At 32.4% G+C, this 71,112-nt stretch overlaps 2 protein-coding genes across 2 annotated transcripts; one reads left to right on the forward strand and one right to left on the reverse strand.

Annotated features, from left to right (window-relative positions):
• Positions 1 to 2,562: 2,562 nt before the first annotated feature.
• LOC129225201 (tropomodulin-like) lies at positions 2,563 to 32,890 on the reverse strand. The gene is made up of 10 exons (XM_054859766.1): positions 32,779 to 32,890; positions 31,533 to 31,673; positions 30,941 to 31,100; positions 29,065 to 29,193; positions 14,792 to 14,881; positions 13,751 to 13,881; positions 11,883 to 11,990; positions 11,605 to 11,748; positions 5,652 to 5,799; positions 2,563 to 4,283 (listed from the first exon to the last, which is right to left on the reverse strand). The coding sequence occupies exons 2-10, from the start codon at positions 31,659 to 31,661 to the stop codon at positions 4,252 to 4,254; spliced, it is 1,071 nt and encodes a 356-aa protein (XP_054715741.1). The 5' UTR covers positions 31,662 to 31,673; positions 32,779 to 32,890; the 3' UTR covers positions 2,563 to 4,251.
• Positions 32,891 to 33,083: 193 nt separating this feature from the next.
• LOC129224057 (protein transport protein Sec61 subunit beta-like) lies at positions 33,084 to 42,571 on the forward strand. Its single transcript, XM_054858457.1, has 4 exons — positions 33,084 to 33,189; positions 36,695 to 36,789; positions 39,324 to 39,425; positions 42,242 to 42,571. The coding sequence occupies exons 1-4, from the start codon at positions 33,187 to 33,189 to the stop codon at positions 42,327 to 42,329; spliced, it is 288 nt and encodes a 95-aa protein (XP_054714432.1). The 5' UTR covers positions 33,084 to 33,186; the 3' UTR covers positions 42,330 to 42,571.
• The last annotated feature ends 28,541 nt before the right edge of the window (positions 42,572 to 71,112 follow it).

Genomic DNA, 71,112 nt, shown 5'->3' on the forward strand with positions numbered 1-71,112 from the left:
AAAAATTTTTTTAGTTCTTAAGCATACATCTTACATGAAAAACAAAGTCAATATTTCTGAGTACAGTACCATATGCACTCTTTAAGTCGGCTAACTTCTTTAGTGGGTCACTAGAAAAAAATTAAGTTGAATTCTTAAGTCTAATTGCATTTCGTTAAGGATTTTTTTGTTTCAAAGTTCTAATAAAATAACATTCATAAGCATGGAATCAAAACATATTATATGGAATTCTGAAGTAGAAGCAATATTGGATTCTCAACTACATGAGCAATATGGATACTTAACAAATCCACATTTTGGTTAGTTCAAATGCTAAAAATTGAAACTTTCAAATGAATACAAAAATACTTCTTGAATTTGTTGAACCGGGTATTAAATTTTAAGTATGTCTTTACAACAATACATAGATGTGGAACTTGAACTGCTATACTTTCCAATGCTCAAACATTATGCACTCTTTGTTCCCACCTCCATTTTATTTGGGGTCTGTCCAAAAAGTTTTGCCAGGGCCATTTTTTGGTAAAGTTTTAAATGTTTTTAAAATGTATTAAAATATCGGGGAAAATGTTACATGAACTTTGTAATATTTATACATTCCACTCTGTAATAATGTTGAAAAGAGAAAGCTTAGCTTCAGAAAGAGAACATAAATCAAGTACGTTAATTGTATAGGTTTAATTTCTAACAAAAGAATTGCCCAAGGCGCACAGCTTCATAACTTATTTTTATTTGAGGCAGGGATTAACAAAGAGATGTGAATGGACTTTGCTTTTTGAGTAAAACATGTGCCAAGTTAAACCCTGTTTGTGTAGTTTTGAAATCCTATTGTGTAACAGTGCCTTATTACTATTCCTGATTTAAAACAAATGAGATTTTCTCCTACCATTTGTACTATGAGTAATTATCTCAAAATTTTTAATTTTACCAGTTACACTTCTCTGCTTCTAAGCATATTTCCCAATGTGCAGCGCACAACCCACTAGGATGAATAAATTATAAGAGAATAAGTTGTGAATTGTTTAGACTTTCAAAGATAACCTTTTTACATTAAAAACCATTTTTCCCTCTCTTCTAGTTAAAACGTTTTTTCCAGCCAATGTAATAAGGCTTCTCAGGATAGAAGTTTATTACATTGGCTCTGGTTTAGCTACAAGGAAATGAATTCGTGTTCCTACGAATGAATTGTATATCACCCAATTCAGAGGTCATCAGCATTTTAGGTGTGGGTCATGGTCAAAAAAACTTTGAGATCCTCTGTTCTTAGTGCTTTATTTATAAAAAGTTTGAACGATGTCTAATGTGCAAAAATTGACACAAAATTGAAAAAGAAAAAAACTTGAGCTGAGCTCTTGTAAGCTCCCATGCAAGTTAAGTTCTAAGTACATAAATATTTTAAAATATTAGAATTGGGGGAGGGGGGTGATGAGCAAAACGAGAAGGGCGAAGCCCCATTTTAGGTGCAGTGAAACCTTGATAACTTGACACCACAAAAGAACATGAAAACATGTCTACTTACTGAAGTTTTACGTTTTTAATTCTCATACAGAAATTAATTCCAGTAAATAAATTTTCTTTGGTTTTTGTTTTCCATTTTTGAAAAGTATACAATAAAATTACTAACATTATTTGAATACCATGAGGAAGAAATCCATTATTTTTGAAACGCTATAAAAGCTTTCTGTTAGTAGGTCTGTTAAACAGAAAAAGGTCTGCTCACACTTGAAAAAAATGTCATAGTGCCTTCTTTCTCTATAAGACCCCCCTGGGTACATTTATCCTACCCTTTCCTTCCAGAATTGCACTAACAGCACAGAGTGTGGTGGCTGACTACCGTAATAAAAGATGGAATTCTCTAAAAGAGTTTTCCAAAAAAGGATTGACTGACCGAGAAACCGCAGGGTAAAATTCTGAGAAAAGGTCAATATGAAAGAATGTTGTTAGCAAAAATTGAATTCGAATAGCAATTGGATGTCAACTTATATGGGTTCCTGCAAATGGGTGTCAAGTTAGAGAGGTTTTCTGCCATTGAAATTAGCACTGGGCCAACCATACAAAATAAATGTCGACTTACCGGCATAGTTGAATTATATACATGTCCAGTAACCAAAGTTTCACTGTAATTGTTTTCAGGAAAATGAAAACTACTGATGTGAACTTACATTTTTTTCCATATTTTACATAATTTTGGTAGATTCCTTTATTTAAGAATGCAGAAAAAAAATGCTGTCAAACAGAAAAAAAAACAGATAGGCTATCATTAAGGGCAAGAAATGCCTCCATGCATACCTAGGTTAAAATCTCAACACAGCAAACTTTTTTGACAAGCATTCTTAAGGTATGAAAAAATTCGGTAACAGTTATTTTCATACATAAAACTGATTCAATAATTGTTGATTTGGTATAAGATTGTGAACAAAGAATGACAGAGATTACATATCGGCAACTGCACTAAATTTGCTGGTATAACTGAGCAGGCAGTGTATTTTGTGTATACATTATTAATTTTATTAAGTGGAAAAGAAAAATTATAAAATTAAAATGTAATTAACTCTACTTCAATAATGACACACAATATGGAACTTTATTTTTTATGTATTTTCAGTTTTTACAGATCGCTTCTTTGAAAAATTACAAAAAGCAACAGGACAAATTGTCATGGACTGATTCTTGAAATAACATGACATTGAGCTGGCAGTGCATGATAGCAAAAGCACATAAATTTACAAAATCTTCACACTACATCCTACATTATATAATAAACAAAATGTTGAGCTTCAATACTTGTGACAAAAACTTTATTTAATAAATATTTCGCCATAAATACAAAAGTAAACCTTTTTTATAAGAAATTTTATTCCTTCAAATGGAACTCATCAACATATGTAAAATTCTAACGATATTAAATTAGAAACATGCACATTTTAAACATCACTTCATTAAATTTTAAATATAGAATTAGAAAATTAATTCATAAAATAGCTCTAAAAAGCATGGTATGATAAAGATGCATAATAAATAAAGCGAATACGAACCATTTCATAAAACAGATAAATGCTCACAATGAAGTAGGTTATTTAAATTCATTAACTTATTCATTGAAATTGTCTTTTGATTAAAAATAGCTGGCAAAAATGTTGGTATAAAAGAATTTATAAAGCCCTGCAAGAATTTGGGAAAACTACAGAAGAAATTAAAAAGTCTACTTTAAAATAAACATTTTAAAAAGAATAACAAATTTTTGAAAAATCAGTTCATAAAATTTTAATCTGAAAATACAAAAAAAAACTTTAGTATCTATAATTTTTAATTCTAAAAAGCATTTGCAATGCAAAAATTTAGTTATGAAATATATACAATCACAATAATAGATCTTTTAGAGCTATAAACACAATAAACAATAAAAATTAGATAAAATTCATTGAACGCCACATTACCTCTGCAACATTTCATTTAAAATGCATTTCATACTTTGTGCTTAAATTTTTATTCCAAATCTTATAACACAATATGTTTTACCATTCTAGCTGAAATGCTATTATTAAACATTTTTGTTACATTTTTTTCTGAAGCACTTGTTGAAAATATTGTGTTTTTAATAAGCAGATAATTGTTAACAGAAACATTACTTTAAATACTGAGATTATATTGAATACTCGTTTTTTTAAGCAACAGCTTTTAAAATACATGTCATATCAATACAAAAGATGTTCTTTTGAAGCTAAGGTCAGGTTCTAAAATACTCAAATAAACAGATAACTTTGCATGAAAAGTCAACTTGAGAAGAAGAGTTTTCAATAATCTTGTTCAAGCTACATCAGTTCCTCTTAGGGAAAATCTCAACACACTCCATGTAGCACTCCAAAAAAGAAAAAAAAATAGGAAAATAGAAAAAAAAGAGAGAGAGAGAGGAGTATTGTAACAAACCACACTCCTTAAACCAGTAAGTTGTAGCTACATAAAATAGCTGAAAATATTCATGAAATAAATTCTGAATATAATAGAATAGATGACATTACTAATCTTTTGAGGAGACTACATCTCATTGATAAAGAATGTGCAGTAAGCATCTGTTTGAGCTAAAATACTGTATTTTATGAGATGTGTCTTTATGAAATATGTTTTCATCAACACACAAAATATTTAAAAAAAATATTTCTGATTCTACTGTACAAAAGGAAAAAATATGCAACACATTACAGAACAGTCATGGTGTTCTTTCTCTTCTATCTTCATGTACCAATGAAATGGCACTCAAATCTCGGTTCCGATTCTCCTCAAACGAACTGGAAGGAAAAAATAGATAAATTATGAAATCACTTCATGAAAAGAAAAAAATTCATTTGAATTAAAAAAAACTAAAAGTTTGATAAAATTAGTTGTAAAAAAAGTTTAAATCAGAGCATTTACTATTCAAACATTGTAGTAAATCATTCCCTACAACCCTTACAAAAGAATAGAGAAAATTAAAACATATTTAATTTGAAGATTTTTTTTATAAATAGTTCATGGCCAAAAATTTTTAAAAATGCTTTTTTTTTGAACGCCAATGCTCTTAATATAAAAATCACTTGTATGTACGTTTTCTTTGATAAGAACTTTCAGTTATAGCTCGATTTTGTCTTTGTTTTAAGTTTTGTTCACCAGTCTGTTACAAATGCTATCAATGCTTCAATCATTGTTAGAATTACAATATTCAATCAACACAATAAGCTAACTTTGCTCCAAAAAAAAAAAAAAAATTACCAGTGTTCTTGAAGCACTAACTAAGCACTTTTCACTTACACTTTTTTTTAGGCAGAAACAAAGTTACTGAATTTAAATCAATGTAAAAACATTTTAAAACACTTAGACAAATTTATTTTTTATAGTTTATAAGCAGTATTTACAGTTTTCAGATCGATTGTGAATGGTTCACACCTTATAAGTCAATTGATACAGAAAAATTACCTTTTACAATGAAATGTCTTCACATTGTCTCGCTTTCATCGGTGTAAGTTTCCAACTCTATTTTCAAGAAACTTAAGGCACTTCCCTGTCCTTTACATTGATGATTTTCGAACATAAACTTGGTCATTGTATTAAGTAACAGAGATAATCGGTCAAGACTTACTTAGAAAGAAAAAAATATAAGATGTTCAAACTTTTGCAAATTGAAATTAAACCAATTTTACAACCTAATTTAACATCTTTGAATGTATGAAATTTTGAAAATGCCAATTAAGTACACCTAAAAACTGAAGTTGCTCTTTTTTTTGGATACAATTCTCCTACTCTTTTTTTTTTCCATTTCTAGTGGGAGATCTTTGCTTCAAATCATTGGAGGATTTGAAGATTCATTTTTTAATACTACTGATGGTAGGCCTGGATGTAGTTGCGATGGTTTGTTGGAATAAAGCAAACAATATAAGAACTCGAAAAATCTTTTGATCAAGACAAAAAAGTCATTTCAAATTTTATTTTAAAAGAGTGTTAGATATCTAAATAAGAATCTCCATAAATATCTTTTTCAATCAACATAAGTTTTCCATAATAAATAATTTAATAATTGCAAAATTATACAAAATTGCATAAAGCTTCAGAAAACAAGACAAGACAAAACATAAAATACTTTTCCTCTCTAATGCTAAAATTACTGCAAAAAAAAAACTTACTGCGGTCCTGATTCTTCTGTAAATGGTCAGTAATCCTCACACGGGCATCTGGGACATCAAAAGATAAACCAAGCCTCAATAATGTTTTATTTTCTTCAATCAATTTCGTTATTTCCATTTCAATTTTGTTTCCAAGAGTGGCAGGACTCTGAAATAATTTGCAGAATTTTTAAGAATACAAAAGATACTGGCAAACTTCTATCCATACTAATCCTCATATATATAATAGCCAATGATCAAGTAACCTGCGAGTTTCAACAATGAAGCTTGCGACACGGCATGATAATTTGATAATATGTTTTAGTAAGGTTTAACATGCAGGGAAAGGCTTTATTGTGACAAGGCTGAACTGGATCCGGTAACTTAACGGTTTTACTGGTAAGACTGTGTCATTTCAGGGGAATGAAGAAACGAAAAAATGGTCAACAATGAACGCTACCTACTGGAGTTAAGAGTTAATCCACTGGAGTTAGGGTTACAATTTCAACTAACAAAACATCACCAAGCATGCAATGGCTTTGCTCAAATGTAGAAGCAATTTTCACCCGTCATACCTTGACGGGCGACTTTCCAGGTGAAAATAATGGTATAATTGCCATTTTATTTTTAGTGAGAATCAATGACCTAAAATCATACACCTTAAAACAGACAGTACTGATTTTCTTGCAAGATTTTCAAAATTAGTCTTCAAATAGAACTAAAAACCTGTGATGCCTAATTAAAATACTTAAAAACCTACTTATCCATTGCCAAGCAGGGACTGATTAAAGGAAGAGGCTGTGGGATTGTGATGGGGAAAATGGTAAAATTAAAAATCATTACCCTTGTAATTAATTGACTGCCGATTAGTTACTCAATTAACGTTTACTCAATTATTTTTCAATCGTTAAATGTTAAATGGTCTATTTGCTTATCAGTGCATCCCTAATAAAGGAATCACAGAATAACGTTTTAGAATGTTTGCTTACAATGTTTGATAATCCATAAAAGGAAATCTACATTAAATTTAAAACTAATAACATACACCAAGTGTTGAACAAAAATATTCCAAGGTCACATTAATGCCGCCAAGACAATATCATGTGAGACTGAATTCAAAATGCATACCTAGTCCAGAATGAATTTATATGAGGTACAATCTGATCAAAGATCTGTTAGGTCTGAAACACTATGTCACCGAGAAGCTCATTCTTGTCATGACATCATCTTGTCATAAAGAAAATAAACTATCTTAGCTTTTATAATCACTCAAATTTTGTAATGCATGCATTCTAAAGTGATAGGGGAACTGATGAAGATTGACTTAAACTGGGGAATGCTTCTGAAAAATACAAAAGATCAGTAGCCTGTATTTTTCCTTCAAAAACATTTTTTCACGAAATATAAAACTCTATAATAGGCAATGCCACATAGCTATCATGCTGTTTTATTTTCATTCAATAGATTGGTCTAATTTTACGAAAAGTGACAAAACAAATTTTAAAAGTTTAATGTTGAAAACGTGTAAGTACGTGTGCTGTCCCTCATGGCCAGGGCCGCAGAGGGCCAAGGCAGGCCCCTTGTCAGTTATGCCGCCGGGACCCTCCCGCCCATCAAAAAAGAAAAGAAAAGGAGGAAAGAAAAAAACCAGGGGAAAAAAGAAAAAAGAGAGGGAAAAGAAAAAGAAAGTGAAAAAAAGAAAAAAAAGTAGAGAGAAAAAGAAAAAAATCATAACTGCTTACTAGAAAACAATTCACTATTTTTGTGCCGTAACAGTAAATATTAAAAGAGTAAATTTTACTTAATCTTTATGTTTCCTCTTATTCAGAGTTTTCCTGCCTTTTTCTTTCTTCCTCTTTTTTTTTTTTTTTTTTTTTTTTTGCATCAGTGTCCCCGAGCCCTCCCGCCCCCCAAGGCCCGAACCCCTAGTTTCTAACCAAGCTGACATGGCCTCTTGTCGTGCCTGCTCGTGGCTACACCAAATTTCCATATGCTATTCATTTAGATTGTCTAAAAAGTGCCATAATTCATTTATCGCAGTCAGACATACAGAATAAATGTATTTAAATACAAAATTTGTAGAATTTTAACATTTCATTGCCTGCAGTTTAGAACCAGGCAAAACAAATACATAACAGCAAATTATACAAAGCAATTAAGAGAAATGAGAGTTTGAAAACATACCCAGGAGAGCAGCTTTACTTTAGTAATATATGCTGCTATCTAAGATTTTGATTTGTAATAAACTACTTAGGACTTCATTCATTTGAAAATAATTTCATATAGATAACAGCTGTTTCAAATTAAACACTAGACAAAGATGAGAGGAAACTAGTTCAATGTAGTTTAAGTCATGCTTTTAAATTTACTATTAAGAGAATAATGTAATGAATACTGCAAAACAATAAAATAATGTACACTGACATAAGCAAATTTCATTGACATTTTGAAATGTATACACTAATTGCCACATATTTTAAATTGCAGTGATAATGAATTGTTGGTATATATTATTTTCGGGCATTGTTTAAAATCTTCAAGAAGAACATTATTGCCTCATGTATGTAAATTAGTTTCACTATATAAGAAGAGGCATTTCTGTGTTTTGTTGGTGATTGAGATTCTGAATTGCTAGTATGCTGCCTTTTATTTACGTTATATTTGTTTTTAATAAATATGTAACTGCTGTATAAATGCTTTATGTTTGTTTTAAACGATGAAGCTGCAACTCTGCTATGTTGGAAATTTTTCCAACATTGGTCATGGACCCGACACTAAGCAGTTTCTAAAAAAACTGCTATTGACTTCTGAAGCCTTTTCAACACGGAGCTGTTAAGAATGGGGCCGAAGTGTAGTATTTGAACTGAATTCTTTCTTTTCACGTCTGAAAATGGATTTCGAGAAACAATTGCTTATTTTAAATTCCTTTCCGAAGTTAAACCCAAGAAACTATTCTACATGGAAGGTAGATATGAAAGTTCTTCTTATGGATCGGAACTGTTGGGAGTTTATAGATGGAAAACCTGAACTACCCAAGAGACTAGAGACTTTAATTTAAGAAAAATTCGGTCATACACTTCAATTTATCAAAGTATCGAAAGACTGTTTCAACCTTTAATAGCACAAACTAACGATGGCAAAGAAGCATGGAATATTCTCAAAACGAACTTTGAACCAACTTCGAGAGCGAGAATAGCCGGTTTGATCGATGAATTTTATGAAATTTGGTTTAAACCAGATGAAGAAACAATTGGATTTTACTGCAAAAGACTAGCAGAAAAACGTACTGAAGTTAAAGATGCTGGATTCGAAATTCCGGAATTACTGACTTGTTTTCAAATGATAAGAAGGTTACCTGCTGAATACGAAAATCTCGTTCAGTATTTGTATCGTCTTGAAGATGGAGAATTTACCGCTGACAAGCTTGAATCACAGTTGATTGCAGAATCTGGTAGAATTCAACAGAAGCAAAAAGATAACGGACTTCATCATGTAGAAAACACATTTTCATCGGAACAGAAGCAACTTCAGAAATTTAATGGTGAGCCAAGAACTGGTAAAACTGACTGTAAAAACAATGGAGCAGTGCTGGGCAAAGTGAAGAACCCAAATAATTCTAAAACCGAAGGAAGAAACGCAAGTGGCTATCAAACGAATCAACATAGAAGAAATTACGGGAAAAACAAATTCAACAACTAACGCTGAAAGTTTCCTGATGACGAAAAGAATACGAAAGGTATGTTTTACAGCGAAGCAGAATGTAACTCTAAAGAAGATAATTTAGAAATTCAATCAACAAGTACAAGAAAAGAACATTTAAAATTGGACGAATTCTTGCTGGACAGTGCATTAACTTCACATTTTTGTTTTGAAAAATCATGGTTCGAAAATTATAGAACTTTGAAATCACCCACTAAAGCTTTGATTGGTGATAAGAATTGCGAGTCCGAAGTCCTGGGAATAGGTAATATTATTTTTTACATTCACGATAGGAATCATTTCGTGAAAGTTAAATTGTTAAATGTATATTACGCCCCTAATATGAGACGTAATTTAATCGGGGGAGCTAACTTAGATTTGGCAGGATATAGAATAAATTGGGGAAATGATAAAATAATTGTGTATAATGAAAATAATGAGTATTTTTTTACTATAAATCGAGTTAACAAATTGTACATTGTTTATGGTTTACCTGAATGTCGCATAACTGAAGTTGATAGTATTGAAAATTATCATGTTAAAGTAGATGTAAATTTAATTCATAGACGTTTCGGTCATGTTAACGTACCCTTGTTAAAATCAATGAGCAATCTTAATTGCGTAAAAGGAATAGGGGACATTAAAGGTAATTTAAATTCTTGCGGAATTTGCAATGTAACTAAATCAACTAGACATTCCCTTAATAGAAACTATGATAGGTTGACGAATCAAGTTTTGGATAAGGTCTATATGGATTTATGGGGTCCCGCACCTGTCAATTCATACGGGGGGAATCGCTACTTTTTGTCAGTAATTGACGACTATTCGCGTTATGCTACAGTTTATGTAATTAAGAATAAAAATGAGGTATTCGAATGTTTCAAATTATATTTAGCAAAGTTGAGGAGAAAGATATATGTGAAAATGAAATTATGAAAAAGTTTCCTTATAGAACTTTAATAGGATGTCTATCGTTCTTACCTAATAGAACAAGATTTGATATTTCCTTAGCTGTAAATCTGATGTCACAATCAAATAATGGTTATACCTATAATCATTGGCTGATAGTAGAAGATATATAGAATTATGTATTTCGAACAAAAAATTATAAAATTAATTTATCTAAAATTAAAGAAATTACTTTAAAAAGTTATTCTGATGCTAACTGGGGAAGTAAATTGACAAATCGATATTCCGCCGGGGGATACTTAGTTTCTGTTGATAATGTACCATTTCAATGGAAATCATTTAAGCAAAAATGCATTGCTTTAAGTACAATGGAGTCGGAGTTCATAACATTATCGGAAAGTGTAAAAGAGTTAATCTGGTATGCTAAAATACTTAAGGAGCTTAATTTAGTACCTACAGATTTCATACCAGAACAGTGCTGCGATAACCAAGCAACAATATATTTTACTAAAAATCACCCAGAAAACGTAAAAACGAAACACATTGACATTAGTTATCAATTCATTCGAGAGATGTTCATGAATAATGAATTTAAGTTAAAATATGTAAACTCAAAGCTCAATGAAGCTGATTTTCTTACTAAACCATTAAGTAAAGAAAAATTAAAATGGATTGTGAGTAAAATTTTTGTAATGTAAAAAAAAAATGTATATATACATGAACTTTATTTCAAATGCCCGATGGGGCTGATATGTTGGTATATATTATTTTTGGGCATTGTTTAAAATCTTCAAGAAGAACATTATTGCCTCATGTATGTAAATTAGTTTCACTATATAAGAAGAGGCATTTCTGTGTTTTGTTGGTGATTGAGATTCTGAATTGCTAATATGCTGCCTTTTATTTACGTTACAGTTGTTTTTAATAAATATGTTACTGTTGTATAAATGCTTTATGTTTGTTTTAAACGATGAAGCTGCAACTCTGCTATGTTGGAAATTTTTCCAACATGAATTTTGTTTAAACTTTTTTCCCCCTTCAAGAGTGATAAATTTAATGTTGCAAGTAGTAGCTTATTTTGAAAAAGATCAAGTTGTCATATAAAAGCATACATAGTTGAATTTGATTTTTTTAGAACATAAATTACGCTTCAGGCTTTTCCAGTTTTCATGAGACCTTTTGTTGTTGATGACATTAAAAAAAGTACAAACTTTGTCAGTTTCACTCTAGAAAAATAAACAAAAACTACCATTTATAAATTGATGCTTCTTAACAACATGCAAATGGGAACTGCAATTAAAACGGGTTCAATTCATAAAAATGTATAAAAGTTAGATTCTGAGTAGATTAAGACTAGTATACTAACTTGATTGGCAGCCCTGAACTCCAACATAGTTTGGTTTGTCAGAAGTGCATCAATAAGATCTCTAAGCATACTCCCAGTAAGATAATTCGATTCAACATTCAATGATAACAAAGCTTTATTCTGTTTCAATGCTTCCACCAATACCTACATTTCATAATATAAAAATAGTTTTGAAAAACTTTCAAGCAATACAAATTTTCATGGACAAATCGTAATAAAAATGCATACAATTGAAGATAAATATCAAATTGATTTTAAACTTCATATTGCTTGCATACCTCAGCACTCGCATCATATAAATTGACATTGGCTAGGCTCAGGAATTCCAAATGAGCATTGGTTTTCAGTCCTTCAAAAAGTCTCTTCATTTTTTCTCTAGATATATTCTAAAAAAGAATAAATTTTCAAGTTTTATAATCATGTAGGTAATGACTATTAATAAACTAGATAAATAATTAACAAAATGGAAGCAATTATCGTCGTAATATATTAAAATTTAAAACCATAATTTCATTTAAAAATGATATTCTTACATCTATTTAAACAAACATAACAAATATAATGCTTGCAAAAATATTAAAGGACAGGCATTAAAGCTTTCTAGCATTATGTAAAAACTAAAATACAAGTTTTTTAACTAAAAAAAATATTTAAAAAATGTCAGCCATGTAACGGATTCAAGTTTCAAAATAATTCCATACACCTTCCAGAAATGAGGGCAAGTGGATCAGTTGGCCAAGGAGCCAACTAACAGCTTTCAAGAGCTCAAAAAAACTCTAAGTAATAAATTCATAAACATGGCCAGTGTAAAATAATTCTCCAACACTAGAGGAAATTTGTCAGAGGTTACTATATGTGCAATCAGATGTACAATAAACCTTTGATAACTCCCGGAATTGGGTGGCACAGGTGCAGCGGAAAACAAAAATTGCGGACAAACCGCAAAAGGCTTAAACAAGGGACAAGAAAGGTAAAAATTTTGCTTCCACAAAAACATGGTTGTATTGATACATAGTACCTTGCACATTGAAAATGTATGCAGTACAGTAAAAATGTCTTGTCTTTTTGCATAACAGAACTTATCAATAAAGAACAAGTGCATGTACGATGAAGAAAGTGCAAAAAATAAATATATCAAGAAATAAATAAAACGAAAGCCACTATAGGATTAACTTGACAATTTTCCGAGGAGAGGGGGGACAGCCATTGTTTTTTGCTTCTTACTGTGAAAATACATTTTCCTGATTGTATCGCAGACAATCTGTTAGAGGATAATCGGAAGTTTATGGTATTTTTAAAAAATAAATCAATGTTTCTTTAAGCATTGATGGTTAAAAAAAACAGTTTCTTAAACCAATGCATCATCTATGTTATATCATTGATGTGGCATCTCACGTCTATTTTAAATATAACCTGGTAAAACCACAAATCACATTTTAAAAGCTGAAAAAGGCAGGAGTAACAACAAAAAGATTTGATGCAATTAAAAATCCAAGATTAGCCACTATAATTTCCAAAAACATAACTGACACTATTCATTTCTAAAAATATAAATTAGACTCAATTTTAACATCAAACACTTGATTTACATTTAATACATAACAAATACATTCATTAGCACCAACACAAGCATGTTTTTATGAGATAACTAAAAGACATTCAAATATGAATTGCTTTCTGCCATCTAGTAGTTGATAAAAATGGGCTGAATCTCACAGTACTCTAAAAAAACATTCTTTCATAAACTATTTGAATTATACGGTGACCTTATGCGTAATTTTTTTTAAGTAACTCTCTTGACGTGAGCTTCTTACAAACATATCACATAAGGCTCTATTTATTAGACTAGTTCAAGAAAACATTTTCCTCAATTTTTGCAAAAATGCAAATTGTTAATACTTCAGAAAAATTTTGCCCATAGAAATATGTAATGATTGTGCTCAACAAAGAAATCAAGGTTTACTGAATAGAAATTTTTTTAAATAATGCTACAAACTCTGCAAGTTTCAAGGTAGTTGCCACAGATAATATAAAAAATAAATACTAAGACGCTTTCAAAAATCGGTTTCATATATAGAACAACATGAAATGCAGTTCTAAGCTTTGAAATAATCATGAAATTAATTTCAAACATAGTATCTTTTACCTTAATATTATTCCAATTCAATTTCTTCAAAGTTGCATCATTATTTTCCACTTGTTTGAGTGTTTTGTCAACATCAGTATCATTATCAGGTTCCAAAGGCAAAACCTTGGGCTTTGTTGCATGGACAACACCTTTAAAATAAGTTTCTTAAGTTAAGATTTTTTTAACATATATATATAAAATAATGCAATAATTGAGTCAATGTTTAAATGTAGAAGTAATATTGATTCACAAAAGAAATAGAAGTAATAAAAGACTTCGCTTTTATGCATAAGCTGATTTGTTAAAATAAATAAAATCCCTAACTAGATACCAAAACAAATAGAGGGTGTACATAAAGTCCCTATCTATTTTTTGTGATTTAATGGTTGGAAAACTTTTATATTGCAGATACAGAATAATGATGAATATAGAAGAACGTATCCTGATTGTAAAACTTCATATCCAAGATCTCCAGATTTAATGCAACTGGATTTTTTCGCTTAGGGCTTCATCAAATCTCTCGTGTATTGCTAAAGAATTGAAAACTTGGTTGAGAGATTTGAGAAATCGCATCTCACAAGCAGTGACACAGATTACTCCCCGAATATTCAAAGATGTTTTCTGCAAAGCAGCAAAGCATTTTGAGATGTGCAGAGATATCGATGGAGCTTATTTCCATGTGGAATCAAATTAGTTTAGTTTTGAGTTGGTTGGTGGCAACTAGATGAAGAAAATGTATGAGTTTCACATGAAAATATTTCAACAATATCCCACTGAAGTTTTGTTTTATTTTAATCCCTTCTACGAAATAGATGAGGACTTTATATACACACTGTATAGTAAATGTATACCAGTTTTTTCATTGTTAATCACAAGAAAAGTAAATATCTGAAAATGGCATTCATTGCAAAAATCAAATTTCAAAAACTACTAATACTGTTGGTTTGATTTTAAACTTGGAAAGTTCTGATAAATTGTTACAACTCAGAACATATTTCAAATAAAGGAAAAATACAAATAAAAATGAAACTAAATTCTTTGATTCAGGAAATAACTTACTTTCAAATCTGTCTCCAATTTTTTGCCCCTTGTTTAATATTGAAGAATGAAACTGATCTTGATTTAGCATGCTATGTAGGCCCAGTATAGCTGAAACATAAAGTTTAGGAAATAAATAATATTATATTATAATCTTTATAAATATGACATTTAGTCTTATTTCGAGTTAAACATTGTAGTTTATATAGCATAACTTAGTTTTTCTACTATTAAATCTTTAACAAGAAAAGCTAGCTATGACAATTAAGAGAAGAACTCTTATTTATAATACGGTACATGTTCATGCAAGGCCATAGCCAGAATTTTTAAATGGGGGTGAGAGCTATATATACAGTAAAATCACTCCTAACGGGCACTACTCTTACGCAGACAAATTAATCAATCAATGGCTCAATGTATTAGAAACCTCTCTCATACGGACACCCTCAAATAAGGACATGGGCACCATTTTCGGTGTCAATTACATTGATATATCCGTTGTTGCTGACAGATTATTTCAGGAATAAAAAACAGACCCCAAAGTGATTTTGGGGGGGAAAAGTACGAAACAAGGAATCAAAAATTAAAAAATAGGAAAAGTAGGAAAAAAAAACACTTAAAAAAGTGGGAAACTATAGGAAGAGATTACACACTTGTCAAGAGGAAACAAATTTAGCGTAAATTTTATTTCTAATAAAAAATAAACTAACAGTATTTTTTATTTAAAACTGTCCCAAAAATAAACTATCAGTACTTTTGAAGTATTAAAGGTATTTAATGAAAGATCAAGTTGAGTCGCAAAAATAAAACGAAAGAAAGAAGCTGACAGTTCTTTTTTCAGACATGAGTATGAAAAATAAGCTGGTGGGAACAAAGATATTAATTACAAAACCCTCACATAAATAATAGCCGATGATCGAGTAACCAGCGTGCTTCAACAATGAAATTCGCGCCCCAGCATGACAATTTGTTTTGGTAATGTGTAACATGCAGGTAAAGGCTTTATCGTGACAAGGCTGAACTTGATCCGGTCACTTAACTGTTTTACTAGTAAGACTGTGTCATTTCAGGGGAATGAAAAAATTAAAACAATGAACGCTATCTACTGGAGTTTAGAGTTAATCCACTGATGTTAGGGTTAAAATTTCAACTATCAAAATATCACCACACAGGCAATGGCTTTGTTCAAATGTAGAAACAATTTTCACTCGTCATACAATGACAGGCAATTTTCTTGTATGAAAATAAAATCCAAACAAAGAAGCACCTTTCAACAATAGAGTATTAAAAATGTTAAGTGTGAAAGAATAAAATGCAATATAGCGATTGCAAAAAAAAATAATAATAATAATAAAACTCATAATTTGGGGCAATAAAACCATTTTTGAAAAAGATTTGTTTTGTCAAAAACGAAAATATCAATTCGAGAGCATCCATTTATCATTTGAAAATACTAACACTTTTAGCTCCTGTTGTCATAAACTATGATACAAAAAGCAAAGCAAATATTAAATTATTTTAGTTAAAAATAATCAGCAGCTGACATGCATCCTTTCATAAACAGTGGCAGATGTTTGAATTTGTAAAAAAAAGGAAAACTACTAAAAATGCAGAACTAAAATAAATTTGTTCTTAAATATAGGACATAAAATTTATAATCAAATAATTTAACTAAATAAATAACGAAACAAGTAAACTAAAGGGTTTGTATTATGTTATGTATTTTTAGCATTCAACATAAATTTTTGTTTCAGGCATGTCATTTATGGGAGTCAGTGGGGTCAATTTCTCCACTTCCTGGCATTCGAAAATTAATGCTTAACTATACAAGTTTGCGCAGTTTTGTTGTATTCAGATAAAATTTCCATTCAGTATCCATCCTTCGCTAGCCACCCCTGAAGGAAAAATCAAAATGACGGGCCAGTTTTAATTTTAATCAAGCAATAAAAAAGAATATTGTTTTTTTGGTTTGATGATTTTTTACCTCCTTCTTGTTCCAAAATTTTTAGCACAGGAAAAAAAAGGAAAAATCCATGCATGGTAACATAACATTTTTATTAAAGATCAGTTACTAATGTTTCTTTGTGCATAAAAGGGAGAAAGCATGTAGTTTCTCTCAACCTCACCATAGAACAAAAATATTCATTCGGAAATTGTTCATGAAATTTAGAGTCAGCGGGAAGCACCTGGCATCAAATGTTTGCATATATCTCCCCCCCCCCCCCCCACTCTTTCATCAGGCACCCTGAGTACAATAACTTACAGTAGATATGCTGCATCAGCATAATTGCCGAACCCTGATTAGAATAAGACACTTTCATAAAAATTTTAAATGTTCAAAAATGCTGCATTGCCATAAACGCAGCACATAAAAATGATGAGCAACTCCTCAATATTGATGATATATCCGAGTAGAAAATATCCATTAAAAAGAAAAAACAGTACATATTTGCTTGTGGCTCTATCCTCCCAACTTGTAAAAATGTGAGGAAATTAAAATGGAATCTCGTATTCAAATTGATTCCCGAATTGTCTCCCAAAATTAGGGAGGTTTTGCTCAACTAGGGTTTGCTGTGTTTTTTTTTTTTTCCGCAAATACACTCTTTGAAAGGAAAGAAAATGAAATTTTATTAATTTTAAAATCATGTTTCTGATTTAGAATGAACAATAATCATATTTAGGTATGAAAAATGTTAGTTTCCCAGATTATTTTTAAGTGGTCCATTTTTTGTGGCAAAATTCTTTTATCTGTTGCTTTTATTTTGCACTAACAACAATCAAATCTGTACAATGTACAGTTTTTTCAGCTTTCGCTTCCTTACGTTCCTTTTAAGGTTTTACATTGCCTTTCTGTTTAAATAGAGCTTCATTTCATTTGTAATCATCTGTATAAAAAATTGACGAATAGGAAATTCGGCTTTTCCCGCATATTTTGAACAGTCAGCCATTTACTTTAAATAAACCTTCTAATTGACAGGTAAATAACATAATAATTGCATCAGAATGCGCCAGTATCTATTTCTTTATTGTGTCCTTAAAACAGTAGGACTGAAGTCTGGGTGATAAAAAGAAAAGTCGATCATATACGCCGCAATGGCAAAAAAATCATACGAAAATTTTACTTTTAAACACGTAGACGCCGCGCCGATCCTTACAGAAATTACTGTAGTCAGTCAATGAAAAGCTCAGGATCCGCTTGTTTCTTTTGCTTTTCAAAATTGAAACATGCAGAAAATTATTGGTGTGGCATTGTAAAAATAAGAATCAATGCACCATTAGAAGTGCTATACAATAGAAAGAAAAAGCAGGGAGAAAAAGGAAAAAAGGTAGGAAAATAAGGGAAGAGCTCTAAAAAGTAGGAAAAATAAGAGCTCTTCGGGGTCTGAAAAAACTAATTTTGAGAATAAAATAGTTAAACATTGGAAAGTTCATCATTTATGCAAATTTGACAAGCAGCTATGGAAATTAATCAAAACATTAGTTAGCAATTTTGCATTCACTTCATATGCAACATTATTTTTTAGGCTTGACGAAATGGATTTTTCTAAGCAATAACATACCAGACTTGCAAAAAATAAATAAAAATTATTATTCTACATACTTCTTTCTTTAAATCCAGGGTTGGCAAAAACCCGGGTTTTTCTACAAAAACCCAACCCACCCGGGTTTTTGTGGGTTTTTCTAGGCTTTTCTGGGTTTTTGTGGTTTTAAGTTTTATTTCTCTATACAGGTACTGTTATATGGTATTTGTATTCATTACTGAAAAAATATATTCATCTAGTTAAATTTCTGAATCACATTTGATTAGTATCAATGTATTACTTATTAATATTATCAATAATTTTAATTATTACATACATTAACAATAATATTAATGATTTCAATCATTAAAATTAATTCTAAAGTTAAACTAATTTTTTATTACTGCAAACATTTTAGAATATGTTTTAGTAGCCATAATAAATAGTTTTTGTAGTTACAATAATAATTAAAACCATTTTTAAAGCAGTAATGCAAAATAAATTAGATCCAGAACCAGAACTTGCCTAATTAAAAAAATGTTTAGTTCTTGATCAAAGCACTAGATGGCATGACTGTTTCTAGTGGAAAGGTCAAGAACAAGACACTGGTCATCCAATCAGAGATTATTGCTGAGGCTGACCAATGAAAATAATCTTTAGCCATTTCTTGGTTGAATGTACACAGTAGCAGTAGCACATGGTTTTAAATCAAAAGTTAGGTTAGTATTCCCTTTTTTCCTCTTGTCTTAAATTTCATGCTTTGAGTTAAGTTATTCAAAATGTCAAATAATGGTGGAGGTAGGAAAGTAGCTACTGAATGGTCTGAAGTTTTAAATTTAGAGAATGACACAAGAGTAATGTGCAAATATTGCAAAGAAAAGATATCCAGGAAAGTTGAAAGGGTGAGAAATCACTTGAAAAAGTGCATGGCCAGAGAAAGGCAACAACATGGAGCACATAATGCAGATATTAGCTCTATTGATGATCAAAATGGATCTGCTCCTGATTCTTCTGATGCTGATTGTATTGTTTCTGCTGAATTTTTGAATCCCATTCAGAAAAAACCACGTATTCAAGGTTCAATGACCAACTTCGTACTGAAAACTTCAAAAGAAGAACAATGCATTATTGATAGAAAAGTTGCTGCATTTTTCTACTCTGCCAATGTTCCCTTTAGTGTGGTTGAAAGTTCCAAATTCATTGACATGGTAGCTGCATTAAGACCAGGGTACTCTTTGCCTAACCGTAAACAGTTAGGAGGGACTTTGCTTAATGAAGCATCAGAAAAAATCGAACAAAAGATGAAGGAAGAAATGGCTGGAGCTTCTATCACTGTTATACAAGATGGATGGTCAAGCATAAAAAATGATCCTATCATCGGTTCGAGCTTACATACAGGTAAGAATACCTATCTTTTAAATATTGTAGACGCGGGATCTAAAAAAAAAACTGCTGAATGTTGTGCAGAAATTGCTTTGAAGTCCATCGAAGAATGCAAGTCAAAATTTGGAAAAGATGTTTTTGCTGTGTGCACAGACAATGAATCAAAAATGGAAAAAATGAGAGATATTGTTAAGGAACACCATCCTAATGTACTCACGTTTGGTTGCTCTTCACATTTTTTAAACTTAGTGGCGAAAGAAATTTCACCTACAATCATTTTGAACCAAGTCATTGAGGTACAAAAACATTTCCGTAATCATCATCAACCGCATGGATGGCTCAAAGATTATGATTGTTTGATGCCTCAAATACCTAATACTACTCGCTGGAATTCACACAAAGAGTGCATTTCAAGCTTTTTGAAAAACTATCATAAATATGTGACAATTGCATCTGAGCACCAAAATGACTTTGAGAAACGAATTTCAAAAATATTGGATAATGTTGCAATTTACAAGGAGTGCTTAAATTTAGACAAGCAGCTCACGGCCATATCCTCAGCTCTTGATGAACTCCAAAAAGACTCGACTACACTGTCACGTTCTGTGGAAATTTGGAAAAATTTGATGGAGTCGGATGATTTAAAACCGCACAAAGAAGTTATAAAAAAACGGTACACACAGATAATTGGCCCTGAGCACTTTTTGGCCAATATAATGGATGCAAAGTATAGAGGGGAAAGACTTGATTCAGAGGAAGAGGAAGAAGCTGAAGCATGGGTAATGCAGTACCATGCAGAGTGGTTACCTGCAATAATTAAAGACACAGACTATTTTCCTAAATCACTTTTCTCAGAAAATATTGTGTCACAGTTTTCAGCTGCAAAATGGTGGGAAATTCTGAAACATAAAGTACAAAAGAACAACAAGGTAGATTCTGATTTTTTACATTTTTTCCAATCCCTCCACTCTGTTCCATCTAGCTCTGCTTCCATTGAAAGGATCTTCTCTACATTTGGATTTGTATGGTCTAAGTTGCGGAACAGACTAAGCTCAGAACAATGTGAAAAATTAGTTAATATTTACAAATATTATCACAAAAATAAAAGTGAAATTGATTTTGATTGGTAAACTGTAACAATTAGTTACAATTATTTTAAATGTATTACTCTGTAAATTATTTGAAATATATTTTGCATTCAATATTTTTATTTTGTCATCATTTGACTTCTGAGTTTAATCAAAACTATCACCAAGCATTAATTTAGCATTTTTTTTCATTAACAAGAAGTTAATCAATGGTTCATTTTTAAAATTTGTTTTACAATTTGAAATTTGCTATCAAAAAATAAATAATTAAGTATTAGTAACAATAAGTAGTAGCATAAATAGAAAATTTTTCTGAATAATGATTTCAAAATTGAAAATTTAAGATTTTTTTCCTCCTGAATTTTTAAATGTGAAAGTACTAATTGTATGTAATTATACAATTCTACATTCAAAGAATTATTAAGTAATACAAGTAATTAAAATTAGTTAATAACATTTGTGATTCCTTCAAAGTGGAAAAAAATGGTTATTGAGAAGGGTCAAGACTCTGCATTTGACAAAAAGCATTGGTTATTATATTGACAAGAAATTTTTAATAATGAAACTGATTCAATAAATAAATAAATATTCAGGAGATAAATTACTTCAAATACACCTGATTTCATATTTTCATTTACTAGTGATTTATAGATAATTTGGATAAAATATATAATTTTTGAAATGTATATGTTTTACTAACTCAGAAATTATCTTTAACAAAAACCCACTTTTCACAAAAACCCGGGTGGGTTTTTGTTGGTGGACCCGCCCAGAAAAACCCGGGCGGGTTTTTCTGGGCTGGGTCCACTTTGCCAACCCTGTTTAAATCCCCCCCCCCCCCCATCCTCCTGTTGCCTCACTCAGTTTCAGACGAAGAACAAATTATGCAGGCATTGTTTCTAGGTAATGCCAAGTTGCCGCACCATTTATCAAAACGTGTTTTTAATAGCTATGGTAAGATATCTGTAGAGACGGGTAATCCAGTTGTTAAAAGCGAACATTTATTGTAAATTGCAACAAAACACATTACCATTAAAAGAAATAAATATAAATTAATCAGTTCCATCTCGGAAATATCTAACATTTACACACAACACATCAATCCAGATACCGCGCGCATGCCAACTCAGCTGGAGACTTTTAAATAAACTTTGCCAGATTTGCATGCGCTGTTTCTCTGAGTTTAGGCCATTGCCACAGACTCCCTCACCAGTCTCACAAGACCATTGGGAGACGAAAACGTACTTTGCGGCCAAACCTTGTTGTAACTCCAGGAGTCCTTGGATTGGAATCTCCAGCAATTAAAAATGCTGGTTTTAAGCGATCGATGTGAACGATCTTTTCCTTGTCGTTCACCGAAATCAAAAAGTTCTTGTCCATTCTCTTTAGGACCTCATAAGGCCCTTCGTATGGCGGCTGCAATGATTTTTTTACTGCATCTAAGCGCACAAAAACATGTGTACAGTTTTGCAGATCTTTAGGGATATAAATCCGTTGTTGACCATGCCGAATAGGAGTAGATGGACTTAGCGAGCTAATCAGTCTTTGAAGACGTGCAACGTAGTCAGGCATATTAGATAAAGTTTTTTCTTCATACAACTGTCCAGGTAACCGTAGAGTTGACCCATAAGTCAGCTGTGCCGCGGACGCGCCAAGGTCTTCACGTAACGTAGATCCGAGTCCCAACAGCACTAATGGAAGTGCTTCAAACCAATCGGATTTATAACACATCAAAGCTTGCTTCAATGGTCGGTGCAATCTTTCCACCAGACCGTTACTTTGGGGTCTGTACGGCGATGTCCTTGCTAATTTTATGCCAAGCATCTTTGATAGACTCGTAAAAAGTTCAGATTCAAACTGTCTGCCCCTGTCACATGTTATCCTTTGCGGAGTACCAAATCGAGAAACCCATGATTGTACGAAAGCACGAGCTACCGTTTCTGCTGTTATATCAGTAATTGGCACAACTTCAGGCCACCGCGTAAATCTATCCATTATAGTCAAGCAATACTTAAAATTTTGAACTTGTGTTAGTGGACCTATTATGTCTAAATGAATATGAGAAAATCTCTCATCCGGAACTAAAAATTGAACTAACGGGGATTTAGTATGCAAATGTACTTTAGTCTGCTGACACGGAACACAAGCTCTGCACCAAGCAGTTATATCTTTGTTTATATTTGGCCAGACATATTTGCTATCGATAAGACGTTTTGTAGCACGTATGCCGGGGTGAGACAAACCGTGCATTGTATCAAAAATTTTACGCCTTAGAATTTGCGGAACAAAGAATCTATTATAATTTCCTGATGTATCACAATATAGAGATTTATCGGTACCAGGCATAGGAACTTTAGCTAATTTACCACTGTACTTAATTCGTCCCTCTAAAACGTCCTGAAGTTCTTCATCCTCAGATTGTGATTTTTCCCACATTTCTATATCCTCTAGAGATGAAAATGTGATCTCCGATATTCGCGATAGGCTGTCCGCAACCAAATTTCCCTTGCCAGGTAAATATCTGATATCCGTAGTAAATTGAGATATGAAATCCAACTGACGGATAGTTCGGGGGGAGGATTTTTCATGTTTCCGCCGAAATGCGAAAGTTAGAGGTTTGTGGTCTACATACAAAATAAATGTCCTTGCCTCTAACATGTATCGAAAATACTGAATTGCACTATATGCTGCCAACAATTCTCTATCATAAGTTGAATATTTACATTGAGTAGCCGATAGTTTCTTTGAAAAAAACCTAAAGGCTTGGGACCTTCGGGGGATAATTCATGCAATACACCACCCATCGCAAAATCACTGCAATCAGTTGTTAAAGCAAGTTCTGCATTAGTAGAAGGGTGATAAAGCAAAGTCGCTTCCGCTAAAGCACTTTTAATTTTTTCAAAGCTTGTTTCTGAAGCAGTATCCCACGGAATTTCCCTCTTATCTCGTTTTTTTGCTTTAATTAAAAACTTATGAAGTGGCGCTAAAATCACGGCGATATCTGGAATAAAGCGATGATAATAGTTTATCATACCCAAAAAACGTCTAAGTTCAGAAATAGTTTTGGGTTTAGGGAACTCTACCACTGCCTTCACCTTTTTTGGATCTGGCATACACCCCTTACTGTTTATCATATGTCCTAAAAAAATTATAGTTTCTTTCCCAAATTCACATTTTGATTCGTTTATAACGATCCCGTAGTTAAGGAAACGTTTAAAAATTTCTTCTAAATGCTTTTTATGCTGCTGGTGATTTTCACTCGCGATTAAAATGTCATCCAGGTATGGAAAACAGAAATTCAACCCTCTCAAAACATCATCCAAAAAGCGTTGAAATGTTTGTGCTGCTGAACATAACCCGAAGTTTAGAAACGGAAATTCATATAACCCAAAAGGTGTTATTATAGCCGTTTTCGGAATATCAGGGGGGTTCACAGGAATCTGGTGATACGCCCTTATTAAGTCAACTTTCGAGAATATTTTCTTCCCGTGTAAAATGCTAACACAATCTTGAATGTGAGGAATTGGATATTTGTCCTGAACTGTTATACGATTTAGTGCTCTGTAATCGCCAGTTGGTCTCCAGTCATACTCGCCTTTTGGGACCATATGCAAAGGACTAGCCCAATTACTTTTTGACGGTCTACAAATACCTTTGTCAAGCATATATTCAAATTCCTGTTTAGCTATTTGAAGTTGCGTTGGGTGTAACCGACGCGCTTTAGCTGAAACAGGGGGTCCCTCAGTCGGAATGAAATGAACTGTATTATGTTTCATTACCTTTTGTGAAAGAACATTAAGTTGTGTAATCTCAATATATTTCTTTAACAATTCTTGATATTCAGAATTCCCATAAATTGTTTTCACATTCGGAACCTCGCAAAATATCGATCGACCGCTTGCACTAAATTTAGTCACCGGATCTAAAATACGCCTTTTCTTTAAATCGACTAGCAATCCAAAATGCTGCAAAAATTCCGCCCCTATTATAGGCTTTGTAACGTCAGCTATGATAAACGGCCATCTCAATCTGCGTCCTAACCCGAAATCTAAATTTAATAACTTAGTACCGTAAGTATCAATCCCAGATCCATTTGCAGCGTACAAAGTGAATTCTTTTTTTCCGCTGTCTAAATTCAAAAAGGATTTTGGGTAACAAGAAACATCACTACCTGTGTCAATTAGATAGCTCGTTTGAGTTAAAATATCAGTGATATACAGTCTGCGACTAAATCCTTTTTTAGTAAAAGTCATAGAAACTTCCGACGATTTTGAAAAATTTGAAAATTTCGTTTCAAAAGCGCATGGTTTTACACATTTGGTAGCTTTGTCTTTAAATTTAAAATGATACCAACATAACCAATTATTCCGCTTTTCAGCTCTCAAATTAAATTGTTTACGGCCCTGAGATCGATTTGGAGACCTTGAGCGACTACGCGTTTTTACAATTTTAGTAAGTTCGTCTACTTTCAGTTGCAATTGTTCCAACTGAATTTCAGTACTAGCAGTTTGGCATTTAAAAGTTTGCTTATCAATTGAGTTTACAACCAACCCAGTATATTCGCAAATCTTGTCTGCCATTTCCGCTAACTTTTCTAAATTTTCAGAACTGACCGCTAAAATTGTTTGCACTGGTACCGGTAACCTACGAAGCCAAATATTTTTTAAAAAATCATCATCCACATGCCTCTCACTTAATTCTTTCATTTTTTGTAATAACATAGATGGAGATTTGTCACCTAATTCTAAGTCTTCAATTAATGTCTTTACTTTACGACTCTGAGAAAATTCGAACTCCGCTAACAATCTTTCTTTAAGTGCGGTGTATGGTTTTTCTGGCGGCTGACATAAAATATCGGTAGCATGAGACAAAGTTTCTGCATCTAGCGACGCAACCAAATGATCGAACTGCGTTTGTTCAACCGTAACGCCAGCTAACCTAAAACTAGCTTCAAGTTGTACAAAAAATAACTTCGCATTATTAGGCCAAAAATTAGGTACTTTTACAGAAACCCTATTGCAACTTAAGTTTTCAGCACTTACTTCCTTTTGAGTCAAATTTAAATTCTCTTTTGTTTCCATACTAACATGAAACAACTAATAGCTTAGGTACAATGCTACACTCAAGAACCTTAAAGGACACATGCACAGAAAAGCAAGACAGTTGAAAAAAAAATTGAAGTTTTTCGTCGAAATAAATTACCTTCCGGCGAATTGCTGCGACCCATTCTTTCTTGAAATCATTTCGCTACCAACTGATAACTGCGTGTTCAGGTCACCAATGTAGAGACAGGTAATCCAGTTGTTAAAAGCGAACATTTATTGTAAATTGCAACAAAACACATTACCATTAAAAGAAATAAATATAAATTAATCAGTTCCATCTCGGAATAATCTAACATTTACACACAACACATCAATCCAGATACCGCGCGCATGCCAACTCAGCTGGAGACTTTTAAATAAACTTTGCCAGATTTGCATGCGCTGTTTCTCTGAGTTTAGGCCGTTGCCACATTATTTTTTAGGCTTGACGAAATGGATTTTTCTAAGCAATAACATACCAGACTTGCAAAAAATAAATAAAAATTATTATTCTACATACTTCTTTCTTTAAATCCCCCCCTCCCATCCTCCTGTTGCCTCACTCAGTTTCAGATGAAGAACAAATTATGCAGGCATTGTTTCTAGGTAATGCCAAGTTGCCGCACCATTTATCAAAACGTGTTTTTAATAGCTATGGTAAGATATCAATAAAAACATTCAACATTTCAACTATTCTTATACTTTACCAGTTTCAGAACTTTTAATACAGTTGGACCCCGATTCAACGAACTTCTATTTAAGAAATTTCGCGATTTAGCGAATTTTTCTTTTTTCCCCCCGACTAAAATGAAGGCAAAACCTTTATTTACCGAATAATAAACCCTGAATTAAAGAATTATTTCAATAGCCAAAAAAAAAATTGTTAATTTGAGAGGCTATATTGTATTGTTTTCCAAATAATATAACCATATTGTCCGAAAACAACTTTTCTTGGAATTTGCAATTTTTGATGGGCAAGGGGGGCAATCAATGAGTAGCAATTCAATGCAGAAAGCAATAGTAAAACTTCTATTAAAACTTACTTTTTCAAATGCTTTACATAGCCTAGAAACAAAAAATATATCTCATGCAGCAGGCTGAAAATGACAAGGTTTTTCCTTCTCTCCAAAGTTGCAAGAGAACTGTTTCGAGTCAAGTATCAAGGATATTGTCAAACATCTATTACTCTGTACTTTAAAATTTCAAATTAACTAGAGTGTAATAAGTCACAGAATGCTGAATAAAAAGTGTGCACTTTCTAACTATGGATATTCTGTGTAGTTGCTTTTTTCGACTTTTAGATAAGATAAGAGCAATTTATTTTTTTTTTTTTTTTTTTTCACACCCTGATATAACCAATAACCGTGATTTAATGTATAAAAGTTTCAGTCGCAATGAATTCGCTAAATCGGGGTCTGACTGTAATCGATTTGATTGTATCTGAACGAGACATGACATCGTGTTTAAAAAACATTATACTGCAAATCTATGATGTGACTAAAATAATTTAAGAGAGAGGCTCTATTTAATAGAAATTTATGTGACATGTTACATTTATAAAGTTGATGAATTATAGAGCTCTGAAAGATAAAACTTTATGTGAATGGAAAAAAACTTCTCTGGTGGGGAATTTTTCAAAGACACTTAACAATTTTGCATGGATGGCATGAAATTTAAAATAGTAGTCATCTGGAAAGCAACCAGACCCGAGTGCTTTACAGGTCTGAATTTAAAGCATTTAGCAGTTGACTAGTATTCCAATTAAAAAGCCTGGATGGCAACCAGTGAATCAGTTTTATGTCATGCTAGTGGTACCCGCACAGCTTTTCCTGTAGTAGAAAATTAAAAGGTTATTTGGTTTGCCTGTATATTTACAAATAATGGATGATGAATTTCTCGCCAATTTGCTATGTTCATTTGCTTGCCCATGTTACGGCTAAACGTTATGATAATTTGCTCTTCCACGGTGTGATAATTTGCTCGGAAAATTTTTCTTAAAATTGTAATAGAAAAAGAACAAAATGGAATTTTTGAAAAATTGCTTCGAGGTGCACACCCCCATGCTATAAACTAATTCTGAGCCAAATTTCATGAAAATAGGCCGAACGGCCTAGGCGCTATGTGCGTCACAGAGATCCTGACAGACACAGAAAGATCCAGACAGAGCTTTCATCCTTTCAGCTGTACTTTTAGTAAAGATTACGAGTCTTGACATTTTTTTAAGATCATTCGCTTTTGAAAAACTGTCTCTTTACCTTTATTATACCATGAGTATTGACATTTTAAAAATTCATTCCTATATATTTATAAAAATTTGTGTCTCTTATCTTTATTTTACTAACTAGTGGCACCCACACGGCTTTGCCCGTAGTAGAAAATTAAAAGGTCTTTTGGTTTGCCTGTATATTTACAAATAATGCATGATGAATTTCTCGCCAATTGGCTTGCCCAGGTTATGGTTCCTTGTTATGATAACTTGGTAATTTACTCGTCCATCTTATGATAATTTTTCTCAGGAAAGTTTTCTTAAAATTTGAACAAAAAAAGAACAAAATTGAATTTTCGAAAAATCGCTTTGAGGTGCACACCCCCATGCTACAAACTAATTCTGTGCAAAATTTCATGAAAATCGGCCAAACGGTCTAGGCGCTATGCACGTCACAGAGATCCTGACAGAGATACTTTCAGCTTTATTTTTGGTAAAGATTGCCTTCAGTGGTTTAGCACTATTGGGTTTAGCGCCCTTGGCGAACTTTAGGGAATGGTCAATCTCTGAATGCTGAATCTAAGCTTTCAAAATTCATAGTAGACATCTTCAAAATGTTTAATCGAAAATACCAAAAATGCTAAAACCAGTAACCAATTGTTCAAAACAGTTGATCTTTTGGGTGCGATCAGATGTGTTAAGTACGCTTGAGGGGGAGTTAAAATAAAACAATAAGCAAGATACTTTCATCAAGCTAGATTCAAAGAAGAATATGTCAGAGGGGAATTTTGAGAGAAGTGATGAATCTGGAAGTTTGCAGCCATTAGTGTATCAAGCATTCAGAAATGCAACTTCATATAATATAACCTGATAAAAGAGCCTTGATATTTTTTTTTCTAAAAACGCAGGAAATGAAAAAGAATAAGCATTTGTTAAAATGTATAATATAAAGACAGTTTTGTTAACATTTAAATAAATTAATAAAATCATACCATACATAAAAGAAACTTACCTGCTAGGTCAACCAATTCTGCTTCTTCGGCAGTATTCAATGCTTCCACATATTCATCATCTATATCAAGTTCAATTCCCATTTCTTCAACTTCAGGCTTGGGTACATGTTTAGGTTTCCATATTTTCCCTTAAAATATTTTTTTAAATAAGAGATGAACCGTGATCTACTGTTAATCTTATGTAAATTTATAGTAGAAACATTTTCTGAATATTTTTAAGATTTAAAAAGTAAGAACTTATTATCCAAAAAAAATTACAATATGTCACAGTAAAATTACCATGTCAATTCAATAGTTACAGATCTGAAAAAGAAAAGATTATTCAAAACATTAAGAGATTTCTTTTATTCCAAAATACTATGTTATTTGCTAGGAACACATGGGAATTAGTCTTCAACCACTTGAAAATATTTAACAGTGCCATAATGACATTAAAAAAACTATTTAAAACTAAAGCAGAATCGTTTTAGCATATCAGGATCAATTTTATAACATTAGTTAGTTATTTTAAATTCCAAATTATAAGTTTTTCCATTGCTTAGAACAATTATTCCAAAATCAGACTGAAATTTTATTTGACTATTCCTATTTTCACTCCTAGTAAGCATCTTGAAGACGGTTATCCAGAAAATGACTGCGTCATACTGAGCATAATATTACAAAAATTTGCAGACCAAGTAGATTTCTGATAAATCTTAAAATCTCTCGAACACTCTTCTTTCATTTTTAACCGACATCCAAAAATTTTGTCCAAAGATTCATTTACATTCACTAAACTTCATTTCACTTTTTTTTTTTTTTTTTTGCAAAAAATAAATATTTGCATATTTTTGTATTGTGTTCTCCCATATGGGGGGGTAAGTGGGAGCTCAAGCACCTCCCCCCCCCCAGATATTAGTACTTCCTTGCTTTTAGTACTTTTGCAAAAATGTAAAAACATTTCTTTTCCAGCCATTAATGAATAAACTAGCTGCGTCGCCCGGCTTTGCACGGTCTACCTCGAAAATAAAAGTTATGTCAAGTGACGCCTGTTCAACCCTCAGGATTGGACAAAAAGAAAAGAAAAAAAAAATCAGTGAAATTTTGCAGCAGATTGCGGAAAATCCCCAAAAAGTAAACATTTTAAATCCCCTGATTACAGGAAAAGCCTCAAAACAAAAACAAGAATTTTACCTGTTCATATTCGAGAAAAAAAAAATGGCAACAAATCTTTCATCTCAATGATTTTCTTCACCCGATATACATTTTAATAAAAGCGTTGTTGCGGTAAGTTGAGATGAAGCACTGAATAATAATTTGAATGGAGGAAAGCCTTCGAAAAATAGGGATTTGATTTTGTAATCTAAGAGTCATAATTAATAGTTTTTAATTGATATCTCCGCTAATTATTATCGGAGGATTATGTTAAATAGCCAAACATGAAGACGGGAAGATGACGAATCCATCGATACCTGGTTCGATGGTCAGTTCACTGTCGTTCGGGAGAAGAAGCTTTGACATAGATAGATAGATAGATAGATAGATACTCAGATTTTATATGTATAAGATTAGTAAAAATGTCATATCTTAATAACTCGAATCTGGACTGATATCGTTTTCAATGGGGAAAATATCCTGCTAAATCATAGAGAAAATATTCGAGCCTTTCCTTAAAACTTTGCATATGGGCGCCCATGTTTTGTATAACAGACAAATTTGTTCAAAAGTGTTGTCTAACTGAAGACTTCCTGTTTTGATTTGAAAATAAATTGAGGGTTAAAAATGAGGAGAAAAACGATAGGTCCTTTTCGAACCATGTAATATATTTAAAACATATATGCATCATTAATGTATCTAAATCTTTTTTTACAGGCTCTAGCTTACTAATAGTAATACCTCTTTTTAAACCTGGCTCATAAGGCTTAGCTTCTGGCCAATCTTCTTGTTCTTTGGCAGTTCTTTCTAAATAATCCAGCAACTTTTTCCGATTCAAAGGTCCAGTTGGAGCTTTTTTCGTCTGATCTTTGCATCTTTGAGAAGCAGGAAGTAATGAGTCCTGTAAAGTTTTTTAAGGAAAAGCATTAATTTACAAAACAATACATATTTCAAAATGTAAGCAAATTTTCAAAGTTGTGCTCATAATAATCAATAACTATTAAAACTTATGACATGTTACAAATGAAAGCTATTAAGATTACTAACGGCTACCCACATGTTGACATGTAAAAATACAGATTAAATATTACTTTCTTTTCCCATTGAGAAACATACCTCAAAATATAAATAAGTTGTTAGATTTTTATGTTTTTAAAATATAATGACCATTTTTAAAGACAACCAGCATTACTTTTGCAGACAAGTTATTGTTGCTGCTACAATGAGAAATTTGTGATGAATTTTTAAAAAAGTTTTATCAACTAAAACCTGCATTAACATGAAACAAAAAAAAAAGCTAAACAATTAATGATAAAACAATCATTCGACTTACATCTGGGTCCACTTCATTACTTAATTGTTCAAGTTCTTCAGCGGTAAGAGAGGCAAGTAAGTCATCAATATCATTTTCATCTAATTCCTTTACTTCTTTGCCCAACAACTTTGCAGCAAGGAAAGACATTCTAAAACAATCCTGTGCAGAAAACCAATAATCCCAAATTAATATAACCTGTTTAAAATTATCTATCCATTACAAAATATACAGAAAGGTCACTATAAAGTTTCAAATGGGAGTGGGGTTAAATCTTCATTTTAATTAACTCTATAGTAGAACAAAATGGATAATATTGATTATCTGAAAAATGCACACTATGAATTATAATTTTAATTTCACTAATTTCAACATTTTAAAATTTTACTTTTTAAGTGTTCCTTAAACTTGGAGAAATTAGTACCTTAACATGATTTCAAAACTTTGAGTACACCATTGAAGTTAATTTCACTAACATTCTACTTCAAGTTTTAAATTTTAATAATGAATATTTTTCTAGAAAAAATAAATTTTCAAATATTTATCACTCTGAGATTGTAAAAGAAATTTTTGCATTATCTTAAGCTTAAAACATTGTTTTCCATGTTTTTAACAATGAGATTCTATACAGTACTAAAGACTTCATAACAAAAAAAAAAGCTCTGTGACAGAGCATAAATTATACTCAAATAACTGAACAACTTTGCAAAATATACACATAAAGATTCCATCAATTCATATAAAAAAGCACAGTACTAAACAAATATCATCACATCTTGTGAAAAAAATTGGGCTTAAAAAGTCTACCCATTATTAAAAAAGAAAACTAAATATGCAACAGTTCAAATAGTTTTGCACTGCAAAAATTGAGAGGCATTTTTTGCGAAAGGATTTTTGAAGTGAAATTATTTTTAATTAAGTTCATTGAAAACACATTTTTCAGTATTTGGAATTTTTTTTATTTTTATAAGTTAAATAGCAACTGTTATGAAAATAAAAAACAAAGCAAACGCAGGAAATGTAGAATACTAATTTTGCTAATTAAAAAAAGAAAGAAATTTTCAATAAAATGGCTTGTATCTGAATAAACAAATCAGTTTCTTTATAACTCTTTTAAATGTCCATATATAAACATGTTTCTAAATTTGACCGACATAGAAACCGCTAACTTAGACAATGTTATTCAGCAAACAAATGAGATCTTTTTATTTATGAAAATTCAAATAGCAGACCGAAAATCAGTTATGAATGCAAACCCTACATATACCTTGCTTCGGGAAGCACTTTTACGAAATGTTTTAAAATAGCACACTTAAAGCCTTGTTGACATCCAAAAAACTTCAGCAGAATTCGGAACTACGGGAGATGGGAGGGGTTACAGTTGAGTGAAGTTGAATTGTATAGTTTTCTTTTCTTCAAATAGTTGTTTTGAGCTAAAAATAATAATTTTCTCAGTAAGAAAATTCTAGATAAATTTCTCCTTTGGAATAGCACTTTCGAGGTATTCTAATATACTATTTTAGATGTCGAAAAAATATATATCACATGGGGAAAATACTTCCACTTACACTTTTTAAACGTCATAACCACAAATCAATTTTCCACATCCACATGAAAACTGTCTGCTGCGGCCACGTCTCTTATTTATAGTTGTTGAATTTGGTCACTGGTAAAAATGGTAAGAAATTTATTTCAAAAGATATTAATTTTAGTAACAAATCCTTTACCCCTCAAATATCTTTGAGGCTTCAATAATTTCTCGTTGCTGAAATCTTATTTATTTCGCGATGCCAATGTTACAGGATTTGTACAACAGTGCTCTATTTATATTATATGGTTTTGCTTTATTCAAATTTGAACCAATTTCTATTTTTTGAGAAACTTAGCTGAACATCTTCTAAAGTATTTTAATCCTTGTAGTTGCTAATTGCATTTCGAAATAGCTTTAGTAATTTAACATTTCAATAAAAGTTCAATGAAATTTTTCTTGGTCTGTCTTAAGCTCATCTTCTTTCACTATCTATGTTTTTTTAATTTTATTTTTAAACTTAAATTTTACTTAACTTTTTTAAATTTTCTCTAATTAAAACTAGTGAATTAATTCTATTAAGTTGCTGTTAGTTTCAGACAATTACTTTATTTTTCAATCAGAGCCACCGTTTGGGAGGGGGTACCAGACCTATAGTACCAGGGGCCTGAGCTTTGGAGGCCTGTGCAGTCATGAAACTTTTTCCAATAATACTAATAATTTCATCAAAAAAGCTAAGCTATTTCAGGAGAGATTTATTGAGTTTCTCTGAATTTCTTGGATTTGATACTACTCAAGAATTGATGAATTCCCTTAAAAGACACAGAATTCCATTAGAAGATTGCAGAGGACAAGTGTTTAACAATGGGTTGAACACGAACGGTGTTGTGAAAAGAGTCGAGTAAAATAAATGAAAACACACTTGATCTATTTTCACCTTATGGGGCCCATTCATTAAATTTAATTGAACAAAATGCTGCAAAGCATTTTCGCTTATGCATTATCAGAAACGCGCTGGAGTCAATACTTCTCACTTTTCTGAAATGTGACAACTATACAATTTTTGATGTATAAAGATACTGCACTTAAAAACATATTTTTTTGCAAAAACTTCAAATTACAGTTTTTTTTAATTTACATGAATATTTTTAAATCCAGTTATAAGCAACAAAACAATGCTGCATCAAATATGAATACAATTTTAAACAATTAATTTTAAAGTTAGTAAGTGTATGAGTGAGAGGAAATGAAGTGACTGTATAAAAAATATGCAATGGCGGGGTGGGGGGTCATGAGGAAGGGGGGGGGAAGGGCCCAGAATTGAAATTGGTACTGGGCCCCATTGCTGGTAGCCAGTAGCAGAAACTTTCTAGCCAGTCTGCAACACTACTTTGGGCAGTTGAAAATAATCTGCAGCATTATTATGAGTTTCATTTTAAGTTCTCATAAAATACACAAGTAAAGGTCAAGGCTCAGAATTTTTCCAACTGGCCAGTGGAGGCTAGGCCTGAAAAAATAAGTGGCCACAACTGTCGCCGAGTTTTAAGGTATAAAAGGGGGGGGGGGTCGCTACTTTCATAACAGTAAATAGAAAGTCTGCGCACCATAAAAAGTAATTATTCAATACATATTAATTTAAATGTGGAAAATTTAAGTTAAAATAGGTTTTTGAATTTCTTTTCAAAAAATGAACAAATAAATTAGTAAATGAGAAATTGGCAGAAACTGCATTTTAGATTAATGTTTTAGTTCATAGCAGAGCTTCCAATGCAAATACGATTGTGCAGGTAATAATTCACATTTTTCATGAAAATCAATTAAAAAGGAAAATGATTTATTGTACATTTTATGTAATCTTCAATAGTTCGTAGTGAGGAAAACATCAAATTCCGTTTTTGAAAACTTCTTAGGCAAGAAATAGTCTCGTCTATTTCCATCTTGTGAATGACCAAACATGGCATTGACATGAAAAATGCATGATTCTAAATAGATTTTTTAATTTGTTACATAAAAATAGAAATTCAAAATCCTTAAAAAAACTACAATTAAGAAGAAATAGTCAGTTTTTAGCACTAAAGCAATGAAGATATGATATTCTGAAGATAAATTTTTGTATTTTTCAAGACAGTAATTAAGAATTATCCAAAAAAAATGACACATTTTTCAAAATTTTCAATAGTTTGCATTGCAATAAACATCTAATTCCGTTTATGAAAATGTAGGCACTTAAAGAGTCTTGCGTACCAACATCTTAGGAATGACCAAATATGGTGACTATGCCAAAAATTAAGATATAAATTTTTGAATTTGTTGCAAAAAAATAATTAAAAAAAAAATCCTCATGAGATTACACTTTAGTTGAAAAGTTTTTAGCACTTTTGCGTTCAAAGCAAGGAGCATAAGGTAAAATTTTAAATATAAAACTTTCCATTTTTCTCAAAATTACTTTAAAAAATATAAAGAAAAAAGAATACAACTTGCTGCACATTTTAAGTTGTATTCATTAGTTTGCAGTTAAGTAAAACATCCAAAACTTAGGCACTGAAGCATCTTAAGTCTACTTTGATCTTGTGAATGACCAAATATGGCGACTTTGTTTCTAGCTGAAATGCTGAAAGCATCCATCGCCTTTCCGGTCAAAAAACAATCTCTAAACGATCTTTGCCCAGTTGTATTTCTTTTTTTTCTTTTATTTATTTATTTTGTCTTTCTTTCTGTTCTTTTGTAAAATTGTGTGCAGGCTGCAGAAAAATCTGCGAGGCGCGTCTCGGATCTCACAGTTTCTGCTACCGGGGCTGTTAGCGGCAGCCCTGTTGTCAATGGTCTCGTTTTGGGGTACTTCTATTTAAAATATTAAAATGACTTGCAAAAAATCTATTTTCTACACTTGTTATTAAAATTGTGATAGTGTAGGTGTCAAAAATCAAATTGAGATGGAATGCCATAACTTTTTCCATTCTTTTTGCAAATTGTCTAATAGCTTGTCTGCTCTAATATAGTCTGTCATAATGACTATACCAACCGCAAGCAGTTGCAGATAAAAACTAGTGGATCATAAGATAACTCAACAAAGCATAAGTGAATCTTTAAGCTTTCTCTTAAAGTGCTTACATTTATCCTTATGGATCATCGGCAGCTGGTGCACCATAAAAGTAGAAAGTTGAAGGAGATGCAAGGGAGGCGTTGTTGTTAGATAAATGGTACCATTAAAACTGGCATTTGGGGAGAGGCAATAGTTGGATTTTAGTTTTTTTATTGATTAAAAAACCGTTTGTAAACAATTTGGAACACAAGCTCATTTGTTGGGATGCATGGTCACAGGAAACTCCCTCCTTCCAATTCCTGTGCTCCATTTAACTTATGAAACAACATGAGAAAAACATAAAACACATTTCTAATGCTGATTCTTTGTTTGAACTCAATAATCTATCAACAACATTTACATTTTTTAATCGATCATCAATTTTGAACTCCCTAGCCCACCCCTGTGGAGAAAGGGCTGAAGAGTTCAACCCCCTTATAAGGGGAGCTCCTACCAATGTATTGGGTTGGGTTCGTGAAATAAACTCCAGTGAATATTAGCTCAAGTTTTGAAACCTTTCCTAAAAATTTAGCATTATTACATTGTTTAACTTTTATCATTTTCTTTATCTAGCCTGCTCCATCCAGTGCAACATCTGTAGGCGCTGGTAGTAGATCCCCTAAATCAATGGCTCCTAGAGCTGGTTCGGGATCAACTGTAAAACAAAGGTATATCCAAGTATTCATTTACTTATTTATTTTATATTTTGCTATCTTTCTTGTAAAACATAGATTTAAAGATATTATTATTTAGTTTAAGTTTAAGATAAACCTGAAGTAAAATACCAATTTTTAATTTGAATTACTTTTACGTGAAAACTGACAAATTAAGAAACTGAGTATCCTTCAATTACACTAATTAACTAAACAGTAGGAATGCACCAAAATCATATTTTGCTGAATGTCGAATATTTGGGTAAAATTCTAAATTCTAACCAAAAGTGGTATAATAATGTTAATGCACCACAGATTAACTTCGATTATTATACTTAATTCAATTAGTTAATGTTTTGTACTTAGATGGTCTAAAACTTTAGAAATTAAAACAGTGCTGAACTTTATATACAAGTGTTTCCTTTACATATTATTCAGCAGTGCCGGATCTACAATTTTTCAAAACCTGTAAAAATCTTAAAAGTGTTGCCCTTGTGCATTTTTTCCCCTAAGTTTTTACTCTGTGTTTTTCAATGAAAAAACAAATGAAATGAATTTGTCACTTGGGTGATTTATCTTGCTCCCTTTTCCCACCTCTCGCGACTCGGCAGATGTTCAGTATGCTTAGGCTTGCCAGACGTCCCAGTTTTCAGAAAAAAAATCCCGGTGTCGGGCGGCGTTTCGGGGGAGGGGTCCCCTCCCCCACTTTTTATGAGAAATTTATTTTATTTTCCAACTAAAGAACCAAAATTAGAAATTACAAAAAAAAGGAAATGTCAAAATTTTCAGAACATAATTTTTTGTTTTTACTTTGTACATCTGTTAACGAAACATTATTTAGCATCAACAGTAACTTTTAGTTTATGTATTCATTGTTTAGATATTAGTAAATCAATTGTTTTATTTAAACAAGCCATACTTGGTTTAATGAACTTATTACCAAGTTCTTGTGACATCTCAAAATACTTCGGAATAAATAATGTAACTGTAATTCATGTCTAAGTTTCTTCGAGGGTAGTTATTGTGTACATAATTCATTAAAACCTTAAGAAAAATGTGAGTTAAGTTAGATTTTCATCAATTTCCACTTATTTGCTCTCAAAACCAGCTCTAACAAAATTTCGTACTTTTTCTCTTTTTTTTTTCAATTTCTTTTTTGCCCTCCCCCCCCCTTTATCCTGCCAATCAGTCAGAGGCACCCTCAATTGCAGCCTCTGACTGTGAAAGATTATTTGGGATAATTACTTTGTCAATAACTTTGACATGTAGAATTAACATTGGATTAGCTTGTGAAAATTTTTACAATAAGATTAAAATATAAAAAAAGTCCCAACCAGTGATTAGTGCATGTGAATATTGCTTAAATCTTTATTCCTCACTTAAAGTGTTTTTTCTCACAAAAGTAACTTATAAATATTAACCTGCAGGAAATAAGATGCTTAAATTTATCTGCATGTATCATTTATAGCTCCAGGTTTATGTTCATAATTAGTAAACATTCATTCATAACATTGAGAATGAACTACTTGCTAAAACCTAGCCAGGGGTTATAACCCTTTTAAAAACACGTAAAATTGGGGGGAGGGGTCAGTGTCCGTCGCAGTTGTCTACATTTCAGAAATCTGGAAAGCCTAAGTATCCTGGATCAACTTGTCCCACCCCCCTCCCACCACCACAAGTTCCGGCTCACTAATATTACTAATCACTAGCTGATCAGATCATTGTCCGTACTCTCTTGAAACAATGAGGATCTTCACTAACTTTAGAGGAAGCAGAGTGTTCAAATGCAGTTATTTAAGTAATATCAACATTTAGGACGGAAAAAATAAATCAAAAATACCAAAGTGGTTATTCATACACACTTTAACAATGTGAAGTTTAGACTGGTACGATGTGAAAACTTTTATTTTCAGTAATTCTAAAATGATGAAAGTCCATTCAGGATCTGATTAACACATGTACTTATAGTTCAATGGACTTCTCTTTTTCTTCTCTTTTTTTATGCTGGTTAATTGAATCAACTGCTTTAATGAATCAAATTGTTAAAAACAACAAAATCAAGCTTTATTAAATTAGTTGCTTTATGAAATCAAAACTGTTTAGAACCAACCTGATTCATACAAGTGGTGGCCACTGAACTTACATCCAAAAAATCTCGTGTTGTAGTGGAAGAGGTCATGTTGGCAATGAGATAAGTTATTCATGAAAAACTTGTGTAGTATCCATTTCACATAAGTTAAATCGCATTGTAGCACAAGTCCACAATACTTATTCTTTAATGAATTTACCTTTTTGTTTTGTTTTTATTTCTTCTGCACTATCCATTTATAAAGTGTACAAGTAAATGTAGAAAATGATGCTGTTAAACTTAAAGAAATTCAAAGTTTTTGTTAGCATCTGAAGTTGCAAGAGAATAAAAAGCAATTTGCATCTAAGAGAGCAATGAAATGTTAAGGTTTGTGATTTGCAATAGCATGTAAAAATCTGTATTCATAAATGCATTTCAATATTCAATTGTAATCTTTATAATATTTTAATTTATTTTGAAGGAAAACTGGAAGTACAACTGCAAGTGCCAGAACCAGAACCACAGGAGCTAACAGTGGTGGAATGTGGAGATTCTATACTGATGATTCACCCGGAATTAAAGTGTAAGTCTGATTATATCGATAAAGATCGAGACTCATGGTTGCCACTCACCATGTGGCTCTTCAACCAAATCTATTTGTTATAAATGTTTTGTGTAGTCGCCATGTTTGGTCATACGCACCTTTTAAGCAGATGAGAGAGTTAACTGCCATGGTTTCCAAAAACGAAATTGGATGGTTATTGCAATGCAAACTATTGAAAATAACATAAAATGTGCCATAAAGCATGGGCTTTTCTTGTAGGCTAATTATTTTCTTAAATTGTTTTTTTTTTTTTTTTTTTTGCACAACTATCTGATCCTCATTGCTTTGGAGGCTTTGCTGTAAACTGAAACTACTCCATCTGAATAAAATACTGATTCCTGCCGACTTCTCATTTATTTATTTTGAAAGAATTTCAAAAAATTATTTTGATTTAAATTTTTCAAAATGCATGCACATGTACTTAAGTCATTATTCTCAGGGGCGTAGCTAAGGGGGGGGTTTTGGGGACAAACCCCCCCCCCCCCCCCGAAACGTTAGTCTCAAAAAAAAAGAGAAAAAGAAGAGAGAAGAGAAAGTAAAAAAAAAAGAAAAGGAAAAAATTCCAAGCGATTATATTATATATATATATATATATATATATATATATATATATATATATATATATATATATATATATATATATATAAAAGAAGTAACCCCCCCCGAAAGTCGGGTCTAGCTACGCCACTGATTATTCTGATTAAAACAAAAAATGAATAACTTTGTAGCACATGGAAAATAGAAAGATACGCAGTTTGTATATGCCATTTTATAGAAGTTTAGCCTTAGTTCAATTGGCAAGTTTAAATAAGCTATTTGAATAATTATAGAGAAAAGTAGATCTTTGCATATACAGTAGTGGACAAAATTGTACATTATTGAGCGTTCACTACACAAGTTTGCTACTCTGTATCTTGAAAACTAGAGCTAATCTCAACTTCTTATTGTGATTTTCATGGTTAGCAAAGGAAAATACTTCAGAAATAACTTTTTGAGCTGGAAGCATTTTTGCTGTTGCATAGTGCAATCAACATGTGTTAACCATACATGTTATGTTGTTTTTTAACTATGCAAAACTAAATTTATTATATTGTGAGATGTAAATCTATGTAAATAAAACAAAGAATATATTTATATGTGTGTGTTCCTTAAACAAATCCACAGTTTACGTTGGGTCGCAACCAAATTTGACAGGGAAGTACTTGTGCACCCGAGAAGAAACGTAGGCAGGTTTTCAAATGCCAAAAAAGCACCGAACCAATCGAATTTTAATTTTAGGACCCGAAAATAGCATCATGGCTCTTTCTACCCAAAATAATTATCCAACCAGTTCAAATTTAGCGCCATTCAAATGCCCGCGATAAATACTCGTCGAGTTCACTCAGTTTCTACGAATTCCAAAAAAAAGGCTGTAAAATCACCAGAAAAAAATTAAAAAGCACTTTTAAGCCTGATGGAACTGTATCTTCATATCTGAAAACTATCGTTTGGGCGATCTCATTTTAAATTAGCTTTCAGAAGGTTGCCACATTTTTTCTCGGCTGTAACTAAATAAAATTTTGAAGTAAAAATTTCCCCTTTTATTATTTGAGGGCGGTTTATCCTTTTTTTTTTAGGACTTTAGGTGTATTTATGGAGGGTTGTGTTTCGGGAATTTTAGATTCGCCGCTTTCTTTCTTCGAGAATGATTATTTTGACAGGAAATTTTATAGTATTTTTTTTTCTCTAATTGAAGCATGATTGGTCAACATGCATCACTTCACATGACTTTATTTTCGAGGTAGATTATGCGAAGCCGGGCAATGCAGGTAATCAAAAATAAACTAGAAACAAAAAATAGTGACTTGTTGCTTTCATCTTGTAAAAGTGATGTATGTCCCCTACAGCTTTCCCTTATTTTTTTCCGAAGTGTTCTATTACCACTATTTAAGTACTTTTTTGGTATTTCATTAAAATGTCGAGAGTGCTAGTGTTAAAGAATTATTTTTAAATTTTATTTCAACATTTTGAAGTATTGTACTATCTTGTAGAAGTTAAAAAAAGGGTGCTTTATTTTTTTAAGGTGCTTTCTTTTCATTGCTTTATTTTTTTTTTTACTTTTTTTTTTATTTTTTTTTTTATTTTTTTTTTTTATTTTTATTTTTTTTTAGTTTGTGATAATGGAGGGAAAATTAAAATATGAGGCCCTTTATTTTTACCTAAAGGAAGAACTTAACAAACGATTTTTTTCCTTTATTTGATAAAGCTTATGTTTTGATGACTTTTCATTTTATTTATATATTTTTTGAAAGCATATCCAGATTTTTTTTAATTGAAAAAAATAAATTAGCTGCATTATTTAAAAGGTGTTACTACCTTATTTGTTCCTTTATTGTTTAAATGTGTATTTGATCAGGGAACATATTTTGTGCCAGATGCTAGAATGCCAATGTTGATATACAGAAAAGTAGGCTCGTTTAGCTCAGGACCGAACTTCTTGCTATGTCCTACATGAAGACACATTCTTAAATCTTAATGTTTTTTGTTTCAAAAGTTCATGTTTAGAGCCAGAATATATAGTATGATTTTTTATACCATTTTGTTAACATAAAAAAAAAATAAGTGTTTCCGATAGTTGAATTATTAAAAACTTTATTTGTGCATAGTAATTAATAAGGAAAAGAAATTTCAAAAAGTTTTTAAAAGAGTATTTTAAGCTCAATTATTGATTGTTAAGGGAAGAGTATTTCCAAAACTTGGATTATCTTTTTCAGATGTGATATTTCTCTTTTTCTCATGTGATATTTCTGTTTCAGAGGACCTGTTCCAGTGTTGGTTATGAGCTTGCTCTTTATTGCATCAGTTTTCATGCTTCACATATGGGGAAAATACACAAGAGCATAAGCATTACATTAAATTAAACCAGATACTCTCATAATTGTCATTCCAACTGTTTTCCAATAAAATATTTTATCACACTTCCAAATTTTTTCATGTAAATTAAATTTTTTGAACTTTATTATTATTTTCATGTTAAACTTTCTACAATATATTCACAAATTGCATTTATGTCCAAGTTATTACTCACTGTAATTTTATCAACGAAAAAATTTTGTTTTTGATACTGAATAAAATGTTTTCTCCTACTTGATGAAATTGTTTAGCATTTTGTGTTGAAAAATAACTGTTTTAGAAGCTTCATATTTGTTGATGAAGAAAGAAAAACTACTTAGCTCACAGCAATTTCATAACACATTGTTATTTTTTAATACTGTTTTTCTGCTTATTATCCATGGATTACCTGTTTAAAAAGTGAAATTTATGAGGTGCTGATTACACGCTAACGCAGATTATCTGCTTTTTCTTTTCTCAAGGCCAAAGTATTCACAAATAGTGTTTCATTTACTGCAGGGTTTTTTATGTAGGCATAAATTTTCCTCTTGTGCAATTCATGCTGTATAAAAATATCTTTCAGTTAGTGAAGCAGTCTCCATTTGCACTAGACTAGACCGTTTTATTTTGCAGTATTCATTAACTTAGTTATCTTTAAATATTTTTATAAAGTAGACTTAAAAAGAAGCTAACTGCAGATTATTTTATAACAATACAAATTTTACCAGGTTGGCAAAATTAGGTTGTAGTATTGGTAAGTTCTCACTTTTGTGGCATTTTAAAGTTCATAAGAAAAACAAAAAATGCCACTGCGGGTATTTTTCTTAAAATGAATTCTTGGGCAAATTTGCAAAGAAATACTGACTTTACTGACAAATATTGACCAAGATGAAGAATACTGACTTGTACTGACTAGTTTTATGCCCTTATATCCTTGCATCATTGGATTTAAAATCTCTACTGCAAGATAAATTAGGCCAATATTTTCCCCTTCTCTTAAGAGTTATCGAAAATAATTTCTTCTGGTTTTGTGAAGAAAGCACTGGATGTTGCTCTGATAACATTCTCAAAGCTGTTAATTTGGGTACTGAATACACGAATTTTTGAATCATTTAGCTAAAAAGAAAACGACTGACTAACTTCACTATTGGTTCCCAATTGCAGATTTTTTAAAAAATTATTTAATGAATATTAAATGTAGAAGTTTTATCAATTTTAAAGCACTTCATCATGTAGGTTTTTTTTCTTTCAATTCAGTGAGCTGGTGGGTTTTACTAACTGCTGGAGTTTGCTGTAAACAATTGTAAATTTATAAGTTTTGGAAGCATTGTAAACAGTTGATTTACTTTTTACATTAACTTTTAATGAAATGGCAGCATAGCATTATTTTTGGTGATGATGTCAAAGTTATGGGGACTGTAGAAAATGAAGAACAAGCAAATCAGCTGCAAGAGGATCTAGATCATATTACGGAGTGGGCTGATAAATGGGGTATGGCTGTTAATGTTGGGAAATGTCAAGTGCTACATTTAGGGCATGGAAATAAGTACAAGTTATTATTTGCAAGGTTCAGTCATTAGTCAGGCAGACAAAGTTACTGATCTGAGGGTCTTAATAAGTCAGGATTTAAAGTTTAGCCAACAGTGCAACATTGCTAGCAACAAAGCCAATAAGATGCTTGGGTTTATCAATAGATCTATTTCAAACAAATCTAAAGAAGTTCTTCTGCCCTTATATAGAAGTTTGGTAAGACCCCATTTGGAGTATGCTGTTCAGTTTTGGTCTCCTTATCTTAAGAAAGACAATGTATTGGAAAGGGTTCAAAGGCGGGCTACAAGGCTAATAAGTGGACTTTCCCACTTAGATTATGATTCCAGGCATGGGTGCAAGACCTTCTGTCTCAGGACGGATTTCCGTCTTGGACAAAATTTCCGAGACGGAGGTCGGGACGGAAAGGAATTAGATGACTGTCCTTCAGTTTTTGCTTAAAAAATTATATTAGTGTTTGAAAAATATGCTTTAATAGCTGGGCATTTCCATAACCACGAATAAACATCAACATTCTCTTTATTTTCCGCCATGGGCTTGTTTTGTTTGCAGCCTGCTTTTGGAGGAATGGCTTTTAGACTCGCGCCGTTTGACTTTTTTTTTTAGGTAGCTCTGTTATTTCCAACTCACTGCATTGCAGACCGCGGAGTTCTCGCTAATTTGTCGAATTGATCGCTTTTTGTCTCTATTTTTCACTTGCTATTTTCGATCATCCTTTTGTTTTTTTCTCATTTGCGTTTTTTTTTTTTTCAAACCTTAACACGCATAAATGAAAATTATGTGCGCTCTTAAATTGTCTTAGAGTTGAATCTAAATTAGTGGTTGAGAGTGATTGCTGACTGGATGAAATGTTTACGCCACATCAAAGGGCGTCTACATACCAGGTAAAACGGGAACTATGAGGGTTTTTTTAAGATTTCAATGAGAATGGGAGTTCTGGAAAGAATCTGAAGCAAATTTCAAGCTGGTTTGAAACACCGACGGGCAACTGTTCCTGCCTTTTTTGACATGTTTCTGATAAAATATTCTAAGACTTGAAGAATTACTTAATTCCATTGACTTTCAATCTAACACTCGCTAGAATGGAAATGGGGGGGGGGGGGGGGAGAAACGAAAAAAATAATGGCCACACCAGTTTGCGAAAAAAAGCGGCTCTTGCAAAGAGGGTAAGTCCGCAAAATCCTACGATACTGAAGTCTTAAAACATTAATATTTTGTAGAATCTAAGAGGGGGCGGGGGGCTCCTTAAGGGGCCCGGAATAAAAATTTGAAAAATTTAATTGTAAGCCATTTTCGAAGCTAGGGGTGGTTCGGGATTTCTCCTCTGTAAACTCTAAAAAAAAAGGTCAAAAATGTTTAGTCTGTCTTTAATGATGTAAAGTTGGGAGGGTGAGGCTTAAAAAAAATCGGAAAGAGTCATAAAAACACTAATTTAGGCAATCTTGTGTGAATTTATGAGAGATGGTTTCGGTGTTCTAACTGGAAAATGTTTCGTAGCTGATGTATTAATAATGAGGCTATACTTAAATGACTTAAGCCAAAGGGTATTTGGGACGACCCTCTCCCGAAAATTGTTTGTAATTGAAGTCTAAAACTTTTAGGCTGACTTGGCAATGTCAGGAGGGGGGGGGGGGCTCTCTTTAGGCAAAATTCCGAAACTGGAGTCTTAAAAGCACAACTTAGTCCATCGTTAATGAACATAGAGGCAGAAAGTGGGGTTCGGGGTCTCCCTCCCCCTTCAAAACTGAAGTATTCAGAACTCTGCTTTAGGTATAAACTTTGGGGGAAAGAGTTCGGGGTGAGGTTCCAACTGGCCCAAACTGTCAAACACATCAAGATAAGCTTGTCACGGGGCGAACACCTTCCTCCTAATAAAGAGATCTGAAAGTCTGAGCCACTCCATCGCCATCTTTGGCCTCTGTCTAAAATAAACTTTTTTGGCGATCCCTAAATATCGATAAATGCCAATACATAGTGGAAGGATTTCTTGCCATGGAGGTAGGAATACAGGGGGGAACATGCGTGTTATCTACTCCTATTGTCCAGTTAGAAGTACACTGTGAGTGAGTGGAGGCTATGTTGAGTGGTGAGAAAGGGGGAAAAGACTCGAAGACTCGTATTACTATGGCGAAAATTTCGCGTGTTTTACTTTTCTCGCTGAAATTGATAATGAAAGTATTTATTGCCTACATAGGAAATAAAAAAAAAGGAAAACACAATTATATTTTAAGCTTTAAATTTCCAAACAATAAACTAATTGCATAATTAATGCCTGAAAAAAATTAAAATTATTTTAGTGACAAATTAATGATCAACTGATTATAAATGCTATTTTTTTTCAATAAAGCACACTGATTTTCCCATAGAGAAGGTTACAAAATTATCGAAATTATCAAAACTTTGCAGTTTATGTCCAGACTATAAAATTAGAATACAGCACAATGAAAAAAAAAAACAGCTAGAAACCAACAAGGATAAATAAAGGGAAAACATAAACGAAAAACTTATTTTGATAAAGTTACAAGAATGAGGTTAAAAATAAAATAAAAGTAACAAACTTTAGATTAGTTCTTAAAAAAGCAATCCCGTGTAAATAAATGTTAAATAGCATAAAATTCTAAACAACTTCTTGAAAACCTATCCACCCAGTTCTTTGAATTTTGATGCTTCATTCTTTCTTTCTTTATTGTTATTATTCTAGAGGTACAGTCGAGTCCCGACTTACGCGAAGGATGCGTTCCAAGACTCCTCGCGTAAGTTGAAATTTCGCGTTGTGGAAAAGTATATGAAAAACATTTTTTTAAAGCATACCAAATTCTTTTAGTCATTTATAAACACCCCTCAAACTGCTTTAAAAAAATTCCTTAACTACACAGCACAATTTCTTAAATAGAGAACTGAACTTTTACCGTATTTAAAGATAAAAAAAACTTTTATTCAACATGAAATATTTTAAATGCTCAAAATGAATGGAGATATAGACATAAAATAACACTGTACGCAAAGTATGTATTAATAATAAAATGCTGAACTATAATAGTACTGTATAGTAGATACAGTAATAATATTTATGAGTTAAAAAATGAAGATGATGATGTATGCTCCATGATCAAATCGTTATTCTCATCTAATGTATTTTTAAATACAGTTGCTTCGCCTTTTCTTTTATAACGTTTCTATTTGGGGCAACAGCCCCTCTTTCTTATCTCTTTAATCCACAATACAAGAGCTGCTTCTATATTAATATTTACTTTGCTAGACTGCTCTGCAAGCTTCAATATTGAAACTAAGTTATGAACTTTTACGGATATCTTTTTGTTTTGACTTTTAATTGTACGTATGGAAAATTCACTCATATTAATGTCGTGCTACCGTCGACGTTTTGTAGTTGTTCAAGTCTATCGAGAATCTAAGGCTTTCTTTTTTTTAATCAGAAACTTTCTTTTTCTTCCTATCTTCACAAACTTTAGATAAAGGTGCCACTGAGGTTCCAGAAATTTCATACACTTTAAGATTTAGAATGAAAAAAATGAATAAATGAAAGATGCTGAGTGGTTTTTTGATGCACTAACAACGCGATGCGTTGATTAGTTTGGTGTGAGAACTTTCGCTGTCAGTGATGCTTAAAGTGATGTAGTAACATTTACAAAATAAATATTTTGTAGCCGATAACGAAGCAGATACTTCCTCCCAAAATAATTCGTGTTGTGGACGAAAATTTCGCGTTAGCTCTAAAATTCGTTACTCGGAAAAGTTGTAGTTATTTCGCGTAAGTCCAATCGCGTTGTAGCGGGAGTCGACTGTACACGGAATACTTGGTATTCGGTATACTGTATATCGGCAGCCAAACCGATTATTTGTTTTGGCAGAGTAGGGGAATGTGGGGCAAAGTGAAATGGTTAAGCTGACTGAGCTTTTTCAAAATGAACAAATTGGAAATTTGTTTTGAAAATTACAGTACATGAAAGAACATTGTATTTTATAATAAAACGTGCACTGAAATGGTATTTTTTTATTTTCGCCGGTGAATTTTTACTTTCAAAAAAAAAAAGTGGAAAAATTTCGCTTAATTTTTTCATGGGGCAAAGTGAAAAATGAAATATGTTTGAAATAAAATATTTTCTATTGGATTATAAAAAATATTTTTGATCTAAGGAATCAGTAAATAAAAGGTTGAAGGAATAAATGAAAAGGTACTAAAAGAAATAAACGAATAATTAATTAAAAAAATTAATTAATGTATGGGGAAAAATAAACGAGTGAGTAAAACAGTGAATGAATAAGAAAATAAGTGTATGAATGAATAAATAATTGAATTACTAAATTAAGGTATGTTAATAAAGTAATTAATAAAATGCGTAAAAGATTTGATAAATGATTGAATAATTAAACGAAATTAATTTTTCACTTTTCCCGCATGTACTTGTCTGACTGTGCAAAATAATTAAAATATTAATAGGCTTAATATTAACTAAATAAATGTTGCATCGAATATTAGGTCTCAATTAATATTTCAAATGATGATTACAAGAAATTTATCATTTAATAATACCTAGCATAATTTTCGACTTACAATAAAATATTACAATATGAGAATCATTTTTCGAAAATTGCTTGTGTTATCACATTCTATGATTTTCAGAGTTATTTTTTTCTTAGCTAGAATAGGCTACATTTTTTACTACATAGTTAAAATATTACTAGATAGGTGGCACTAACAGCAGAGTAAATATTTCAGCATTTCACTTTGCCCTTCTTATTCACTTTGTCCCACATTCCCCTACTTCAACATTCAACAACCGCATAGTGAACAAATTTAAAACTTCGAAAATTCCCAAAGAAACATTTTTTATGCAATGAATGAAAGTATCAGTATAATGCCATGTCACAATATTAATTAAAATTCTTACTTATTATTTTTTTCTCATTTAAATTAATTTAAATGTTTAAAAAAAATGCTTAGACCTTAAATTTAAATCTTGTTGCTTTTCAATGTTTATTAAATCTTCTGACACATTACATTGGTTTTACTATTTATTACAAACAAATATGACACTATAAATAGAAAAAAATCCATAATGTTAATTAGTAATAAATGTAAAACATTAATTTATTGCTAGTTTACATTAACTGCTACTTTTTTTACATGAAATCATGGATGTAACGTAAAAAGAAAAGCACTTGCATTTTAAATTTTGTAGCATTTTAATTTCTAATTTTTACACCTTATGAAATATTAAATATTGATTAAAAACACAACCTATTAAGAATTAGTCTTTGTAATCAAAGTTTAATTTGAACTTAATAACAAAAAATGAAAGCATTTGACAATGTTTCAAACTTCATTTCACAATTTTATCGATAGAATTGCTTATAAGTTACCGATGAGTAGCAGCAAATCACCTCAATAAATTCTAATTTGTAATGATATTTTAAGCAACTGGGGTTTGTATCTAAGTAAGTAAGATAAATGCAGGATTATTTATGACACAAATATATATTATGACACAGCAAATTAATTCTTTTCAATTATTTTAAAGCATGGGATTTAAAAGTATTCTTACTTATAAAATCCAAACCATTGAAAAATTTGATATTCAAGTTTAGTTTCTAACGTTGTATGCATCTTAATTTAGCAATGAAATACAACGCTAAATTTTCATAAAAAGGAATTAGTATTTCAATCTATGTTTTGAGGTTTTCCCCCTTCCCATTAGGGGGAGTGGATTGAAAAAAAAATAATAATAAATAAATAGATTTAAAAAAATCTAGGAGTCGGAGTCGGCCATTTTCCCTCCGACTCCGCAGCCCTGGTTCAAGCGAACCTTTTGAAAGCGATTTGTCAAAAATCGCTTTTGAAAAATGCGATTAGTAACAGATTTTTTTTAAATACTGAGTAAGCACTTTTCATAATGCACTCAAAAGGACAAAATAGCTTTTCCGGGTCAGAAAAGACAATTTAAGTATCCATGTAGTTTTCCACTATTCTAAGAAAAAGGCTTCACAAACGAAGAGAAGTACGGCTCAAGTTATGTAGAGAATGTTTTATCATTTTCTAGCTTGCAATCATAAATTTGAGGGTTGAAACATGCATATTTTTCTTAATGGGAAAGTTTGATTTGAAATGACTTGAGCGCGCTTTTCTTCGTTAGTTAAGTCTTTTTCTTGGAATAATTGAAAACTACAGGAATACTTTGTCCTTTCTTATATAAGCCCTTCTGAACCAAAAAAAGTTTTTTTGTCCTTTTGAGTTCATCATGTGAAGTGCTAAGTATTTTTCAAAAAAAAAAAAAAAAATATCCGTTATTTTGAAGATTTTCGTTTTTAAACAAAATTTTTATTTAGCGTTAAGTTGTACCTTAAGATTAAACAAATCATTTTGTGAAATTCCGAAGCCTCGAAGTTAGCTGAGATATAAGCAAAAGAATGGCTCACAACATATGCTTTATGATAAAGAACCTAATATGTCTCTTTACTTAGCCCTGTTATCGATTATTAGCATGGATGAGGATAAAAACTCTAAAAAAGCAACGACAGTGAATAAATTTCATTCTTGCTCCAGTGAAGCCTTGATTCAAAATAGTCATTATGATTACTATTAACAATACTGTTGCAAGGCAACAAAATTTGTAAGAATGGGTTTTATATTCAAATATTTAATGGGGAAAGTGCATGAAATTTGCTGTTTTCCATCGTAACCGAAAAAATAATTTTATTTTAGAATTTTAATTTTTCAGCGTTAAGCTGTACCTTTAAATTAAGCAAATCATTAAGTGAAATCCCAAAATCCCAAAGTGGTTTAGTAGCTGAGATATAAGCAAAAGCAGGCCTCAGATTTTTCCATGGCAACCAGGCCAAGTAATAAAAGTGCTTAATAAAAATGGGGATTATTTATCCAATTTTTAATTTAAATACGCTGGAATTTGTTGCTTGAAATTTGATGATGTTGCTAAAAACATAAGTTTTAACACACTTTTTGTGTATTTCCTGAAAATAATTGAACTCAGCGAGCATGACGACTTTTAGTTTTTAGTATGGCCCTGGCCCGTAACTTAGGGGCGTGCACTAGAGATGAGTTCGGGCTCATTTTCGAGAGCCCTAGCCCGCCCGAGCGCGAAAATGTGTAACCGAGCCCGCCCGAGCCCGAGTGATAGTGTCTCTGACCGAAATCCGAGCCCGCCCGAGCCCGAAAGAAACTTTCTTGTATCAAAAACTGAGCCTTCTACAGTCTGACATGATCTCTCTGTTAATGAAAAATGTTACGTCAAATCTTCTTCATTAATAGAAGTTTCTAAATTTTCTTAAAATGCTCCACTTTCAATGCATTACCATTACTGTATGATATATTGCAGTAGTAATCACAAAAAAATATTATAAATAAGCGTTAATTATTTTTTTTGGGGGGAGGGGGGGATTTGACATTGATTGATCCTTTCATTTTCTCACAGTAGGAAAATGTTTATTTGCTTTGAATTTGTATGGAGATTGGCAATTGAATATCTGTGCTTGAGCCCGAGCCCGTCCGAGCCCGAAACCTATTTTCGGTTCTAGAGCCCGAGCCCGCTTCGGGCCCGGGCTCGGACTCGGGCTGTCGGGCCCGGGCTGAGCCCGTCTCATCTCTAGCGTGCACAGGGCGGGGGGGGGACTCGAAATTTTTAAAAGGGGGGTTGAAATATATTTAGCACCATAGGAATTAACAATATGGAAGGGGGGACCGTAAAAGTCATGTGTGACGGACCCAAAAATTTCTGTGTATGGCGCAACCATTACTAAGCTAGAGTGACCATAACTGGTAACTGGTCAAACCAGTGCATTTCAATTTATGTCAAAAAAATGTATGAATCGTTGTTGAAAATGAATAAAAATTTCACAGCTCTAAGAGTGCAAAGCTCTAACACCATGAGAATTAGTTTTTACCAAGAACCAGAACTATAACATCACAGTTCAAAAACAATCTAAGTTAAAAAAAACCCCTAAACCATGCTCATAGTTAGTCATTTAATGTAACGCAATTCTCCTGATTTTTTCATTTTTATTTTGTCTATTACAGTAGGCGCCGCTTAATGTGATCACGGTTAATGTTATCATTCGCTTAATGTTATCAGAATCACGAAGTCCCGGAACACTTTTATGTTAACACACGTTAAAAAAGTCGGATATTGTAATCAGCGACTTCGTTTATTGTTATCACTTTTTCATAAACTTTCAATTTTTTCCCCGTTATTGTTCCTCAATTAACAGAAATACATAGGCAAACCCTGACGAGACTAACTTTCTGGGTAGCATTTTGCGGTTTTCAATAGCAGTTCAAAATTTTTCTTGGAATGAAGCTACAGAAAGTTCGTCCCCAGTGACCACAGACTTCTTCTAAGAAAACTTTCTTTTGCACCTAAAAAAATTCAGTCGCTGACATGACATTGATGTAGGACCTCCATTGTTGCCATTGCTTTGTAAACTATTAAAGAATTGTGTCGAGATTGAAAACAAAGCGAAGTTAAATTAAACTTTAAACAACAAGCAAAACCATGCTGGAAAAGATAGAAAAGCTGAATGTGATTTGAAACTGGTTTACGAATGTCATGGAAAACGGTCATATTTTACTTCACCTATTACTATGTGATTAAAAATTGCATAATTTAGCTTTAACTTTTTATAATTCAGATATTTCCATTCTGTGAATTTGATAACTTATGATTTGAAAGTGCGTTTTGTTGAGTCACTGTGATTTTAATTTGAGGCTTTCAAAATAAATGCTCCTTAATTGGAAAAAAATTATTTTGTGTCTCCTGGATTCTTTTCGGTTATTGTTATCAAATTATGTTTGTCCCAAAGTGATCACATTAAGCGGCGCCTACTGTATATGCTAATAATGACTTCTCCGAAAGTGGAAGCTGGAGCTGCTTTAATGAGTGGGAGAGAGAGAGTGTTTTGTTTGAAAAAAGTTACTATATGTTTGAAAAAAAAAAATGGCATTTGAACCTATGCACCCCACCAATTTTTGCCCTTGTGCAAAAATATAAATAAAATTATTGAGGTTCATACAATGTAAGTGCGGCTTACTAAACGCTTGTGTTTATAAATTAATACGAGTTGTAAACTTCTTTCTGCACATTCTACAAAAAGTACAATACATTTTTTTTTTTTTTAAGATCATTTTTTTCTTTTTACTGAATTTTTTAAAAAAGTCAAACACAAATGAGGGACTTTTGCAGGGGTGTTCATCTTCAAACGCACAAGTATTCTCTGCTACATTCAAAAGTGAATAGTTTGATCCGATCGGCTAATAATGCTGAACTTTATTTGGAACTTAGAAGCATATGAGATGAGAAACGCGGTTTTTGAGATGAAAATATATTTTAAATTTAGTTGGCAAAGTCGTCAAATACGACCCCCCCCCCCTTCTCCCCCGCTAAATTTTGCTTAAATGCACAACTGATTATGTGCATAATACTAATTATCAATTATTACAAACTAATTATCAATTATTTACGACTATTATTCAGAAAAATTTAGAGAAAATAGCTTCCAAGTTCCTGATCAATCATTCAATGAACGCTAAAATTAGCTATTTTAAACAAGCGATTATTTGCGCTTTTTTAACAAAATATTATTTATCGGTGTAATAAAGTAGATTATTATTTAAATTAGCATTTGATTTTTTAGTTTGAACAAATAATTAATAAAGTCATTATACTTAATTTTTCAGTTGAAAATAAACAATAAATGTTTATTATTTTCCTTAGAATTAATTAATATTTATTACTAGGGTGTTTTTTTAATTAATTGAAGACGCCGGTTTTCCCTGGAACTGGATGCTTGAGCCGAATGTTATTTCCAGTCTGCTACCCTGACGGTTGCTTTCAATGAACTTTCCCATTTTGCATAGGGACGTGCAACTAGTTTCACCACGTGGAACTTTTCAAAAGGACCCCCCCCCCCCCCGAATCCCGAATGGTGCTATCCCGGTTGCTCTCTTCTATACCACGTTGAACTTTTCAATGGCAACCCACGCCCTGAACCCCGAATGGTGCTAAAAATCGCGCCAAGCTAAGGCGCCAGATTGTTAAGCTTAGAAATTTACTCTTGAAAACAGCCTTGAATGTCCGAGCACCTAAGCCCCTCCCTTCAAACCCTACGTAGAGTTGGAAGACACCCGATTGGTCAATCGTGTTTCCGGTCAGTTGGGCGGAAGCCCCCCGTGGAGAAATTTTGAACCAAATGGGAGAACACCGAGTTCGGTGGGGGGGGGGGGGGTTGTCGCTCTCCCCCGAAAAATTTTCCATGCTGAAGCATTGTACTACTATTTTGGCTATTTTTGAGTGAGTTAAGAGTTAGGGAATTCGGAAATCTTCCTCGAAACATTCTTGAAATTGAAGTCTTAAAACTTTGGGTTCCCTACTAGCAAAATTTCTTGCATCAACCTTGACAGATCTTGATATTATACTGACGGCGTCAATATTGACGTGTTTCATACTGCATAAAGCTTGCATAAAGATTAAAAAGCAATATTACTATAACAACACGTATGCAACATTGCATTCATCTTAAAATATCAATATTGATATTACCTTAAAATAACAACATTGCATACATGTTGATGCCGTCAAGATGATATTGATTTCATGCTGTCGCCGTCAAGGTAATTAGTACACAATAGAGCAGGTGGACCTTCGTTGATACTTGCGCATGCGCACAGTTCTTTCTACCCAGCGTCCCTCGCACTGCTGGCACATTGATTCAGTCGGTTCAGAGGAGTTGCACGTGGCTTTGCATTTTTTAGGCTTCGTTAAGTTGGTTGCTTAGTTGTTAGTGTGGAATAGTATTGTTTTAGGAATAACTTATGAATAACTGATATTTGCATTTGTTTATTAATATAGTACTAAACAAGTCATATCGCAGACGATTTGCGATCAATGTTAGAAATGGCCGAAAATAACAAAGGACATGAAGTCCAGAATTTCGTATTATCACTTCAATCTCACAAGTAAGATTAATTTTATTCAATGGTTATTTATGTTATTCTTTGAGATAAATTCATATGTTTTGTCCATGGGATATTTTCAATGCTGACATCCATTTGAAAATGTACTTTATTGTATTTATTTATTATTTTGCTACCTTTACTCTTAAATGTGCTATAAAAACTTCCGCAATTATTTCTAAATAGGCATTTTATGTCTTTATAATACAATTAGAAGCAAGAATTTAAAAAATAAGTCAAGTATTACGCAAAACGAAGAAACTTTCATTTTTTTAAATTAAATTGCGAGTACTATTAATATCTTTATATGAATTTCCGATCAGATGTCAGCTTTAAGAAAATATTCTCAGACTAGAAAACTATCTTGAAGAATAACAGAAATAATTAAAGAATGAAATTTAATTCTCGAGTTTGAAGTGAAAATAATACAAATAAATAAATGGATAAAACACCTTGCAAACGTGCTGATTTCATACTGTCATGTCAATGTATCCTGATATTTTCCTGTCATACCAATACGTATGCAATATTACAAAAGCAAGATCATCTTGCCTAGACCTTGATTTCATGCTGTCATGACAACATCTTGATATTATCCTGTCATATCAATACGTATGCAAGATTACAAAAGCAAGATCATCTTGCCTAGACCTTGATTTCATGCTGTCATGACAACATCTTGATATTATCCTGTCATATCAATACGTATGCAATGTTACAAAAGCAGCCTACCTTGATATTTTCCTGATATTATGCTGCATACACCTTGTCAGTCAATATTGTGGCAGCCTGCTGACAGCATAAAGGGAGTAACATAACAACATTGAGGCAGTATTAATGCAAGATGATTTTTCTTGCATGTCAACCTTTATGCAATACTTGAGGCAAGATATTTTGCTTACTGGGTTGTCTTTGGCGATGTGGGAAGGGGAGTTGCTCTTTCAATAGAAAAATAAATCTTAAACAAACTTAAACTGCATTTAGTTTGCCTATTTCACATTTCACACAAGGAGAGGAGGGGGAAGGGGGGTTCCCGCCGCCCAGCCCGAAAACTTTTCGTTTCTGAAGTTTTAAGAACTCTGTTTTGGGCTATCATTGGATGACTTAAGTGGGAAGGGAGTCGGAAGCTTCTGTCAAAAAGTTTCCGAAATTAAAGTATTAAAACTTTTGTCCGATCATAAAGTTATGTATATAGGTAAAGGGGGTACTGTTTCTTGAAAAAATTTAGTAACTGAAGCTTTAAAAACTCAAATTAAAGGCGTTTGTGGTAATAAGTTCTCTTCCGAAAATTTTTTGATGCTGAAATATTTAAAACGCTTCTTTAGGCTGTATTTGAGTGCCTTGTGAGGGATATGATTCGGGGGCCCTCCCTGGGGCGAGGAATCAGTTCCCCTATTGTTTTTTTAATTAATGAACATTGGATAGTGTTCCTCGTTTAAAAAACATATATACCGTATTTTCGGGATTAAGCGCCGCGGCGCATACAAGAAAAAAAGTTTCAAAAATGTGGATGCGGCGCATATAATGGGAGCGGCGGGTATAGTGTTTTTTTTTTTTTTCCCCCGATCAAGTTTTAAAAAAAATCCGAGTTTGCAAAAAAGTTGAACATTTTACCAATAGATGGCGCCACACTTTTCCCTTTCGTTTTGCGAAATGAGCGACAAGCAAAGCAAAGAGGGGTAGCCATGAGGGGAGGTGAGTCAGCGATTGCTGGTGTTGCACCATAGAGAGAAACGCTAAACCACGTGAGCGCTGAATGACGTGAGCGGCGAGGAAGCCTCATCGAAGCGAAGGGGGACGGAGGGTCAAGGAAAGGAGCTTGTTAGCAAGACTAGCAGGGGAGGGGGGTGGAACTTCCAGTTTTCTAAAGGGGAATCACCCCTTTCAACAAAGTGGGTTGCTCGGGGTGGTCAAGTGACCTACTAATTGAAAACTTGTTTCTCCGTCTCCCATCCCCAATTTTATTCACTCACATCGTCGCTTTTGCTGTCGTTCGTGCGTTCTTTTCTTTCTTAAAGTTTTTACATCGAGTTTCATCTGAAATGGCTCCTACTAAACGACTTAAGAGTTACACTGCAGCTTTCAAGTTGGAAGTTATCGCTAAGGCTGAAGCGATCGGAAATCGTCCTGCTGCCCGGGAATTCGGAATTGATGAAAGATGTGTTCGGCGTTGGAGGTCCGAAAAATCAACGATCGAAGCGATGCCGAAGACAAAACGTGCCCGACGAGGAAGATCAGCTCACTGGCCGGATTTAGAACGGGACCTGAAGAAGTGGGTAGTGGAGCAGAGAGCTAAAGGAATTTCCGTTTCGACTGTCCGGATTCGAATAGAAGCCAGGTGCATCGCTGCTAATTTGAATATTTCCAACTTCAAAGGCAACGCGAATTGGTGCTTCAGATTCATGAAGCGGAATCATTTGTCCGTCAGGCAGCGAACAACTGTGGGGCAGAGTCTTCCAGCTGATTGGATGGAGCAGAAAAAAAAGTTTTTAGACTACGTCGAGAAGCTGAAGAAAGAAAACAACTTTCAGCCTCATCAGCTTATCAACATGGACGAAGTCCCTTTGACTTTCGACTGCCCTCCCAACAGGACTGTCACATCTACCGGTGAGAAGAGCGTCGCCATTACAACCACGGGGCATGAAAAAACATCATTCACGTGTGTTTTGGCTTGCACGGCTAGCGGAGAGAAGCTGAAGCCTATGCTGATTTTTAAGCGGAAAACGGTCCCGAAGGAGTCTTTCCCGTCCACCGTTGTCATCCGCTGCAACGAGAAGGGGTGGATGAATGAGGCCCTGATGTCAGACTGGTTTAACGAAGTTTGGAGAAAAAGGAAAGGCGCTTTTTTCCAACCAAGTGGAATGTTGATTATGGACTCCATGGCGGCGCACAAGACCGACCCTGTGAAGGAAGCGGCGCGGCAATGTTTGGCGTCCCTGGCCATCATACCAGGTGGGCTTACAAAAAAGTTGCAGCCCTTGGATTTGGCCCCCAATCACAGTTTTAAGAGCCACATGCGTCAACAATGGGAGTCCTGGATGGTGAACGGACTGCACGAATACACGAAAGGCGGCAACCTGAAGAAAGCGTCGTTCGCGGAAGTGGCGAAGTGGGTAGCTGCAGCTTGGAATGCGGTAAAGCCGAGCACCATAATTTCCGGCTTCACCGAGGCGGAGATCATTCCCCGAGTCCCGGATGTTGCTGCGGAGGACGATGGCTCCGATGACGAGGAAAACAGCCCGGAGCTCGATGCAGACTTTCTAGGACTATTTGCGTCCGACAGCGAGGACAGCGATTTCGAAGGATTTTGAATCGCCGATCCATAGTGGATGCGACCCACTGAAAAAAGCGTGCTTATAGTGGCGCCGACCACTTAAAAAAACGTGGAGCGCCATGAGGAGAAGGGTCCGCGTCCCGCGCTCTGGATAACCAACCAATGTCTCCTCCCAAAGTACGAAAATTTTAATTATAGTAATAATAATATAGTTATGTTAATTATATTCTTTTAAATTTTATTTTCATTTTATTGCAAGTTTCTGAACGTCTAAATTGCGCTTTTAAGTTGCGTTAAGTTGGATGCGGCGCTTATAGCGGGCGCGGCGCTTATAATGGGTGCGGCGCGTACATTAATTTTTTTTTTCCGGCGACGATAATTTTCGATGCGGCGCTTATACTGGGTGCGGCGCTTAATCCCGAAAATACGGTACTTCCCTGAAGCTGTTTTTTTTTATTGATAATTTTACCACTTGCTATCTTATGAAAGAACTATTTTACAAATGAAAACTGTGTGGGGGAATGGTGCTGTTACTATAATCGCTCATATCCTTCCCCCACCTTTTTTTCTTTTCTGGTTTGTTCTCGCTATCTTGGGTGGACTTTCTGATCAGAACTGATTCATGTTGCAAAAAGTGAAAATCTTACGTCCCAAGCGATTTTATTGTTGCAATAAAAATATTAACGATCGGCAAAAACTAATGGCAGGGAGCCCCGAACGCTATTACCCCTAACATCATCCAACATCCTCTAAAATTGCGTTTTTAGTACTTCAATTTCGAAATATTGCCGAAGGAGAGTTCTTGAACGCCATCCCTTCAAATGCATTCAAAAAGCGTGCAAATGTTATGAAAGATGGAGTACGATTTCGTTTTAAAGCTTCAATTTCGGGTAGAGCCAGCTCTCCCCCCCCACCACCCAACTTTCTCCAATATTTTTGAAGATCGCCCATTATTGTGATTTTGGGACCATCAGTTTAAAAAATTTGATGTAAGAGAGTCCCTGAACCCCTCCTTTCCCTGAACTTTACCAAAATGACCTGCCATTGCGTTTCTTGGACTTATATTTAAAAAATTTTCTGGGGGTCAGCCTCCAGACCTCCCCCCCCCCCTCCGTTATTGCCGGTTTTTAGATTTTTGTAACTGCAATATCAGAATGCTTAAATATTACTTTTTAATCTGAGTTCATGTTAATAGAAAGACAGATGCTTAAAATTCAGATTAATCCCAAATTCCAAAACTTCCATTGTTAAAATCTACAATACTTATACTCATAAATTTTTCCTTAAGCACGCATGTCGGGGGCGGGGGGGATCAAATTATTTTCCGTCTTGAACACATCACCAAACTTGCACCCATGATTCCAGGCTTAGAAGGCTTAAAATGTACAGTCTTGAGCAAAGAAGAGACCGAGGGGACATGATTCAGCTGTTTAAATTTATTAAAACGAAAGATGTTACGGGGCTGAAGTTTAGCAATGAAAACAGGACAAGGGGTCATTGTTTTAAGCTATTTAAATCTCAGGCTAACATGGATATTGGGAAAAATTATTATTTTAGCAGGGTAGTGGAACCTTGGAACAGCTTACCGGAAGAGGTGGTAATGAGCAAGGGAGTAGACAGTTTTAAGAGGGCCATTGATCTTCACTGGGGATTGTAAATTGCCTAGGACCAGTCTAGCTGGGCCCAGAGCCTGTTGCTGGTCGTCACTTTTGTATTTGTAATTAGCGTACTATGATCACAATTTCAAAAAGAAATCATTGTTGAGATCAATTTTCACTATGCCTTAAAAATTATTACTGCTTTATGTTTTTTATTTAGTTGCTAAATTTGTATGTTAAATCAAGTTTTTTGACTTCATATTACCTGCAGATTATGAAAAGATTTTTTTTTTCTTCAGGCCAATTTTAACACAGTACTCTCTTTCACAGATCTCATTTTCTGAGTATTTGCAGAACTTCTGTACTCACTAGCATAGTGAGTGGCATAACATTTACTCACTAATCTTTTTTTTAAACATGATTCGGTTTCTTCTAACTTCTACCAGCAATGTTCATTAAAATCTAAAAATAAGGATGTTAAGAAGAATGCTATGCTGCCATTTCATTAAAAGTTAATGTAAAAAGTCTATCAACTGTTTACAATGCTTCCAAAACTTATAAATTTACAATTGTTTACAGCAAACTCCAGCAGTTAGTAAAACCTACATGATGAAGTGCTTTAAAATTCATAAAACTTATACATTTAATATTCATTAAATAATTTTTTTTTAAATCTGCAATTGGGAACCAATAGTGAAGTTAGTCAGTCGTTTTCTTTTTAGCTAAATGATTCAAAAATTCGTGTATTCAGTACCCAAATTAACAGCTTTGAGAATGTTATCAGAGCAACATCCAGTGTTTTCTTCACAAAACCAGAAGCAAGTATTTTCGATAACTCTTAAGAGAAGGGGAAAATATTGGCCTAATTTATCTTGCAGTAGAGATTTTAAATCCAATGATGCAAGGATATAAGGGCATAAAACTAGTCAGTACAAGTCAGTATTCTTCATCTTGGTCAATATTTGTCAGTAAAGTAGGTATTTTTTTGCCAATTTGCCCAAGAATTCATTTTAAGAAAAATATCCGCAGTGGCATTTTTTGTTTTTCTTATGAACTTTAAAATGCCACAAAAGTGAGAACTTGCCAATACTGCAACCTAATTTTACCAACCTGGTAAAATTTGTATTATGTTATAAAATAATTTGCAGTTAGCTTCTTTTTAAGTCTACTTTATAAAAATATTTAAAGATAACTAAGTTAATGAATACTGCAAAATAAAAATTTTGGAAGTCTGATACTGGAATGGGGAAATGAGTGTCTAATGGTCTGTCTGATCGCCTAGTGCAGATGGTCACAGTAGACTCCCGCCTTCAAAATTCCATTTTAATTTTATGAAATAACTAGCTGCATTGCACAGCTTTGCACAGTCTTCCTCAAAAATAACAGTTGTGTCAAGTGACTAATGTTCAGCAATCAGACAAAAAAGTGTAAAATTACCCATCAATGAGTAGAAAAAAGCAATTTTGGATTTTTTTTAAATCCCAAAAGGTTAGTCATTTTGACATATTGACCAGCATTAGACGTGATCTTTCTGTTGTTGACAGCAGTATGTATAATAAATGAACTAAGTTCTAAAAAATTCAGAAAATATTTAAAAACTTAGACTTAAAGTAGTTCTAAAACTAACGTGCATCAACTTATCAGACTGGCAGAAAGCATAGACAATATTTGAAGAAAGAAAAAACATGAAAACTAAGACCATTATTCTTTTTGAACACATAAAAAAAAGTTTTCACTCATCTCTCCAGATAACTATGATGAAAAACGCCAGATAATATTTTACTAGCCTGCGTGCCCGGCGTTGCACGGGCTACTTAAAAAATGAAAGAGCTGTTCAATTGATGTTTTTGTATTATTCTGACATCAGTTTCTAAAGCGCTAAGGAGTAAATAATTACGCGTAATGCAAGGTTTGCAAAACACCAGTAGAGCATATTTTTGGCAAAAACCTCTTTAAGGTTAATTATATTTATCAATAATACAAGTTATGAGTATTTTCAATTAGCACAAAAGATGAAAATATGTGCATTCTCAACTATAATATGTGCTCACTTTAAACTGAATTAAATCTGATAGAATATATCTGAAATATTTATGTACAATTACAATCAGCTTTTTACATAAAATGACACACTTTTTTGTTGATTACGTGAAACTAAAGCACCAAGACTTATTAAATACTAATAAGCATTAATTTAATATCAAGTCATCAGATTCCAATTAAGCTTTAGTTAAAATCATTAAAAACAGTCTTTTTTGTTCAACTCTGTTTCACTTAAAGAAATCCAAACAATCTTAATTTAACGTGTTCTTTTAACGATACAAACTATATTGCAAAAATCGAAACAGGAAGGAAAAAGAGATTTATTACAATTCGAAAACTCACCCGTGACAGTAAAAAGTCCAACAAAATAAACATAATTAGTCGCACATCCTAAATGTACCCAAATATGAGGCCGGTGAATGATAAACTTACACTACAATCAATAAACATAGTAGCTAAAGAAACAACTTTCATATGCTGAAAAGAGTTAAGAACGTTGAATGTGAAAAAACGAGCTGATGTGTGCCTCACATGACTTCCTTTTACTCCATTTTAATGTCATTTTCCCATTATTGGCAATTTTAATGTGATTCAATAGTTTAATCTCTAAATATTAAAAACGATGGCCAAATTAAAACCAGATAAAAAAAAATCGCCAAATTTTCCGCCAAGTTGGCGACAAAACTTGGCGACCAAAAGACTGGCGATATATCGCCAAGTGTCCGCCAAATTGTAACACCACTTAAGTTTGCATTGATATTAACAATGATTTCCCCCCAAAAAGGTGCAAAAGACCCCCTTAGGAACATCCGAAAGCAACCAAAAGGGGAGGTGCACAACTAGACCCCACTACGAGTCTATGTACCAAATTTCAACTTTCTAGGACATACCATTTTTGAGTTATGCGAGATACATACGCACATACACACATACGCACATACATACAGACGTCACGAGAAAAGTCGTTGTAATTACCTCGGTGATGGTCAAAATGGATATTTCGCGTGTCTATACATTCTTAGGCACTTTTCCGCATGTGGTCGAATCGAAAAAAAAACTCAACATTCATTTGGGGGTGAGCAAAATGGAAATTAAGGGCGATTTTTGAGTGAAAATTTTTTCGCGAATACAATACTTCCTTTTTTGTAAAAGGAAGTAAAAAGAAAGAACAGACGATAAATGTCCGAATAGAGCAACCAATTTTAAACTAATTTAAAATGAAATTCTAGATGGAAACGTTGTTTTAAGATTTGGACAGCAGCCAAAAAAATCTTTTTAAAACAATTTTTAGAATTTTATTTGCTCACCCATATGCAAAATGGCAATAGGAAAGAAATAAAAATTCCTGAATAACGTTGTTAATTAACGTTTTAATTAATATCTCCGCTAATAAAAGTCTTACAATTATGAAATTGGTCCTATTGTTTTCTTTGGAAAATTTCGAATTGATCGGTGTCTCGTTTGACTCCCGATTCGCAGTGGTTCTCGAGAAGATCGAGCTTCAGACAGACAGACGGACGCGAACAGATTTTAATATTATAGTGGATTAATAGAGATAACCTTCACTTTAAAAAAGAAATCTTCATGCTGGTTATTTATTACTTTTCTTCATGAAGATATCTGCTAGGAATCAAAAGTTCCAACTTTATTCAATTTCAATTTTGAGTCCAGAAAGAGCAGACGATAAACTAAAAACAAAGATGAGCTTAGTTTTGGAATATGAAATCAACTTAAAATGAAGAATTAGGGGATGTTCCAATTATCCCTCAACTTCAAGTCACATTCACATTGTGCAGCTTCACGGCTTTTACATGCTGCAAAAATAGATTAAATTTTAACTTTTTTTTTGATGGAATACTTGCAAATTTATGATTTTCTTTAAAAGTGAATTAAAAATATTGGAATGCTTTTTTTCAAAACCTGCATCCCTAATGTATACAAAACTTCATGATGATTGGTTAAGTAGTTAAGACGTGAAAACATAAACTCACTTTTGCATTTATGATATTGATAAGGATAACATGAGAAAAACTTAAAACAAGAACTTGTTAAGCCAATTCTTTCTTTAAACAAGCGAGTCGATCAATTTCATTTTTTGATTTTGCAGTAAGAAAAGTGGAGGTTCAAAGTCCCTTTACTTTTGAAAGTGGTGGGGCAGTCTATAAACCCAACTAAATTTTTTTAAATGTTGTATGAATGATACATATGTCACAAAATAAATATATTTATTTGTAGAATAAAATAATTCAAATAGATTGAATTCTTTGTGTCCATTTCAAATCAAGTGTTTTTTTTTTCTTTTAATTGCTGATTTTGTGCATAATTTTAATAGGCTGTATTTGGAGAAAAAAGATTATTTTGGGACATTTTATTATTCCATTAGTTGTAGGTAAATAGTGTAATAATAAAAAAAAACTAATGGTTTTGTGCCCATTTTAAACCCTGCCAGGTTTAAAATGGAAGGGGCTCAGCTCCTTAAAAGGTTAAAAAAATTGCATACTATTAATCAAATGAAATGTTCTGAAAATTGCAATGAAAGTTTGCATATATTTAACTATTACCATTTGACAATAAGAGATAGACTCAAATCATGTGTTACGCACCTTAGCATTTTATTGCAGTCGAGCCTACTTATTGGAATATCGGTTTAAAGAATATCCCATTTAATGTAATGAATTTTCAATGTACCAAACCATTGTATTTTGATCCCAGAAATGGAACACTCTGCTTATAAGAATATTTTTAGTGGCAAATTGGTTGTTAAACAGCTTCAGCTGTAATATAAATTTTGCATAAATTTTTCTATCAATTTATCGCTAATCATTTACAATAATCTTTTTGTTGAATTAGCAAAAGTTTGGACTTGAAAAATGAAACACATAAATAAATAAAAAATAACTTTTAAACAGATTTTAAAATGATTGAAATTTAATATTTTCTTCCAACATGTTGTATTGTATGTCCATAATGACAAAAAATAAGAATCTTGTATTTGTATAATTTTTATTCCAATATTTTAAAAGTTGCATAACATTTTGTATAATAAAAAAAAATACAAAATTCAACCATAAAGCAGTAAAAAGATTGCAAGCAACATGATACCTCGTACCATAACAATACACTAAGTTTAACAATATATGTAACAAAATAGTCTGATCTGAACCCACAACCTATTTGGACAGACATATAATCACAAGAACAAAGAGGTGATTTGTCCCAGCATAGCAATATTTATTAAAGAGTATATAAAATAGAATTCACCAAAAAATTGTAATAAAAGTTTTGAAGAAATATGTAAAAGTTATTTCTTTGTAATAATTCATAAAATTGTATAACAGCATAAGGACAATTTCATTTTTGATACATGTAACATGTAACAACTGTATATAACTTATTGGCACTGTTTTTTTCTTCCCCTAACTAAACCATTTTTCTTGGTATCAGAAAAGACTCAATATTCAAACAAAATGCACTTTTAACTTGAATCACATTCAAATTAAAAACCCAGTTCAACACATTTGAGCAAATTAATGCTAAACTTTGATGCACATAACATTTGCATTCGATGAAATGAGCTGACAAATGGAAAACTATATCTAAATGTATTCGACAGAGCTGGATTTAGGGGGAGCAAGCTAGGAACCCTCGATTTGGGCAGCAACTTCTAAGAGGCGGGAAAAACTGCCCTATTTCTGGGTTTTTTCATTGAAATTTAGTATAAGAACTTGAAAAATGGTAGGTAAGGGCAGCAGTTTTAAGTTTTTGCCCTGGCTAGGAAAAGTCTAAGATCCAGCACTGCTGTTAGATATTGGTTCAAACTTAATGTTTTAATAAATCTGGTGAGTAGCAATTTACAACAAGGATTGCTTAGAATCCAAGTTCATAATTTTTAAAACGCATAAGCAAAATAATTGGAATATTTTTCCATATTTTCTGACATAATGAATCAGCAAAACTTGCATTAATTCTTTCTTTTTCAGACAAGAATACAAAAACTGCCTTTAGAAATTTTAGCTGCTCTCTCAGAACCAATGCAATTATTTAATTTCAATCATTTGTTTTAAAATTTTCTTAGTTACTTCTAACTTTTTACACATGGTCTTCAGCATCAAAAATGTAGAAACTCCTTGCCTTCTTTGAATTTTCCATTTCAAACACATTTCTCAAATCTATAACCCATAAAAAAGCCATTCAAACATTATACTTATGAACAATATTCAAAGCAATTGCAAAATAGATTCTTTAAAAGTTAAAAGCTTCCACATTCAAATAACAAAACATAAAATGCTATCAACATTTGTAAAACTCACAACAATAAATCTTCAACATCCAAGCTCTTACAGCTCATTTTATTACACTCAAAACTTTCTTCTTTTCTTCAAAATAACAATCACTTTATTCATAAAAAAGGAACATTTGAAAACTAATAGGAACACCTATAAAAAGTTGCCCAGTTTTGCAGATTTTTCAAAAGAAACTGGCATTAAAATAATGATACAATATTTAAATAAAAACTATTACAATATTGAAAGTATTGTACAAAAAAAGAATGTTCATTCAAAGATTAGATAATACAGTAAAAACTCATCTATCCAGCATTTTTTAATCTAACAAAGTGAGATCATACTGGGCTCCATACAACTCAGAAGAGATGAAGTGCATTTTCATACTCTTCTAATGTAAAATTGCCTTGTTTTCAAGCTATTTTTGATTTTCAAAACAGTTTTTGGCATTTCATTTCACCTTGTGAATTTTCAATTATTTTTGTGAAAATAATGTTATTCCTTTCAAAAATATTTTTCTTTTTTTGAAAATGGAAAAAAAATCATTAAATATTAACCATAATGAAAACATCAACCCAGCCGAAAATCAAGTCAGAAAAATTAAATATTGAAGAAAACCATTTAATCCTGAAATAATTACAATTTTCGTGAAGTCTGCATCTGAAATACAGGGGTGCCCCCCCAAGGGGGGACGTACCCCTCTCAATATTGCAAAGACTCCCTGAAAACAAGAGCCGCTCCCCAAAAAAATGAGAAAAATACACCTCAACCCCCCTCCTCTAAAAATTTCAACGGCGCAGTCTGCGCGATGACCCTTTTAGATGAGCACCTTTGTGAAATAGAGCTTTTAATGAAAAACTCATTTTCATGATTGATTTTATTGATAGCAAACAATATTAAAATTGTGCACTTGTTTTTCTCCTGACATTCTTCATCATGGTCTACACTAGGGAAAAATCCAAAGTGGGACTTTCCACCACAACCAAAATGTTAAAAGGAAATTTTTTATGAACAGCCAGTGTATGGATTTTTGTTGGTGGTCTTTAGGAAAATATTGTGCAATCACGCGTCCTTAGAGCGTGAACCCAGTTCATGTTTCAAACATAGCTCTAATTTTCATGACAGGCCTTCTGGAATTATTGACCATAGCCTGTTTTTCTGGATAGCAAAGCTTTTACTATATTACTTATTTATGTTTCATTTAGTTTTAACAAAGATGATAACAAAAATCATGTACCATTATTTCTACATGAGATTTTCAATAGAATATGTTCCAGATGTCTTGATCACAAAATATTTTATTTACATCATTTATTTATTTTTCACCTTTTACTTTTGGTGTGAAACGTATCAATTTTTTTTTTTTTTCCCACTACTTATCAAAAATAGTTTGATGGAAAAATAAACTAAAATTAAGTTATTTTCTGGCTTAAGTACTTTAAGTATCACACTCATTTTTAGATGCATAATTTTAGTAATTTACTACTAGAGGTCCAAATTTTCCTCCCTTTTAATCACCCTCTGTACTCTTTGAAAGCTTTCTAGGTGCCTTCAATTGTTTCTTATTCTTTTAATTCCTAATTAGTTCCAATATGTCTTTTACTCCAAAATTTAAAATTTTAAAAATGTATATAGATCAGCAGAAACATGTATGTATGAAAATATATTTTTTTACAAACATATCATAATATAATAAACTTTCATCACTTGTTAAGAAGTTGCACTCCACTTACTGAAAGTTTAGTCAACTGTGCTTTAGACCATTTATAATCAATCATTGTATTTTTAAAATAAACTATTATAATTTTTCAGAGCTTTTCTCACAGGGAAGTTAGAATCATTTCATTTCTAACCAACCAAAATATGGAACTTTATTGCACACCATCAAATTCATCGAATTTGTTATCTAAAAGACTTTTTTTAATTATAAATTTTATTAATCAGATTTTTTTTAATTATAAATTTTATTAATCAATGTTAACACAATCAAAGAGTATAGGTGGCTTTTGCATTGAAATATGATATTTGCTGTTCAAATATAAATAAAAAGTGCATATTTATGCATGTTTTTTTATTTTATTTACAGTAGGCACCGCTTAATGTGATCACTTTGGGACAAATACAATTTGATAACAATAACCGACTGATAACAATAACCGAAAAGAATCCAGGCGACAAAAAATAATGACTTTTTTCCAATTAAGGTGCATTTATTTTGGCAACCTCAAACTAAAATCACAGTGACTCAACTGAACAAACTTTCAAATTATAAATTATTAAATTAACAGAATGGAAATATCTGAATTATAAAAAATTAAAGCTAAATTATACAATTTTTAATCACATAGTAATAGGTGAAGTAAAATATGACCGTTTTCTCTGACATTCGTAAACCAGTTTCAAAGCACATTCAGCTTTTCTATCTTTTCCAGCATGGTTTTGCTTGTTGTTTAAATTTTAATTTAACTTCTCTTTGTTTTCAATCTCGACACAATTCTTTAATAGTTTACAAAGCAATGGCAACAATAGAGGTCCTACATCAATGCCATGTCATATTTTACTTCACCATAATAGGTGATGTAAAATATGACCATTTTCTCTGACATTCGTAAACCAGTTTCAAAGCACATTCAGCATTTCTATCTTTTCCAGCATGGTTTTGCTTGTTGTTTAAATTTTAATTTAACTTCGCTTTGTTTTCAATCCCGACACAATTCTTTAATAGTTTACAAAGCAATGGCAACAATAGAGGTCCTACATCAATGCCATGTCCAGTGACCGAATTTTTTTAGGTGCAAAAGAAAGTTTTCTTAGGGGGGAGCCTATGGTCACTTGGGGCGAATTCTTTCTGTAGCTTCATTCCTAAAAAAATTTTGAACTGTTATTGAAAACCACAAAATGCTACACAGAAAGTTAGTCTCGTCAGGGTTTGCCTATGTATTTCTGTTAATAGAGGAACAATAATGGGGAAAAAATTGAAAGTTTATGAAAAAGTGATAACAATAAACGAAGACGCTGATTACAATATCCGACTTTTTTAACGTGTGTTAACATACAAGTGTTCCGGGACTTCATGATTCTGATAACATTAAGCGAACGATAACATTAACCGTGATCACATTAAACGGCGCCTACTGTATTTACTTTAAAATTTTGACCATCATTTAAAATTTTTGATTGCTAAATCATGACATCATGTTTCACTGCGAGTTTTAGTATAACTCGCTAGTATAGGAAATATTTATCCTAGTTATCAGCCACTTTTTTTTTCCCGTAATTTATTATCATTCATTATAATACAGGGTTCATACACTTGTGGTTAAAAATAATTCCCTGATTTTTCCAGGTTGTTTTTTAGAAAATTCCAGTTTACTCGCTTCATTCAAAATTAAGCTTAAATAACAATATTTTCAAAATTATAAAAATTGCTTAAAGTAGCAATGTGTAAGAACTGAAACTTTTCCTCTTTTAAATTAAAAAAAAAAAAAAAAAATCTTGTATTTTTTTGTTTTAATTTACTAGTTGAAAACAAAGTACTTATAATTTATTTTAGCGTTTCTTTGATGCAACGTGTCATGCATATTAGAATTTTGCTGTAATCATGCAGCAATCTTTTAGCATCCGTTTTGGATTTGCAATTCTTCTTCTTATTTTCTTAGTAGTATATAACATAAAACATAGTGAGCAAAGTACAAACCTATTTTTCAGTATGAATATAATTAACTTAATAACATCCGTCAATCATAGGTCGATGCCAATAACCATTAATTTTTTTTTTCTTTTGCATATAAAGATTGCTTACATTCAAAATTTTCTCTTCCAGAAAATAATTATTTTTCAAAAATTCATAATTAATTGCACATTTACTTTCAATAGTTTACATTGAGATAAAAACCCAATTATCTTTTTGTAAATTTACATTTACTTCCATCTTGCAAACTACCAAATATAGCAACTAAGTGAAAAATTTAAGATAATACATAAATTTTTGAATTTGTAGCATAAAAGTAGTAATAAATAATTAATAATCCTTAAAAAACTACAACTAAGACAAAACAGTCAGTTTTTTGGTTGAAAAAATTTCAATGTTCTGAAGATAAAATTTCGTATTTTTTCCGAAAATAATACGAATTATCCAAAAAAAAAAAAAAGGAAAATTTTGCGTTGTTATGAATAGTTTGTATTGCAATAAACATCCAATGCCGTTTTCGGAAACTTACGCACTTAAACAGTCTTGTGTGCTGCCATCTCAGGAATGACCAAAAATATATTTTTTTTTAAAGCAATTTTAAACTTGCAAATGAAATTCCGAAATTCATGTAAATGTTAGCTGCTAACAAGCTATAAATTTGAGTCTTTTTTTTTTATTATTATTTCTTATTCATCAAGATCAAATAGATTCAAATCAAAATCATCAATTAAGCTGTCAGTGCTTTGCAAAATATCAATATCAGGAACTTCATCATTGAATATCTTTTTTCGCATATGAGTAGCTAAATGCTTATCAAGGTGACATTTCTCCCTAAATGATTTATTACAGTCGGCGCATAAGAAAGGCTTTTCCGTAGAATGAATTTTAACGTGGTCGGAAAGACGGCTTTTTGTGATGAAAGACTTGGAACAAATATCACAAGAAAATGGCTTCTCCCCAGTATGTATCCTCAGATGCTTCGAGAGATGAACATTGACCCTAAATCTTTTCCCACAATATTGACACGCAAATGGCCTCTCCCCAGTATGGATTCTCAAATGTACATCTAGATGACATTTTTTACTAAATGTTTTTTTGCAATATTGGCATGTGTTTGAAGGCACATTTTGAGTGTGAGTTATTAAATGTTTGTTCAAATTGCTTAGCAGAAAGAAAGTTTTATCACATTGCAAGCAAGCATATGGTTTTTCTTGATGCATTCTTAAATGTAGAGCCAGATCTTTCTCATCAACACAAGACACGGAGCATTGGTTGCAAGAGTAGGGCTTAAATTTTATGTGAGTTTTTAAATGCTTCTCAAGGCTTAACCTATCTCGAAAAGGCTTTTTACATTCATCGCAAAAATGAGATTGATTA

The sequence above is a fragment of the Uloborus diversus genome, chromosome 6 (assembly GCF_026930045.1).
Source record: "Uloborus diversus isolate 005 chromosome 6, Udiv.v.3.1, whole genome shotgun sequence".
NCBI classification, from domain to species: Eukaryota; Metazoa; Arthropoda; class Arachnida; order Araneae; family Uloboridae; genus Uloborus; species Uloborus diversus.

Bases quoted from the DNA above. Each gene is read 5' to 3' on its own strand.
- LOC129225201 (XM_054859766.1), bottom strand. From the start codon at position 31,661: ATGTCTTTCCTTGCTGCAAAGTTGTTGGGCAAAGAAGTAAAGGAATTA. The intron at 11,749-11,882 runs GTATGCAAGCAA...TATGAAATGTAG, and splicing joins TATATGATGCGAGTGCTGAG to GTATTGGTGGAAGCATTGAA. The intron at 4,284-5,651 runs GTAAGTTTTTTT...TTTTCCTTCCAG, and splicing joins ACAGAAGAATCAGGACCGCA to TTCGTTTGAGGAGAATCGGA.
- LOC129224057 (XM_054858457.1), top strand. The intron at 36,790-39,323 runs GTATATCCAAGT...TTTATTTTGAAG, and splicing joins GGATCAACTGTAAAACAAAG to GAAAACTGGAAGTACAACTG. The intron at 39,426-42,241 runs GTAAGTCTGATT...TTTCTGTTTCAG, and splicing joins GATTCACCCGGAATTAAAGT to AGGACCTGTTCCAGTGTTGG.